A 72,089-nucleotide genomic window follows, 5' to 3' on the forward strand; every position below is an offset into this window, starting at 1 on the left:
TGCTTCATTTATAACTGGATCATTTCACTCTGTGCCATGTGTGCCTCAGCAGTGAGAGAAGTTTTAACTCTCCAGTGGCCATCCATTCATTCATTCGTTCATTTTAAGATCTATAAGTTAACACCATAGAACATTTGTCTAATTAATGTCTAATATGATATACAAAATCTAATGCATCCTTCTCCTTCCAAAAAATATTTTACGTGAGATGTTCCACAGGGCTCTGTTCTGGATGCCTTTATATTCCTCCCATATACTCTCAGTTTTAGTCACATGATATGTCTTGTTTGGATCTAAATATGTCTTGAGTATATGTCTGTGCTCTTGTTTTATTGTATCATTGTAGCTGTGGTGGTTGCTAAGGATCTACATGGAAACATTAACAATTTACACAAAAGTGGTTCCCAAAGTTTGTTTGTCGTAAGGATGGAGCAAGGTGCGAGATTCAGAATTTATTTAACTGTAATTTTTTAAGGAAGCCACATTGCCATGTTTTTGCTACATGTTTTCAAAACTGCCAGAAGAAAAGAAATAAGCTGTAAATGTCAAAATCAACATTGTTGGTTCCCCCAGTACATTTCTGGAACATAGGTTTTCCACAATGGTCAATTTATTTAATGGTCCACAAACTAATTCTTTCAGTCACTACTCAAAGCTCATGACCATAGGTAAGGGTTGGAACAAAGATCGACTAGTAAATTGGTGACAGCAAAATGTATGGTTGTCAGTTAGTAATAGTACAGAGCAGTCAGTATAATCATAACTGTGAGAACAAAATTATACATAGAAGCCACCCCCTAACACATGCATAGTGGCATATGTGTACTAAGGGTTACATATATTTATGCCATGGGGGAATCCACATTAAAGAATTTTGCACAACCACCGCTCTCCAAATGTATTCCTCAGTTGCTATTGGATGTGCTTTCCATACATGTTGATTTGGTGAGGTGAGTATTACTAAGCCACACTCAACCACAGACAATGTTAAGTGATAAGATTTTGGGCAAAATAATGAGTTTTATTATAACCAAACCTGTCATCAGGCCATTACTTTGAAAACACTCTCTGAACTCAAAATCAGTCCCTTCGTGCACACAAATTCAGACCTCTGGACTTGTGTTTTCTTTTTTTGTTTTTGTTTGTTTTGTGCTCACTTAATATTTTGTCATGAATGGATAATAATAATAAAAAGTGAAAGTGATATGTTCAAAATGACCAGACAAACTTCAACGTGAGCTTTGCTCAGTTCCTCTGAGTGCCTTTGTGGACGTGACAGTTCACATGAAAGAGATAAAAATATTCCTCATCTTGACCAAACCTCCCCACACAGTCAGGAGCACAACAGGGAGCAGAGCAGCACCAACAATTACCGCCACGTTGGGTTTGGCTTGGCCTACTCTAGCATCACACTACTGAAAAAACTTATAAAAGCTGTTGTCACCTCGCCCAGTGTTGTGTAAACCTTTGCAGGTCGGAATATCTTTTTGCTGCTGTCCAAAACTCATTGTGTTGCTTATTTTTAGACCCACTAAGAGTCATTTAGTCTTCATACCTGAAAATGCAGATGGCTTTGGCAGCAATAAACATATTTTTACCTCTATCAAAAGGAAACCTGGACCGCTGTTTATCTCCCTGTGATCTGCCCTTTGGCCCTGAACCACTGTTGAACCACCCTTATGAAAGCTGCTGTCACCGAGCCCACGCCTGCAAACTAACCTCTGCTTTTGGTTTCTTTCTCAGTCAAATTTAACTTTTCTTCCGCCAAGGACAATTACAGCGAGCATGATTCCCAAGGTGAAAAGTTGCTCTGCACAAGTTTTGAAACACCTTACCAACATCATCAAATTCACACATAACTGATAACTTCTTTTTAAAAGAGAAACCAAACGAAGCAAGTTGGGCTTGAAAAAAAATTATGATTATTTCTGAGATATCTGCCATTCTTGCTTCAATGAGAATTATGGTATTTTCATGTAGAATTAAGATGCACAAGATTTGTGCTTATCTTTCAGGTTGTGTATCCACTGAAAGCTGGGGTTAGCAGTTTGTAGAAAGATTTGTAATATTTGTTGAATTTCTCTTAATGTTACATCAGTAATAAATCATCCTCATCAATGAATCAAGTGCTCAGAAAAATAAATAAATAAATAAATAAATAAAAAATCCTTTATCTATGGCTGTCACACCCTGCTTGTGCAGTCATTGCGCATGACCGGTGTCTTTCACAAGTCCAGACAGACATATTGGTCCTTTTAGTGGTGAGATCATGGTTGCATCATGGTGTTAGCTGGAGGCAAAAGGAAAACCTGGAGTGGAAGACACGACCTCAGAGTAGTAAGACCCAGAATCAAGCAATGGGTGCCAGAATCAAAGTAGTAATGGCTCAGAATTGAAGTTTTACTGCACACCAACTTCCTATGGTTAAACGCAATATGGCGAAAGCTAGGAGATGTGTGCCGAGCTATGACAAAATAAACAAAAAGAACTCACAACATGTCAGGATAGGAAATATTCTTACAGATATTTTCTTTTTCAGACAGAAAAGTACGACTTATAACCTACTGAATTCAAGTATTTCTCTTTTACCGAACGAAGAGCTTTATTTGCCTTGTTAACTCCTATAAAACACGCCTCATTTAAACTCGACAGACAGAAACAAAACAAAACTCACCAAAACAGTCTTGGTCAGTCTCTCCACTGTTGTAACAATCACCAGCTCTGGTTTGGTCAAAATAAATCCTATTTTCATCGGGTTAGGTGTGAAAATAGTCTGGCTCCGGTGCACCAACCCTTGGTTTCATGGGTGTGTACTGTCACTGAGTGTGTTGCAGAGCTGTGCCTGTCACTCATGCAGACCATTAAATTAGCAAAATGATCAAAAAACAAATCAAACAAGCTCCAATGAATCCACTAAACAACATAAAAAGGCAGTCAGAGAATAGCTGGTGAAGAAAGTGGAACATGTAGCAGCTAAAGAAGCAGATATTAGAAGCTGGTGGAGAACAAATCAGAGATAAAAGGAGAGCAAATCAGGTGGACACAAACAGCACGTCAATGGGATAATCATGTTGTTGAGTCTGCAGGGGTTTGGAAGTAGTAACCTAACCTGAGTGCCTATCAGCTCCTTTAGTTCTGCTATACCCTGGTGTCTTAAAAAAAAGTTTAATTCAAAGATTAAAAGATTAAAAGATTAGTTCAGCTTTAATCAATGCAAAGTAATTGTATCCCTATTTATTGGCTGTAAAGTTTTATTACCTGTGTCATAACAAAAACATTGGTAACAAAAACATTCCTACCCACCATGAACCCTGTTGTTAAACTGGAACACATAAGCCTTTGTTTTTCCTGGAAAATGAAAAATCCACCCTAAAACTGAATTCTTGTTTTGTTTGCTGAGACATTGACAGTTCATACTGCTAAATAAATGAAGCCTCAGTTTGAATCCATAAGGAGTAATCAAACTTTTCCAAGTGCAAATAAGATCCAAATACTTAGACATCATTAAAGTGAAAACGGTTTTACTAACCCTTCAACACCACTTAAGGTTCTGTGATCAATGCTGAAGTTGGTTTTAGCTGCTCGAGGTGTTACTTGTTTCATAATCTCCCATACATTGTGACATAGGGTGGAAGTTCTCTGCAGGATTCAGAGTATGGAAAACAGTTTCAGCATCTCTGCCGCCCCCTGCTGATATCCAGCAACTCAACATTTGATATCACCAGGTGTATATTTTGTATATTGCACTGATTGTTTCATCTGAACTAAAATGCCATCATGTGGTTTTACCACCACAATGAAGGTCATGGGAAAACATATATTTAACACAATTCAAGCCAAGGAGCATTTGTGACCTCCGCTAGTTTAGTAATCTACAACTATATCAAACACATGATGTCTCATCAGTCAATATCAACAGGTTTGAAACTTCTAGTAGCAAATACTGGATGTCCCAAAATAAAATAAACTGCAGGTTGAGAGTAAACTAATTCCCTCAGTACGCAGGTAGAGAGGTTACAGTTAAAATGACTCTGTCACCTGAACTGCCTGTTAGGATTGGAGTTTCAGTTTGTGATGTTTATCCCAAGACACAATTTTATGGCTACATCGTTTCATCAAATAAACATATTCTAATATCTTAATAATGTTAAATAAATTTTTACAAAATTCAGCCTGGCATACTGGATATCTCTGGATGACTGAGGGACCCATAATTTAAAAACAATGATTGGTGTGACGATGGACCCATAAGAAATGTATATATATACATAAACAGACACATGCATACTACTACTAAGAATAACTGTATTTTTTTAATGCCGTTAACTTCAGATAAAACATGTTATCTTGTGATAATTACATAATTAACCCATTATTACAAAAGCTTTGTTATCTAGAGATAATTATCTTGTGATCTTCAGATAACGGCATTAAAAAAATATTTGAAAGTATGGCTGTTATTGGCCTCCATAATATATGGTATATAAACTGCATCTATTTTTTTCTTCAATTAGTGTAAAATAAGACACAATCTTTATTCTTCTGTTTGACAAATTCGACTGTTTATTATAGGAAAAACAAACCAAGGCACGAAAGGGTACAGAGTGAAAATTACTTGGGACAACAGAACACAAAGTTCCCAACTCCCAATATATTAATATACACAGCTACTAGCCTATGTACAATACATGTCTGGAACACGAGATCTCTGTTAGAAATGTTCAAAACTGTTGAATTCCTGTTGGAAAAAAAAAAGAAAAAACCCAACACCTTCCCAGAATAGAAATAATCAGAGAAATAGCTACTATAAATTCTGATAGATAATCAATTATTAATAACAATTATCACACCTAATCTGCATTCACACACTGAGATATTATAGATCACTTATACTGTACACTATCAAACTAAAAGACTTGTCTATCTCTGTAATGGAACCAGAACAAAATACACAGGCTCACTGTAGCAAAGGACTCTGGGAGATTGAGTTTAGTGGTTTCCTTACTTTCTGTCCTTTTCCTCTTGCTTTGAAAAACAAAAAAACAAAAAACATCTCTCTCATTTAATCACATAATTTGGCACAACAGAGCAACTCCGGTTAACCACTTTAATCCCAACTAGCTCCCAGTGCTCAAAGGAATGTCAAAAACACTCAAAACACACAAAACTCACTTTCTCTTGAACACACACATACATACAGTACAGATAACAAAACACTACTGTAACAACAAAAACACTGAAAGATGCACTCAAACTTAAAACAATTGGTCTTCCTCCCTCATTTCTGTCAAGGTGGTGTTATTTGTACTTGCGCCATTTTACATTTTTTAACTGTTTGATTGAGGTGAGGATTCAAAATACTGCACATATGTACTGCATATAATTAACAGAGAGACTAAAACATGAAAAGAATGGGACATAAAATGATGTAATTCCAAAAATGAAAAGGTGCTTTTACACGTTAGATGATAATTCAACAATGGAGATTAGCATTAAGTGTAGATCGCACCTGAAAGTTGCACGTACAGTGAAGTTTTTCCACTTGCCACTGCAAAATAGAGGGTGCTAAAATGACAACTTGCAGGGCTAGTTGGTGAACTACTGTAGTTGGTGAGCTAACTGCTACCACACTAGGTAGCCAAGCACTCACTGTTACTTGGCAAGCTAGCTAACACTAACTCTGTTTCTGTAAAATCCAGGTGTGACTGATCCTCTAGAACTGGAAGAACTTCAGTCCAGTTGCAAAGTTGACCAATCACCTTAACGTTTTCTTGAGGCTTGATTATTATCTTGACATTATGGCTAGTAATTCTGCAGTACATGTATTCAAAACTCATCATCACTGGCTCCTTTCCATAGTATACTTATTGTTAGAAGTAGCCACTGTAGAGTCCACAGCCCTGTATTTTGTTCTGTGCTGCATCTATTCTGCATTAGTTCTGTAAACAAAACCTTTTCAAATGCTATGCTTGTACAAAGTCAGGCCAAAAATGGCAGAAAAAAAAAGAATCAAGAGTTTCTTAAGTGTCAGGACCAGCTACAGTTACTGGGTGGTTAATGCTGTGAGGACTTGCATGTTGGCTCCAAGGTGTTCCTGCCCGTCTACCCATCGGTCTTTAGTGGCTCATTGGCCCTCAGCTCAGAGGTTACCATTCCAACACAGTAGTTCTGCTATGTATGGCCCAAAATGTAGATGTCGTGTCTTGTCTCCACTTGCCAAAATCTTACCTTGATGTAGTCTCACTGGCTGCTGCAGCATATCTTTAAAATCATACCAGACAATTATACCACTGCCAGAAGGTGGTTAGCTTTGAATATTCTTAAAATGAAGTGAACCTCATCTAACATTACGCCAAAGAAGTAGCAAGTGATTTACATCTGCACAGACTGTGCTACTCTTCCAACAGGATAACAATGTCTCCACTGTCTTTCCAAACCCACACTCTTAAAAATAAGAGTTTCCCGAACAGATCTTCCTGAAGGGTTGATGTTCTACCCAGAACCGTTTGCTTCTGAAGCACCCTTTTTTTGAAGAAAGGGCTTACTTGTGGAATACAATATGGTTCTTCATAGAACCCTCAGAGAACAAGAGAGTTACAGGTAAAACCCTAAAACAGCTATTTTTAGATCCCCCTGGGTGGGATACAGATGAAAGCCTTGGAAAATAAAAGCATTCTCAGTGGAACCCCCTGGGTGGATTCTAGATGAAACCCCTGGCATATAAAAGCATTCTTGGTAGAACCCTACAGGTGGGTTGTAGATGAAACCTTTGGCATATAAAGGATTCTTGACAGAACCCCTGGGAGGGTTCTAATTGGCAGGTGGAAAGGTTCTGGATAGAACCAACTGAGAGGATTCTGGTTAAAAGCATTACAACTTAGAATGGTTCTCTATAGATCCACTCAGAGGGGGTTCTGGGTGGAACCGTTCTAATTATAACCCTTTATGTTGGGTTCTAGATTAAACCATCTAAAAGGTAACCTTAATAAAAGGTTCTACCAGGAACCAAAAAGGGATAACCTTAGCACAACAAATCAATAGCTTTTTAGGTAAATCATTTGGCAAAATCTCAATCCTAGTTTGCATTTCTGCAAAGTTCCTGTTTCTGTTTAGTAATTATTTAAATTTTAATTTGAACAGTTTTGTTTTAATGTTTGTTTTATTCTAGTAATGAAACTACTGACTTTAAATTCCTTAAATTTTAATGCTCTGCGGAGATCTTCTCCATCAAGGTAGAACAGGGCTCATGAAGACAAACAATACACCTACAGGTCTTTGGGCTCCAACATAGACACATACACACTTAACATACACACATTTATAGGCCAAAGCACAAACACAGACACAGGTAAAGTGATACCTCGAGATTAGGTCTTTGCATCAGATACTTGGTTGATTACTTTCCTTACATGTGGTACCCGTGTTGTTCATGTTGGCTCAACTGGTACCACTCATGCTACAAATGTAAGGCACTTTGAATAAAAGCGTCGCCAACTGGCAGATGTTAATGGTACAATGTTTAGCCAAGTCCTTCCATGCAGATGCAGTTAAATTTCATATAATCATGTAATTGTTTTATCACTTTTTATTTCTCTTTGGCAACAAAAAAGGCACAACACATTAGTTTCTTTTTTGGTGCCTCCAATCAAGATTCTTTCCTTAATTACCCACAGTTCCCCACTGACTGATTTTCAGTCTGTGAACCACACAGGTTTCAAAACGCAGCCTCTTGGCACCGTGATGTGAACCTCAGCTGGACAACATTCATATCCAAAAAAAAAGACCAACAAAAGTCAAATATTGTAAAACAAGACAAATAAAATAGAATAAAAATCTAAAAAATAAAACTAAACTACAATTTGACCCTAGCCCTAGCTCCAGTGTGGGTTAATATATGAACATGAATAACTGAGAGACACAGACAGTGCTTTACAATAATAATAAAAACCACAGGGACAGGAGAAACTACCAAGACAGACGCGTCTGACCAGTTAATGGCATCTTAAAAGCCAAAGAGAGGGAAAAAAAAAATAGGCACCTTTGGCACCATAACAACATGAAAAGAAGATGTGAAAGGTCAGAAAAGACTTTTTGGTCAAAGAGCTTTTAAGAGATGGTTGAAATCAGCAATGAAAGAAATCTTTAAAAAGCTTAGAAAACTTTGTTCACTAAAGACTGCAAGGTTTGGATCTCACAAAAAAAAGTTCCTCCTCTGAGTTGACCAGCCTTCTCCCCTCCGTCTCCATCTCGTCTCTCAGAGTAGAGTGCTGCTGTTACCACAAAGCAAACCAACCTTCGGACCACAGCTCTGCCAATTTCTTCATTCCCTCTGACAGCAGCTTACCCTCGTAACATAATTCCAGTCTTCTCGTGTCAGTCTGTCATCTTGCACGAGTCCAGAGATGGACAACCCCCTGCCAAGCAAAGCCAGAGTGGTACATCCCAGAAGCCTTGGCTCACTGGTTGACATGGGGCCTCAAGGCTTGGTAAAGTCCCTCGAAGGAGGGCCGATCGGGTATGTCGCGACTCCAACAACGCATCATCAGCTCGAAGAGAGAAGGTGGGCAGAGTGGAGGACCATAAAGGAAGATCTGGTAGCAAAATGCAGGAGAGTTAAAGATGAAATATAAAACATTCAGCTTCACTAGAAGTCAGCAAACAACTATTTGCTATTTGAAGATATGGAGAAATGGCATCCTGAGCAGAGAGTGTTTATGTTTTTATCCAAGGTTCTCTGTGGCTCACTGATGGCTGGATGTACATTTTTGTGCATGTGCAAATCTGAGTCCCTGTCCGTCTTTGTGTTTTCTGCATGGCAGCTTGGTGATTAATCTTTTCATATTACAGCTAAACTTAAATATGTTTCAGCAACACTGCCCAGTTGATCTGAGTTTTGGGAGACTTTGTGACCGCCTCATCACAGCATAGCTCATATTACACCTTAACAGTGAACTAGAACATGTTTCTGAAAACATTTTATGTTTTGTTTTGATCTGAATTTTGTGAGATGTGTGCTCAGATGACACTTCTTCCCCCAACTTTGTAGGGTAAATGAGGCATTTGTTTGGTCTAAGCTGCTGTTAGTCTACTGTAACCTCTACAGGAAGTGTTGTGTATAATACCTTTAAAAAGATCACATAGAAAAGAACCAGAAAAAAAAAGCATTCTTTAATTCCAGTTGTCTATGTTTATGAGCTATGTCTAAAGCAACCTATGAGATGTCTTTTCTCTTTTATTTGAGTAATTTTAGGGCATGGAGAGATAAAACTGTCCAGTAATTCATAAAAAAGAGGAAAGTTTAGAATAATGTCTCAAAACTAAATATAATTTGTTTTTCTGTGTTTTCTGTTTTTCTGTTTTCTTGTCAATTATCCCAGATTTACCCTGCGAGCATTTGGGAGCTATTGCTGTTGGTGGGACTGGATGCCATGTGTACAAATGGTACAACAATGACTGAGCAGCTCCCCCTTGTGGAGGAACTGTGACTTGCTACATGTCAACTGGTTAGCATATTTTGTAGGTATGGTTAGCATATTATGCTTGTTACAAGCTAGATCCATGCAGCGCTACATGTCTAAAAGGTTTAAGTAGTCCTTGCTTGCATACAGTTAACAAAAATCACAAACGCGCATAATTATTACAATAATGCAAGTATTCACTGGAACTGGAGCTGCTTTCACCGGGATAACGACACATCAGAATGATACTGAACTCTGTCCTTTGTGGGTGCATTTGATTCATCTCACCTGTCTGCCCTGGTTCCTGAAGAACTCGCCAGTGTTCTCTATGACCTGTTCGTCGGACAGCAGACTGTAGGGCTGCTCCTTACACAGAGTGAAGATCTCCCACAGGGTGACACCAAATGCCCATACATCACTGGCCGTGGTGAACTTACCCTGTAGAGGAGGCAAGGGGTGACACAGAAATAAAATGAAAATGATGAAACATCACATTATTTCTTGAGTACAGTTTTATGACAGGACTGAGTACATCCATCAATAAACAGGTCGTGACTGTCTTGCACAACATCTGTGATAAACTTGTTCATTTGAGGCAAAATGAATGATCGATCTATCCATCTATCGATCTATATCTATCTATCTAGCTTTGTGAGCTAGGTTCACATTGGGGTGAAACAAGGCTGTGTATTGGCACCTGTCTTGTTTAATCTCCTCCTCTCAGCCATCACAAACCTATTCCACCATGCCCTGGGACACAGAGATGGAGTTCACCTAGAGTAGGCCAGCAGCTCCTGGCCCACACAAAGACCAAAACCTGCCAGATCTGTGAGCTTCAATGTGCAGATGACTGTGCTGTCTTGGCACATAGTTCAAAGTCCATGCAACATGCACGAACCACAATCTCTGGCCTATACCAGTCCTTGTGAAACCTAAAGGTCATCGCAGAGGTTGCATGCAGTATTTGCTTCCACTCTGCTCTATGGGGCCGGAACTTGGACCCCAAACAGCATATCAAAAACTTTGAGGCCTTCTACATCTAATGCCTTTAGAATAGTGTTACCCAATCCTGGTCCTCACTGTCCTTCATGTTTTAGGTGTTTCCCTGCTCCAACACACCTGATTCAAATGAAAACACCATTACCAGGCTTTTGCAAAGGCTTGACGATGAGCTAATTATTTAAATGTGTTTGACCAGAGAAACATCTAAAACATGCAAGGCAATGCAAACCTGAGGACCAGGTTTGGGAAACACTGCTAAAGAAGACCCTTGGCCTGTCTTGGGCAGCTCACATCCCCTACAGAACAATTCTCTCCATTCCCAACACCTCCTGCATGGAAGCAACAGTGGCTAAACAACATCTTTGCTGGACAGGGCTTACGATCTGCATGCCTGACCACTACTGACCTTGCCAAACCCTCTATGGGCAACTCAGCAATGCAAAACGAGCTGCTGTCGAACAAAGGAGACGCTATAAGAACTATACCAAGGAAGTCCTGAGGCATTGAACATTGAACCCACCCATCTTGAAACTTAGGAACTCAATAAATAGTCCTGACAAACCACCTAACAGAGTGACCGAACAAATACATCACACCAACCAACAGAGGAGGATTGACAGATGTGCCACCAGAGGGTTACTGACAGTAGCCTGGAGTTCCTAATAAGCCTCTGTTTTAGGATAGGATATCCACTGACATGTATAATGCATAAGAGAAATGTTTTTTTGTATAAAACATTGAGGCATAAAGCTGATTCAGACTTTTGGTCTTATGTAAAAACAATCATTAGGAGCAGGTAGAGGTGTCAGGGACAACAGCTAACAAACAGCAGATGTAAATAATCTTTTTCATGCTAACTCCTCCCCTCCCTCACCAGCAGGATGCTTTCCCAGGCCATCCATCGTATAGGCAGCACTGCCCGGCCCTGGATGCGGTAGTAGTCACTGCTGTACAGGTTTCGGCTCATCCCAAAGTCGGCGATCTTAATGGTGAGGCGCCGGTCCAGCAGGCAGTTCCTGGTGGCCAGGTCACGGTGCACAAAGTTCAGAGATGCCAAGTACTTCATCCCTGATGAGATCTGCACCGACATGTGGAGGAGGTCTGACAGACTGGAAGGAGGGAGGGGAAGAGATAAGACGGGAGAGGGAAGAAGAGACAAGGAGGTGGAGAGCATGACTTTGGAGGAGAATAGAATTTTGAATAAATGCTCCTTTGTTTTTCTGTAGAAAAGTGCTCATCATAGCCTGAAAAGTAACATCATCCTGCTGTTTTCATCAAAAATTACAAGAACTGGATGGACTGAAAAGTTAGATAAGATATAAGATAAGTGAGACTCATGGCATCAGCGTGTTATCATGTAGAAACAGTATACACGGTGTGTGTATGGTATATTAACCTGACTGAAGGGATGTTGTTGGCGTGTGTCAGCGTGCTCTCGATCTCCCGCTGTGACAGGAACATGTTGAGGTCCCCGTTCTCCATGTATTCGGTCACCATACACAGCGGGTCGGATGACACACACACGCACAGCAGCCGGATGATGTTGGGGTCGTTCAGACGAGACATGATTTTTATTTCCTTCAGGAAGTCGTTCCTGATGGACAGACAGATGGAGGGAGAACACACATTTTCAGGTTTAGCCAGACACTTTCATTTGAGTTGCTTTCAGCTTTCAGTTTTTGGACCTAATGCTTCTTGTGTCCTGGTAACGTAGCCTGCCTCCATGACAAAACACTACGGTTTGAAGTACTGATTAAAATGGATGCACACATACAGTTTGCACAGTAATTTTTTTCCTGTCCTCACTCCATTATGTCTTAAAGTGGCTTTCTCTACAATCACAAGCCAAATATCCAAGCCAATATATTAAAGGTGCTGTAAGTGACACTGGAGACAAGTTGATGTTTGAGTGTCATTACCAGGTCATCAGATATACATGCTTTGAGTTGACGGCTTGGGTCACCACCATAGATTGTGTAAAACATGGACATAGTCTCCATGACGTCACCCATAGCTTTCTGAAGAGCCCTTTTGAAGAAGTGTGGTGGCTCTAGTTGTCATCTTAGCAGTGCTTGACTTTGGGGTAATCCAAAACTGGGCAAATATGTGGAGCGTGAGTGGAGCTGAGGCGGCCAAATGAAGCAGCTATTTAGCGGCTAGCCACTGGTGATGGTACCCACCTGTCACTCAAAGCAGGCACAACTCTAAGCCTTAACATTATTTAAACAGGTGAGCTAGATATAAATTCACTCCCTGTACAGTTGTCATGACAAGGAAATTAGCTATGGAGACCAAAACAGTTTTTTTCACTGGGCTGTAAACATTTTTATTTCTGCTGTAAAGTGTGCTGTGGAGATTGACTCGCTTTGGAGCCATGTGGGCCATTTGAGGAACGTCAGTTTTTGGCAATTCACACTGGCTTCAGTTTCCACCTGTGGAGGGTGCTGCTTGGTTGTCACCAACCAAAAGCATCAGTTTTTGATGACCTGAGAATGAGACTGAACAATTGCTTACAGCATCTTTCAAGCGTCTATGGATATTCACAGTCCCCAGAACAGAAATCATATAATTTTTTCACCCCCAACCTTTCCTATAGTGCCACCATGAGGCCAAAATCTTCACTTGTACACGGATATCAAACTGAGCCTATTCATGTAACTATAAAAAGGACGCTTCACCATTCACTAGATGACATTTCATTTAATCTCTGCTCTTACAATGAAACATGTACTGTAATAAGATCTATGATATTATCTGTTTTAGACAGCTCCTAATGAGCAACACTACATGAGCCTTTAAAAAACTCTGTCACATATTAATAAATGTAAAAACACCGTAACACAGATAGATTGTGTACCTGGCTTGGCTGGTAGCATCGGCCCTCAGCTGTTTAACAGCCACTAGTACTGAACGGCCATCTCTGTCGGGGAGAGGCGACCCCTCCCCAAGGAATTCTGGGAGTCCCTCAGCCTCACACAGGTGGACCTGGAGAAGACAAGTAGGTATAAAGATAACCATGGAAGATAGCAGCCCACTTTTAAATCACTTTTCCACACATAGCATTTGCACATGCTGCAGTTTATTGATGATGTCCTGATATTCCCTTTGAATTAATCAATCCCTGACAAATTCTAAAAATTGACGAACCGGGGCAGAATGTTTTAAGAATCAAATACATTTTTAAACACCTTTAAGAATTTGTTTAAATCACCAAACTGTACAAACTTTTACAGATTTTCTCTGCTCCCTCACTGTCTGTGGCCCCGCCTCCTCACCTCTCCAAACTGCCCCTCCCCCAACTTCTCCCTGAAGATCAGCTGTTGCCGTGGGAACTCGGCAGCAGAGATGTCCTTCCTGGTGAGAGAGTCCACAGTGAGGGCGGGGACGGCGTACATGTTGCTGCCAGTGACGCCCTGCAGCCGCACGATGTCCGTCTCGGCGTAGTGAGGTGCGTTGCTATGGAAACACTGGTGCGGAGTGCACTGCGTGACGTCAGGCTCGGCGTAGCCTCCTCCACACGCTGTTGGAAGTTAGAGGGAAGAAATGTTTGTCTGTTAAGTTTTTCTTGTGTGGGATTTTGTAAGAGGAATGATGGATATTTTTGTTTTCACAGGTTCCTAATAATCACTTTATGTGCTTGTAACACAAAGTACTTTTACAACACTGTATGAGGGGAACCCTTGTTGCACATTCCTTTCTATCATATCCTGTTGCCACTCTATCTGGTATAATTGCTTAAAAATCTCCCACAATACTTGTAAATACTTCTACTAATCAGTTATAATGGCAGTTGAGATTGTTTATCAATATGTATTTTAAGATAGTGAGTTAATTTTCCTATCTTGTTATCTTAAAAAACAAAGGTTTTATGGAGTAGTCAACTGACTATAGATCAAAAATGATTTGCAAATCATTGCATTCTGTTTTAATTTACGTTTTACACAACATCCCAACTTTTCCAAGAATCAGGGTTGTAAAAACAGCCTCACTGAGACTGGATTTTTGTCTTGGTTTTGGTTGTGCCTACTGTATCTGATAGATGTTTATTAAACGTTTGAAGTCACACCTTTCAGCTCTTACCACGCAACCAGCCTGATGTCATGTGACAGGAAGTCAGCAGGAGGAGGTCATAGAGAGGATTACCGAGGAGGAGAGCTGGAGGAAGAGGAGGGAGGAAACATGGACAGAGACAGAGAGGGCTGGGAGGTAAAGGAGAGAAAAAAACTGCAGAATGAATGAGCATGCACATTCAGTTTTACAGCATCATCAAGAAAACACTGAAGAGGAAAAAGAGAGCGAAGAAAACAGAAAGACAGAGCCTGTGCAGTGTTTTCTGAAGGAATAAAAGAGGTTAAATTGCATAAAGGCATTCAAAGCTGTTAAAGACAGACAGGACAAGAGATATTTGACAGAGTGGTAGAGATGCCTGTTGTAGACCTGCCAGCAGGGGGCAGACTGCAGCAGTTTAACGTATTTTACTGGAGGCTTTTAAAACTTTCTGACAGCTCTGGACAGTCGAGTCCAAACATGTCATCATAGAATATCTGAAACATTTTTTAAGGCACATTGATTCAGGCTGACTTCCATTCAAGTTTGTGTTTCCTTAGATAAGATAATACTTTGTTAACTTTCACTAAACCTCCATAGATGGTTAATAATTGCTCATGAACATGGGAGGGGAATTTTAAAGAGAAATTCTAGTATGTGTCATTCTTACTCTTATATTTCTTTTCTGCTCTACTGGCAGTTAAAAAACGCAGCTCCAGTACATTTTACCTGAGGCCTCTGCACTCTGTGACAGCTCTGGCAGCTTGTTTCTCAGCGCCGCTGGATTCTGGTACTGTGGGTCCAAAAGGAAAACTCTCTCATAGTGAGGGTCAGTGTTGGCAGGGCCTGAGGAAAACAAACAAAAAAAATCATTAAATAATCAAGCACTCGAAGTCCAAGCTACTCTGTGGGAGCCCACTTTGCACCTATCAAGTTTTTATTTTTCATCTAAGAGCCTTGTCACACAAAAACACATGAAAACTACTCATGCTTCATACATACAACAAATGAAAACTAAATTAAAGGGGTAGTTAAGATTATCTGTAGTGGGTTGTCTGACGTACCACTCTATGATCAGATGTTGAGTTTCATTGCTAGTTCCACTTCCCGTCACTGACTTCCCCTCAGCCCTTGCTATTACATAACTACACTAGTTGCACGGAGGCCACTTGGAGAGCAAAGAGAGAGTGGGTGGGTAAGGAACAGGGGATTTCAATGGAGCACAGTTGTCCTTGTTCACTTTGAGCCCAAACTATCATGGATCAACCACCAGTTGTAGACTCAGCGCTACAGTGCTTTTTACAAATCATGAGAAATAGCAGCAGACTGAATTTCAATGAGGTGAAAGTGTTTTCTGCATGTGATAATGAGCTGCTGGCACAGCTAGGAGCTAAGCACTGTACTTCTGGGGACAGGGTCAGCAGCAAAGCCACCTAAAAAATCAATAATAAATTAAGTGTACACTATATTTAAGATGTTTTTGCTGCTTTCCTTGCTAGCAGGCAACCTTTCCTGATGGGAAACTGCCATCCTGTAAGCCAAACAAATATCGCTCTCTCCAAAGCAACCAGACTCCTTTGGCAAAATCAGTCATTTTACCTCAACAGAACAATGAGTTTCTGGTCCAATGCTGCCTCAATTCGTTGGTTTCTTTATATTATTGTGTGACTTCTGTGAATCTGAACTAACCCTTTAAAACACCAAAGTCACCCAATAATACAAACTAACTAAGTGTTTGTGGCAGTGGTCGACCAGAAACTCTTGTGTTCTGTGATACAAAATAACAGATTTTGCAAATGAAATCTGACTGGTTTGGAGAGTGCAATATTATGCTCATATAATGGCTGTTTCCTGTCAGAAAAGGCTGTCTGAATGCAAGGTAAAGTGGTAAAATACAGATATTATTTTTCAGGTTAAACTATGTTTTGCTGCTGACCCTGTGCACAGCAGTACATTGCTTAGTTTCCATGCTGGTGCTACTCCCTGTGTCTCCAAACTGAGGGCATGCTGACTGCCAGCTGCTACAGTTAATTAACTGACTATGCATAAGCACCTCATACAAACCCAACTTCAAATAACCCAAACTATCACTTTCCAATCGAGGCAAATGCCAGACCAGTGTGTTGTTCTGGTTCTGTTCTTGACTGTGACCAGTGGTATTCTGGATAACACAGTATGATAACAGCATTTGCATTTCACCAAATATACCAAACTCTTAGGGAAAACAGCTTTGGGTTTAATCAAAGTGTGAAGTCTCAGTCAAATCGGTGAAGTGAAAAAAAAAACAAGTAGCACTGATTTAACTTTCATTAATTTTTTTTTTTTTCTCTGATTATGTCCTGATTAGCCTGTTGTTGAAAACAGATGTTGTGAACCACATAAGGACATTCAGTAACTCCAGTTACACTCTCAGATTAAGTTTATGGGAAAGGTAGACTTATGTATCAATAGGATCTCTACAAGCGTCTGTTAAGGGTACTCTAACCCATGGTTAGCCTTTTCTCGCTTTCTATTTGGACCAGTGCAATAGATTATCTGTTGTTGTCTACCTGTAGGAGCGTGGCCGGAGCGGGGGGGCACAGGGGGCGTCTGGAGGATGATAGTGTCACTGCAGGATGACAGCCGAACTGTCACCTCCTCATCAAGGATCCGACGTGGAGCCTGGAGGAGAGAGGGAGAGGAAAACTTTTCTCTCAGCTTTCAGGAATATACATGTTCATATTATCATAACACACGTGCTCATATTAATAATCTCCGTGTTCTTGTCCTCTAGAACAACAATGATCCATCCTCCATGCAGGTCATGAAGCTTTTTGATTTGTTGTTGTCAACATCTGGCTCTATTTTCTCCTGTGTAATAAACATTACAGAGCAAGAAAGCTGTAGACTTTATTTCCTAAAAAGGGAAATAAATGGCTGTTGTCTTTGGTTTGTGATCGGGCCTGTGATTGGGCTGCGTTCAACAGCTGTTTAGTTCTGCTGCTTTATGATGCATTCAGATAATCAAAACAGTTTTGGATTCAACTGGTGGCTGGAGAACGCCAGAGACTTACTAGGAACTGAAGGCAACAGATGTGTTCAGAAAGTGTTTGAATGAGTCTGACGCATGGAAGACTCAGTCACTCTTTACAGAAAATAACTGTGCTATCGTATATACAGGATGTATAAAGAGTGTGTGATAATATATTATGCTGATTTACGTATTTGTTGTTTTTGAAAAAATGAGACAGTTTGGATCAGTTGTACGTTTATTTTTCTGCCCGTTCATCTCAGTGCCAGAGATCCAATCTGTATTTTCAGATAGTACCTGCAGGGGTCCCCTAAATGGGAGTTTTTTTTAATCCTACACATAAATGTGCAGTTGCATAAACTACCTGAAGTTTCAAACTTAAGATGTCTCTTATGCAAAATATTTCCCTAAGCTGGGAAGCTCATTTATGAGTGTTCCACAATGTCTCTTAGGTTGTCTCCTTGCCTAAATGTTTAGCTTACGGTTTTCCTGGTAGTTACTATCATATATACAGCACATGTGCACTTCAGTTACCATGGTTACACTTTACTCACATCAACACAACAGCATCTTGCCAGCATTATTGCCAGTGTTAGTCTTAACAAAGTTTTAAAAGTTGGTGAGGGGATGTTGGTAAGTTTCAAAAAACAACAGAACACAGAGGTATGTTAATGCTTGGCTAGCGAGCTAGTTTCTAGTCGCTATTTGCCAGTGGAGCTATACTCTCTAATAAGTTGGGCATTGCTCATAGTGTCTATAGTGTTTTTCCTGTCCTGAAAATTAATCTCATTTTGAAGAGATTGGTATTGATCCCTTAAGATTTTATAAGGAAAATGGCTACTAAGGACCATATAGCAGCGCATAAGGGAATCCTTAAGGGCAAACACTTGGAGATCAAGGGGTTTTTCCTTACAACATCCTATGGATACGCTTATGATGATTTTATGCAACTCGTTTTATGTAAGGCACCCTTAGATCCACATTCACTGAACACTCCAGGGGGAAGAAATCTCTTTATCTGTAGTTTATCTGCTCACCTTCTCCAGCACCTTGCAGACATACTGGCACCAGAGGATGAGGAAGATGATGATGACCAACAGCAGGATGATGGTCACCAGGCAGCCAATCAGAATGGGCGTGTTCCCGTCATCTGGAGGGTCACTTGCTGATGGGTTGGCTGCTGTGAGGAAGGAAAGAGGTTAAAGATGCAGACTAACCAGAACCACTGCCCTCTGGTGACACTCTAAGAAAGCAAATAGATCAGGCTGTTATTATCTTAACATGCTTTAAATGTGTTGGTGGTTTATTGATGTCAAATTGATACGTAGAACAACTTAAAGTTGTAGGGTAAGGGTTAGGTCAAAGGTCATACCTGTCTTTGGTGTGGTTGACATACTGCTCTCCTCACTGACTGCAGGGGAAGTCACCAGCAGGGTCATCTGGGTCGGGAGTACAGTGTCCTCTGAGGGACAAATAAAGGGAATACATTTTGTTGGTTTGAAAGAAGCATGAATCTGTGTGTTAATATATGTGTTTGAGTGTGTTTGTGTTTTTTTGTGTGTGTGTGTTACCCGACTGAAAGGAGATCTCGCTGAACATCATCCAGACGTCAGCGAAGGAAAAGCGGCAGCGGAGGGATTTGGCGGTGCGGCGATTCAGCGGCACAGTGACATATCGGGCACTCGGGTTCCTGTCGTCAAGCACTGTCTTGAACGCCACAGGCTCCGACTCCCAGCCGGCGATAAGGCGGGGCTTAAACCAACAGGAGACGGAGGAGAAGATCTTCACACCACGGGAGAACATGTTGTTACTGTGAACCTGGACAGAGAGACAGAGGAGAGATTATGTTTGTAAGATTAAATTTAAAATAACAAAATATAAGTTCATACTAATATTTGAAATAATATAAAACTGCTTGGTACCGCTATGCACAACATGTTGATAACTGTCTTCTGAGCTGTTATGATAAGGTAGCGTAAGCAGAACTGAAAACCTTCATGGAGGTGAAGTTCCTCTGCCTGTCGAAGACAAACTCCATCTCCACGTATCCCTGAGTTCCCAGCGAGTCGTTCCTCCAGCCCAGGTAGTCGTAGCCCGGCCACACGTGGTACTGACGTGTCAGCAGGAAGTCGTCCTGGCCGATCACACCGTCCGTCAGCTGACCCATCCCCTCAAACAGCCTCCTGTTGGACAAGACAGCTGTCAGTCACAGAGAGCAGGGAAACAGGAGACAGTGATGCGTGAAGAGTGTGCCTGTGTGTGTGTGTGTGTGTGTGTGTGTGTGTGTGTGTGTGTGTGTGTGTGAGACTCGCCTTCTCTCGTGCACTCCGTCATACGTGGAGTCGTTGAGGCTGGCGATGGCATAACCGGGCGGCATCATGAGCTGACCCTCAGGAGCGCTGTAGGAGATCAGACCATCTGCAGACGGGACAGAACACGTTAAAGGGGGAGTGAATGATAAATTGAAAGTGTAAGGTGAAATTCAGCATGCAAACGGAAATGCTCCAACTGAAGGAACCATCAAAATGGTAAATGGAAAAGCTTAAATGGAAATAGTTAAATCAAATCAAATAAATAATAATGATAATAAACTAAAATTATTACATTAATTTTCTTTTGTGTTTACACCACTTTTAAATGTTCTTTTCTGATTTCATTTTTCTTTATAAGTTTAATTATGGCCTGATTATTCCTAGTGTAGTAAAAAAAAAAGATTATTTTTTTGACTTTTAATGTTAAATATATTCATAAAATATCCTTCACAACATGATCCCAGAGTTTATGATAATGTTGATTTTAGTTTGAGGAATATCACTTTTATTTCAACCTTTTTTTTCATCTTTCCAAAGCATCGGGGTGTGATGTGAATTAAGACTTTGCTTGAATGAAGTGCAGTATTTCTCAATTTTTCTGATTTATGTACATAAATCATAGCTCAAAGAATGAGCAAACCACACTGATAGTCTGACAAAGCATTGGCTGCCAGTGTAAAGACACCAGTGAAAACATCGAACAGGAGTCTTATCCTCTAGTAATAAACTTTACATTTTCCTGCGGTACATCTGCACCTGCCATCCAAAGAGTTCATAACTGCTTTTTATGTGATACAAATTAGATAAAACCTCAATTGTGCTTGTTTGAAGTGCATTTGTTGTGATAAACTGTGTGATAAAATCTACCTGTAATAGTTTTTGGCATAAAATATGTTGTCGTGATTTAGTTTTATTGCACAACAGATTATAATTCTTGTACAATTGCCCCTGTTCAGCTTTATGTTGACATTTTGGAGTGAGGAGGTTTCTGAGGAGTTGACCTGCTTTGTGGAGGAGTAAACATTTCTGAGAAGTGATAAAAAATCTAAACCCACTGAATCAACATCCACTAATGTGTGTGACCATGTGTTTGTGTGTCCTACCCTCCCACGGGCAGCCGTACAGCTCCACTCTCATGCAGACGGTTGTGGACAGTTGGGTGACCGGGATCAGCCGGACGTAGCGGGTGATGATGGGAGGGTGAAGGTCGTTGATGACTGAGGCGTAGGCGTTTTTGTTGCCTTCCATGACCTGGAAACACACATCACATGAGGAACAACAAGACAATGAATGCGTGGTTTGTCTATACCTCAAAAACAAAAACATGCATGTATTCAGAAACACCCGAATAAAAACATCTATGTACATCCATCCTTTGTTATTCAAGACAGAGTGGCTGAAGGTGGGCAGGGACCGAACGCAACCTCAGAGAAAGCGAAGGCCAGCTTGACAACAGGGATAGCTGGGTAATTACATAATTAAGAATTTATTAAGAATTTATTTTCAACCAAAGCAGAGTTTGTGATTTTTGAACAGCGGAAAGACATCTTTGGTAAATCTTAAGTGAAGTTTGAAGTGTTTTTTACGAACAAGCTTATCTTAGTTCAGTAAAAGTTGAAGATAAACTTGAATCCAAATGGTGTATACAGGCAAGAGGTGTAAAAATATTTCCTCTCTTGACATTTTATTAATTTGTTTATTATTATTAGACTAAAAATGTTAGGAGAGCTTGTGAAAGTAGCAACCTTGCCACTTGCATACATGTCAGAGCTGAGAACTACAAGGGGATCAGACTATTTCCTCTTGAGTCGCTAAGTGGTATTACTAAACACAACAAGCCAGCTTGTTGGTTAGCATTAACTTGCTGGTTAGCATGCTAACTTTTGTAGTTATCTCTGTAACACAATACACAGATGTGACACACCATTACTTCCTCAAATTCTGTGGATAGTGTTTGTTTATGTTTTGAATGTTTCAAATAAAAATTCTGGACATATCTTATGAATTTCACCTTTAATCATCCGAATCTGCAAAGTAACTAGCAACTGTAGTTTTAAAATAGCTGTAGGTGAGTAAAAAGTTTATATGTTGAACATGAATGGAGCAGAAGTATAAAGTAACATAAAAAAGTAGTAAAAAAGTAGTCCCTCAAGTCCTTCAAAAGTACTTGAATAAAAGTACTTTGTACTTTCCACCACAGCAAGCTGAAGTGTTGGGTTTGTACACTCATCACTGATGAAGGTTTTAATCCAAAAAACAGAAAACACTCAACAAGGATCAACTGCACCTGGATTTAGCAAATAAATTCCCCAGTTTCTGCATTAAAACCTGTCTTCTTCTTCTTCTTCAAATCATGAGTTGGGACCATAGAAAGTATCTTAAATAGCTTGAATCCCTATTTAATAACCTGTATGATCAATGTTTGAAGCAGGTTGCCTTTGACACTGACAAGCGATGACGACTCCTTCGCTGGAAGCAGATCAGCAGTTTATAACTCCCAATTGTCTATCAACGTAATTGTAAGCCAATTATTCTGAAAACAAAAGCCAACTGCTCTGAAAATACTCTGGAGTTGGAGATCAGTGACTGGCTGTCTTACTGCCTGCCAGACTGCACTAACATATTGCACAATTTAACCTTTATAGTCACCTACTCCTTCTAAAAGATTAGTAATGATTTCTTATCAACAGACACTTACTCATTTGGCATTTGGCATTTATTGTAACTCTTACAAATGTAAAACTTTAAACAAAAAAAACAAAACAGTTCTGGTCTAGAATGGAAATGATCTAAGGAGAACTTGCTGGCTGTAGCGTTGTTGGAAAAGTCAGTATATGGCATGTCTCCTTTTTTATGTGATAGATCAAACATCATCTAAACTGTCCCCTATTGTTTGCTGGTTTTGTTGGGCCACCAGCTGCAGGAATCAGTCCCTCAATCAGTGGATGTTTTCTGGCGCAATATCTTAAAATAAAAACTTATCTTGATAAATTTCATCTGTTTCTGCCAGACTGTGAATAATCTGTGGTGGTTGTGGGAAGTTCCCACTTGGATGTGAGGGAGGGAACAGTTCAGTCTATCAGCCTCAGACAAAAGCATGACCTGGTGTTTAAATCGCGTTCCTAATGTTGTTGCTGGAGCTGCCGGGGACCTCGAAGGCCAACAGGAAGCTGGTGTGTAAATGTCATTTCCTCCGATTTGAGTGTGAATGACCAGAAGCGGCATTTTCTTTTCTTTTCTCCCATTCTTTCCTCCATCGCTCTGTTCTATCACTCCCTCACATTGTTTCCGCTCCAGATTTTCTGTCTTCCTGCCTCATTTGTCCCTCAAATTCCAATCTCCCTTCCAGACGGTCCTGACCCGCAGTTCTTTGTCTAACCTCTGCAGTCAAATATTTGGGTTACTCACCTTGTTTCCCAGCCGGTTCCTCCAAGACTTCCACAGCAGGCCGTCCCTGCTGTAGTTGAGACGGTAAGCTCGGGCAAACTCATTCCCAGAGTTCCTGGCATATCGTCCCTGAGTCCCCACCACCGTCAGGAAGGTCAGCCTGCCCAGATCCACCTGAACAACACATCAACAAGTTGCTGTCAAGTCATGTGACACACCAAGAACCTAAAGACTAGGTCTTGGGTTCATCGACAGATGATTCAGAGAAGTCAGAAGTCTATCTTTGGGCATATTCTTTAAAGCGATCAAGTATTTTAGTAATTGAAAACCAGTTATTATTACCAGTTATTCCATCAATCAAGCGGATAAGAAATACTTTTACTTTATTAAAGAGTGACAATAAATATACAAAAGAGAAAATAAAATATGTCTCTTAAAATGAACAATTTATTTGTTTTCTTTTTAGAAAAATCTCATAAACAAATAATATCAGACATTATAATACTAATACTACATTCTATCGTTTTATAGTATAGTATTATAGTACATATAATAGATAATTATGCCCTATACTTGTACAAAATACATAATAATACTACAATCTCACTCCTTGTCCCACCCACAGCACTAACTGATTGGTTAGTTGTCATGAGTAACAGCCAATCAACACTGAGGCCTGCGTCACACACAGACAAGAGACCACAGCTGCTCAGGTGAGCGAGCTGACAGTCAAAGTGAAGGCAACAGACATCGCCATTGTTACAATACACACCACAATCTAATGATTTATTTTCATGATCACAGCATGCCCTGATTCACAGTTACATGACTGGACAGGATTTCACTCGACAGAGCCAGAAGTGACGACTTTTAAAAATTGAAATATTTATTTTTCACTGCAACTCTACATCAGGATTTAGGGACTAATAACTTTAAAAAGTGGTGCCAAACTGTTGTTCTGTTGCACCATTACTATAAACACAACTTTGATACAAAGAATTGGCATCTTTAGTGATTGAGTCACTCAAATTTCTGAAGAAATCATCTCAGCCCTGGTTTGTACATTAGTTATATAACTCCCTACATTAATCTCCTTAAAAAATCATCTTTTCAACAAAACAATCAGTCTTTTAAATATCACTTTAGCCACAATAACATGTACTTTAGACATTAGACAGAGATGACTGATCATCTCATATGTTGTTGCAAACACTTTGCTGAGTGAGATCATAGTTTAATACAAGGCTGAAATCCTCCTGATAAGCTTGTGCAAGTCTGCAAAAACTGGTTTTAATGTCCATTTTGAGAAACAAAACACTGGAATGCTAAAAAAGTCAATTACATTTATCAAAAGCAGGTGAACTTTTTCTTTTATGCTTTTTTGTTTTTCAGTTTGTTGGACAGTACTTGAACCTGCACAGCAAATGATAATTTATGAAAATGGATTCATTAAATGTTGTGGCCAAATTAAACTATTTTGAAGTGTTTTTGATTTGAGTAGGACTACAAACACCGGAGAAGTACCAATTCAGCCCAAAAAACAACTCAGATTTTGAAAATTATTTTAGATGTGTATTATTTGCTCTGCCTCTGTCTCTATAAATCTATCAATCCACATTTACTCTGAGGGATTCAATCTAGTGAAGCATAAACTCGACAGGCAGTCGCACGATCACATAAAATGTGTCTAGATTTCTGAACATGGCACTTAAATACATTATTCCTTAATTAAGGTTGAATTACACCCAGAACATTCACTAATTGACATTCCTAAACTCCACTGTGAACTCTAATTACTTTTCAGTTTCACTGACTGCAGCATCACACATCCTAACTTCAGATTGATTAAAGCGCCTCCTCAAAGGCGACTGGACTTGCTGGAGATTTCCGAGGATGTTTTTCCCTCTAGATCGCCTCTGACCTGGATAACTGAGAATCCTCACAGGCATTGGACATGTATGGGATAGTTTCTTTCTTTGAAGCACTGAGAAGACACAAACCTGTAGGTACTGACTGTCTGAAGGCTCTAGCTGTCCCTCAGGACACCAGGCTCCGTCTCCTTCCTCACGATTCAACCTGCAAACACACAAAATGTCCTGAGTGAATTCTGAAGCATATTTGATGAGTTATTTGGAGTCACGTTTTCTAGTGACCAATCAGCTCAAATCAGGACCAGTTCAGGAGCAAATCAACATCTATTTTTATTACATGGCTTTGTTAAATTCTCGACTCTGATTGGTCAATTACAACATTCTAAGGGCTGTTATTTCTTTACCACAGACTGTTGCTATGTATAACAGACCCTTGCTATGAAGAGCAGGCCGTTGCTATGTATGCAGTCCTAATCATATACTCTGGAGGAGCAATGAGATGATCTTTAAATTGATAAAATAATTTTAAAATTAATATTTTGTGTTTTTTTGGCAAGGAACCATGTAATAAGCAGGATAATGTACAGTGAGCAGGTCATTATTGTGGATCTTGCGTCATCTTGTCGGGGTTTATTTCACAATAATGACCTGCTCACTGTACATTATCCCTTACACGTCTTATTAATGAAACACATCACTCTTAAGTCACACTGACCTGGCGTACTGAGGTCCCGTGGTCTCGTACCATTGGCTGGATGCTGTGATGTCATCATCTTTAATCCGTCCATCCTCCATGCCCAAGGCATAGCGACAATGTGCTGAAAACACACACGCATATAAAACAATCACAATTAACCATAACACCATTTTCACTGTCTGTGTGTTTATTCTCTGTGTAAAAAGTGTTACACTATGAAAATAAAGACATTTTATTCTTCCCTCACTCCTTCAAACGGTTGTTTGAGTTTTCAGACTTTAGTGAGAGTTATGGACTAGAGAATGTTTTGTGTCCTCACAAGTATAGAATTATATGTGTGTGTGTGTGTCTGAGTGTACCAGGGTCGATCTGTCCAAAGGCTGCTGTGGTTTGAAGGATCAGCAGCAGGAAGAGGTGCATGATGGTCCGCCGATCACACCAACACACACGCTACATCTCTGAGAAAAAGGGAAAGAGAGAGACAGGAAGAGAGAAATGTTTAAGATGTGAGGATATTTGATTTATAACAATAATAAGAAGAAAAATAATAACGATTTATAGGACTGTGGTTGGTGATTGTCGTTTTACTGAGGAAAATATATAGTCTGATGTGGAAAAAACATTAAGTTGAAATGGGAAACCTCAGACACCTGAGACATTAGTTATTCCAAAATACCAAAGGAAAACCAGCTGGGGTGTGTTCAAATCATCATCTGTTTTTCACAATTTGTTTGTTGTCATTTTAATACTATGTAATGATTGTATAGAAACACATCTTTGAGGAGATTTAACTATTATTCTCTAACAGGGATTTTAGTCAATCATTTGTTTTTACAGACACCTGTCAACCAATCAGAGTATTTTTGCACAATATTAATTACGTTATAACCTTTAATTTTTAATAATCAATTTTTAGTGTTTTTAATAATTAATTCTAATTTATTTAATTTTATTTTCAATCAATTTCTAATCATTAATTATTAATGTTATACAGATTTCATGTAAACCTATAAATAGCTGGTAAAAGATATATTTTACTACAACATGTCAGATATGAGAGCAACAGTAACACAACTAACTAATCACGGCAACAATGAGCTCACAACAGCCTCATCATCAATAATAAATAACACACACACTGTTGACTTTTTTTGACTTATATTTGCAGTTTGATCAAGTTTATGCACCAAAACCACTTGATTAGGTAGAAAGAGATTACAATGGACCCTTCACAACATTAGAAAGCCTTTCTGGCAATCACAAAGACAAATCACAGCACAGCGAGGTGGGACGAGGCAGGACCATCTTGGGAAACAACATGATGCATCATAACCAATAAATAACGGGCAACTAACTCATTTCCCCTTAGGGAGAATGGGACATGACCAGAAATGATGCTCAAATGCAAAACAGGGTTATACAACCAAGTGTGACAACATATTTTGTTAATACAAATAGTGATATTGATGTGTTGATTGGTAGAGAAATAGACCAATTGTTTGTTTGCAAATCTCACTTGTACCAAATGCAGGATAGAGATGTTCCAACGCCATTTTTTCCTTCCTGATATAGATTCCAATACCTGAAGTCGTGTATTGGCTGATACTGAGTACTGATCTCACAACAGTGCATTAAAAAAGGGATGAAAATTCAGTAGGTATCTGTTCAAACTGTGAACTATCCTGACCTACATACTGTATACACAGATAACTGCAGTGTCCTCCACAGAAATCCTTACGAATTCCAGCATCTGAACTTGTTTCCACTGCAGGAGGTCAACTGTCTGTAAAACTGTCAGTGTTCGACAGGATGGATGAACCAGGATCAGTCTGAATGACTCCTAACTTCATTTACAAAAGCACTGAGAGAGTGTGTGTGTGTGTGTGTGTGTGTGTGTGTGTGTGTGTGTGTGTGTGTGTGTGTGTGTGTGTGTGTGTGTGTGTGTGTGTGTGAGAGTGATTTCACAATGTTAGTGCTGTTGGAGTGGAGCAGTTTATAAATACTGGACACAAACAGCAGCCCACTCATACAGGTTACGCAACACTGAAATACACACATGCATGCACACACATGCACACACACACACACACACACACACACACACACACACACAGTAAAAAAGTATTTTCTGTCAAATGAAGTATTCAACAGATAAATATACTGAAAGAATACATAGTTTTCTCTCTGTTTTTATACTCTGTAGAGTTTGCAGGCTGTCGAGTTTCTGTTTCAAAATGAGGGACATCAAATCACTGCAGGAAACAGCTGGAGAGACACAGAGAGACAGACAGAGAGGGGGGAGAAAGAAAAAATGGAGAGGGAGAAACAAAGAAGAAGACGTGAGCACAGAGCGGAGAAAGACTGCAGGGTGAGGCTGAGGACGGACTGGATACGAAGGGAAATGAAGAAACAGAAGAGAGAAAACACACAGAGAGGAGGAGGAGGAGGGAGATGAAGTCGAGGCAGGAGAGGAAAGAGACGGAGAAAAGGTGGAGGGCAGAACAATTGACGGAAGGGAAAAGCGGAGAGAGACATACAGAGCTTAGAGAGTAAATCAACAGCGGGCTGAGCTGAAGAGCAGTGTTTTCCCGCTCTCTCTGGTTGAAAGTTTCAAACCTGTTTGCCCTCGGACAGAAGTTTTTCCGCGCAGTGATTTTCGATGGAAACTGTTGGGTCACTGTATATAAAGAATACAGTCTAGATCAGCTCCATATGAAAGATTCCCTGAGATAACTTTTGGTATGATTTGGTGCTTGACAGTATAGTTTGGTTGGCTGGAAATTTGCTCTGTTTCACCTGTAACCACACCTAACAGTGATGTCACCAGATCCTGATGTACACCTGTACATCACAGCAGCAGAGAGAGAAACTAAACCACTGGAGGTCAGCAAAAACAAGACTTCACGTGGCGTTACATTACTGTTTGAACTTCAAGTTTTTACTATAGAAATAATAAAATCTAATCCAAAATCAAGTTGAGCAGCAGAAGACATGACATGTTGATTTAGGAGTGCAACAGAATTCCAGCCCAAAAACATGTTAGGTCCAGCTGTCTGAAATGAGAATAGGTGGTCTGATCCACCTTAAAAGTCAGTCCACCTTAAATGAGCCTGTACTGAAGTTGGTGCTAACTTTGGGGCTAAACTCTTGGGAGTTGTTGTTTATTCATCCTAGCCTAAACTGTGCACACACTGCACTACTGCTTTCACAGCTCAACTAAACTTGGAGCAGCGGCTCGACTCTACAATGAGAATAGCTGGTCAACCTTAAATGTCAGTCCACCTTAAGCAAGCCTGAGTCTTCAGAGCTAATTACCTTCAGCGGCATTTGAGACACTGGAACTTGAAGGGACAGCTCACCCCAAAATGAAAATTCAGTCATTATCTACTCACCCTAATGCAGATTGAAGGTCGGATTGAGTCTTTTAGTCCACAAAACCCTGCTGGGGTTTCACAGGAAAACAGCGCTGCAGAATCTCCCTAACAGTTGAAGTGAATGGTGGCCAGATTTCAAACGTAAAAAACAACCGAAAAAACATAAAATGCCTCCACACTGCTCATCTGACGTAATCCAAGTCTCCTAAGGCCTCAACCTTATTCTCCAGATGTAAAATAACATGTTTGTTTGGTACAAATGACACATCGTTGCGTTTTTAATTCATTCATTCCCATTACTCATGAATCATGTTGCAATTACAATATCTGTCTAAATAATTTCAATATGACTTTTTTTTACTAAGACAAAGAGACATGGCAGACTAGATCCTGGACCTCAACCAATCAAGTTTCACTATCTTTCTCACAAGTTGCATGACTCACAGAGGTGATCAGGGACTTCATGACCCCTAACATCACCACAAACATCATTTCTCTTTCTCTTCTCAATGAGCACTCTGCTTCAAGCAAATAAAAACACACATCAGTGACGCACTTAACAGAATAAAAGACAGCAACTGTTATACTCAACATCTGTCAGGGGGCCTGATCATGTCATACGATCAACAAACAAAATACACTGGAGGATTCAACTCCATTAACGCGAGCAGGCGTGCACAAGCTGCACTGAAAGTCACACACAGGGCTGAAGTTAGTGTGAAGTTTCATCATTTTCCAGGGCGATGTTGGTTTGTGCGTTTTTGAATAGAGACTGGAGTTACAGACAGGACACAACAATCTGATTAGAAGCTGCAGCAGCAGCTCTCTGATCACAGCCTGAGTTACACATCATCCACATTATTCACATCCACACTGTTCAGCTGGGAGCAGGCTGACTACAGACCTGTAAAGACTCAGTTAAAAGCTGCCAGTTCTTGAAACAATCTTTCTGTTCTGACGTCGTTCTCTGTTCTGCCTTCAGGAAGTGAATTCATTCACTTCATGGAGCCGCAGGAGAACGCAGCGCTGCACTTTTTATTTAGAGTGAGGGAGAGAGCTTTATGTAATGTGCTGGCTGCAGCTCAGATTCCTGCACTGTTGCTCATCTCTACAGCAAAATCACATGACCGGAGAGAGAGAGACACAGAGGGAAAAAAACATTGAGAGTGAGACAGACACAGTAAAAAACATTAAGAGAAAAAGAACGAGACCAGGAGAAACAGACAGACGGACAGAGAAAGAAAAAGACAGAATACTTTTTTTCCTAGTGTGACATTTTATCTGTTCCAGTTTAACAACTGAGGATCAACACCAAGAAACTGTTACAAAAGCAAATCCAACTTCATTACAAACTGTGTCCTGTTGGACTTTTTCAGGATTTTTGAGGCAGAAACTGTGGATGGAAATGAAACAGCTGCGTAGTGAGTTTAGAGAATTTAACCCTGCTGATCAGATTGTATACATTATGGCAACAAGCCCTCATACCTAAACAACAAAACAGATTTGACAGCGCTTCTCAGAACCATTTCAAATACGATTTGTACGGCTGTTTTCTGATGCAACTGAAACTAGTTGGTTAATGTTGGGAAAGACTGTAGCCATGAACCGTGACCAAACCGCAGACTCCGATGGCAAAGTTAGACAGCTTGACCCCCTTTCTTAGGATTGCGATATACTTGCTTCCCACTATACTTTGCTGTCTGTATGATGGCTACCTCGTGTATCCTGCGTTCTTTCAGAGCACTGATTGTACCCGTCCTCTGCAAGGATATTGAAAAATAAAGACGGGCCATTACATCATCAACCATTGTTCTACTGCTCTGCTTTTTGCCAGATGTTGGTACCAGTTCTACTGAAGCTTCTGGCAGATGCACGGAGAAACACACTGCAATTCAACATATTGGCTTTTTTTTTTTTTTTTTTTTTTTTGGAAAAAAGTCAAAATTTTCTTTTTCCAGCTTCTTAAGTGTGAATATTTTCTGGTTTACTTCTCTCAGACAGTAAACTAAATATCTTTGGGTTGTTGGAAAAACAAGACATTGGTAGACATCATCTTGGGCTTTGGGAAACACTGATTTTGTAGTCCAAACAACTAATCAATTAATCGAGAAGATAACTGACAGTTTAATTGGCAATAAAACAGAATAACTTACTGACTCATTTTGCTAAATGTGTACATTCATCTATTTGCTGTTAGTGTCCAAATAGCATCCAAAAATGATTATGAACATCCTTTACAGGGCTCATGGCAAGTCAACTTAAGTTTAGAATAAATTTTTTATAGAATAAATATTGCTTACAAAATCTGCATTATTCCTTCTCGCTTCCTTTTATTTAGACCTGAGGCTGCTTTAACATGACTGACAAGGCTAATAATAGGTAATGTTATATACAATATATAGCTTGCCTATTGTTCTAAGGGTTAGCTTATGGCCTACTAATACAAAATTAATAATCAGAGAAGGTTTGTAAGCATTTTAGTTGAATATGTGACATTCCCAAAAATATCAGCTATAATTAGCCTGGTCAATAATGATAAAGCAGCCCTGGATCTAAGGAAGAGTGAAGGAATAATACAGATCATGTTAATAATATTTATTCATCTTAAACATTTGCTATGGTGATCACTTAAATTTTTTGTAAAAATCAATGAGTGTTCTAGTCTGTAACTGTGTCACATTTTAAATTCTGAATTAAAAATTGATCGAAATGAGCTTTGCCAAAGTCTGGCGCAAAGCAGAGCATAAAGTGTGTCCTCTGTCCTTCATCCCTATGTGGCAGATTCTTTTGAATCCTCACTTGTGTTATATACATGTTAAGCTAAACCTTGATTTAAGTTTTTAGACCATTTCCTTCTGTCATATGTGCGCACTATTTAACTAAATGGTCTCTATAGGCTCTAAATGCTGCCACAATACAATTATCCTACACAGCACTAGGTGCCTGAACACATCCACTGATGAAGGACTGAAGCTGCTGCTGTGTGAAGCATTTAAAAATCAGATAACATGTGAAATGAAGTGGCATGATGCCTGTGAAACAATGACAGCCCCGTACATAATCAAACATTGAAATATTTCATGCATTAAATACTTCAAACAACAGTAGTTGCATCCTGGGTAACGATATGAACTCTTAAAGTGTTTTCATTATCTTCTGCTTTGCTTCTCCTCCATGTTTGCTTCCTCTCCTTTGTCTTCTCCTTCTTTATCTCCTTCTCCCTTCCTCCCTCCCTCCTTATCTCCTCCCTCTGTCCTCCTTTTCCTCTCATTCTGTCCCTCCTCTCTCCTCCTCCCTCCTCCATTATCTCCTCCTCCCTCCGTCAGAACAAACTGCAGCCAAAAGCCTCAACATTCCTAACATTCAACGCAACCCAGAGCTCTCTCTCTCCCTCTGCCTGTGCCTATGTCTCTTGCTCACACAAACACACAGGAATCCACATGCCTCGCTCTCTTTCGCTCTCTCTCTCCCCCTCTCTCTCTCGCTCTCTCTCTTACTGTTACACACAGGAATCTGCATGTCTCTCGCTCTCTCCCTGGTTGAGGGGTGAATGAGACAGAGTTCACTGAGAACAAAACAGAACAGCAGAACACACAATAGAACAGTATAGAGGAGAAATATAAGACCTTTTGCTGGATCCATCTTAAACATAAAAACTTATTAAATATCAAATTCTAGCATAAAAATTCCAATAAAGTTATGACAGTGTGTAAAATGTAAATAACAACAGAATGCAATGACCTGCAAACCCTTTTCCATCTCTATTGGCAGACAGTACAAAGAAGAGATATATAATGTTGAAGCTGATAAACTTTGTTTTTAGTAAATATACACTCATACTGAATTTGATACCTGCAACACGATTCAAAAAAGTTGGGATACGAGCAACAACAGACTGGGGAAGTGGTGGAAAGCTCAAAAAACACCTGTGTGGAACAAACAGGTTAACTGATACCAGGTGACAGAACAAGGAATGGGTATTAAAGGGGAATCCTTGAAAGGCTCAGTTGTTCTCAAGCATGGACAGGGTGAGGTTCACCACTTTGTGAAAATGTGCACGGGCAAACGAGTCCAACAGTTTAAGAACAACATTTCTCAACACAAAACTGGAAGGAGTTTAGTGATTTCACCGTCTACAATCAGGAGAAATCTGCATATAAGGGGCAAGATCGAAAACCAACGCTGAATACCCAAATCGTGGAACGTGCACCGTTCCCTCGCAGTGAAAGTGTCTCAGCCACCCATTCTTACACTACTATTATGGTTATTTTCCCAAAACTTCCTTGATAAGGAGGGAAGATGAGACAGAGAGGGGCGGGCTGGAGCTGCCTAGCGGCTGTGTATCACTTAGGAATCCCATTCGCTGTCTAGTACATTCTGTTCACTGTCTAGTACGTTCATGTAGCATGTTCAGTGAATGCATCACGAACAGTGACCCAAACACGCTTTGTTCAGTGACTTTATCTTTTACAGCTGTCATCTTGTCAAAACAGAAATGCTGTGTGTTTTTCTGCATCAAAACTATATTGTCCAACCCTCTGATGTACAACAGACATATTATCACAATACCTAATTATTAAATAAAATATCCGTTACTACTCCATTCTTATGACTTTAAGACATGATAAGGAGGGAGTGGGAGATACAAGGTCTTGAGTAACACAGTGACTGTTCATCACTCAGGGCTCCCGTTCAATGAGACAGGCTACATATGATGCCGTCTAGGGAATGTCTTTTTTGGAGACACCCCTGCTTATTTCAGCAAGATAATGCCAAGACACATTCTGCATGTCTTATAACAGTGTGCCTTTATTGGAAAAAGAGTTTGGGTACCAGACTGGCCTTGCCTGCAGTCCAGACCTGTCTCCCATTGAAAATGTGTGGTGCAATATGAAGCACAAAAATACGACAACAGAGACCCCAGACTGTTGAGCAACTGAAGTCATATATCAAGCAAGAATGAGAAAGAATCTGACTTGCAAAACCTCAAGAATCAGTATCATCAGTTCCAAAACACTTACTGAGCTTTCAAAGAAAAGGTGATGTATGTCTTTCTTCTGTTAGTTTTAGCTCAAGTGAAATTAGCAGTCGTAGGAAGCAAGCTGCTCCAGGCTCATACAGAAAGCATAACATGCTGAGGACACTTGTGTAAATGGACCATGGATCTATGATCTAAACCTGGACTTCCTGGTTTATATTCCATCCTCTCACCTGTACCTGCGGTAACACAACCACACCAGTGTCTTTTAGTGCCGTTTTCAGTCAGAACAAAGCCTTTCTGTAGCTGCAGCACTGATTATGCAATACAATAAACAATGAAAAACACACTCAGAGGCTGAGCAGAGGGCTGACTCACACACTCACACACACACACAAACATAGAGAGGGAGAGAGCTCAGTTGCTCAGTTGGGTCCAGACGCCTGTAATGACACACTGCGAGGCAGTAAAGACTCCCAGCTGGTCATCAACAGCAAACTATAACAGAAAAAGTCACAATATTTAGAATATTTTTGCACATTAATAGCTCATCAGAACTCTGGCACCAGAGAAGCATTTAATGTAAATATATTTTAAGTTTTCCTCAAACACTACGTAACACTTTATATCCACTGAAAGCCATCTGCTGAGTGTGATGGAGTCCTATCCGTTGCTCTCTGTCAGTTCAGCACTTCCAAGAGGACGTGTCAGCTTTCACTCCTGTAGTACACTGTAGGTGAAAGTACACGTGTATCAGCAAAATGCCCAGAATGCAAATGTAACCTTAGAGCAGGTGACCGATAGGAGGTCTGATCTGGAGCAGAGCAGCAGATGGTTTAAAAAGAGTGGCTGGTATCTGAAGAATGTGAGGAGCGCTTGATTTAACATGTAGAGCTTTGAACTGACAGACGACACCGCAGTCAAGGTTAAGGCTATCAAACGCACGTGAAAACGTGAATGTGGAAATGTTTAGCCCAGTTTTATGATTTACAGAGGACATAAAGTTTGTATTACTGAAGAATTTGACCTGAATATTGAGTGTTATTTAAACTTTTTCACCATTATCCAAACAGAGGGCAGTTCTTGCTGGTCTACTGCTGCTTCCATCTGTTAATGTGTAATGTGTGTTATTGTGTGACTCCAGCGTTTTAAAAGGTAAATCCAGATTCACCAAAGTCCCACAATAACACAAAAAACTACCAGATTGAGGCAGCAGCTCCAGCGTTCATATGTAAAATGACTGATTTTGCCCATGGAGTTTGTTTGCTTTGGAAAAAGCAGTATTTGGCTTATATGACAGCGGTTTCTGGTCAGAAAAGAGTGTCTGTCTCTACATGAAATGATCCAAACTATCCCTTTAACTTTACTTTCTTCTGGATTTCAGAATGAGACTTTAAATCTTTCCAGTTAACTACTCTGACGTTGAAGGTGTCACCCAAGACTGTGCCGCTGGATGCCTAATATGAACCCCGAGGACATGAATATCTCAGTACACACACACACACACACACACACAGGTATGTGGAGTATCATAACTCTGTCAGTGGTGGGTGGAGGCCGCAGAGCTCATCTGTCTCTGGATTCTCTATAAGGAATCACAAATCACTGAGCAGACACAAAGTGAAGCTGCATGACTCTAAACGAACACTTGTGTACAACAGTGAAGACGGACAACGAAAGAATCAACTTTAAAGAAACATTTATTATTGTCGTATCCAAAGCTACCTATGCCATCTCGCGCATGAGCCGCAGGGGTATCCTGCCCTGTTCCGCCCCCTGTGCCAGTAGTGCACAGCAGGATACACTTATCAGCTGTGCCCAAGTGCCTTGATTAATTCATGGGTAAGTTTGGGCCGAACATACAACAAACCAATCAGAAAGTCGGTTCTCAACACCTTTAAGAAGCAAGAGGTGGCAGAAAAAGATTTTTAAGCAAGGAAACAGATCTCATGGTTCAAGGAGTGACAGCACGCATGAGAGAGAGCGCTATATATGGAGACAGCAGGGCCTCTCCAAAGAAGGTTTCAAGTGAAAATATTAATAAATGTGAATATTTATTTTACATTAATGTCTGCAAAAAGTGATACATTAAATAAACCATAAATGTCATGCAGATATGTAACTGGTTATATTTTACACTGAAGCACTTTGAAATTATGTTGTACTTTATGATTCTTTATTGCAGTTGAGAGGAGAGGCATTGTTACATCCATGGTTATCCAACGGGTATATCTAACCAGAACATAAGCGCACATACCTTTTTTTTTCCCAGGTTGGACTGGTCAGATACAATGTCTTATTCATTTTGTATGTTATAGATCATAACTGTTTAATCCTTGTTTTTCTGGATTCTAACAAACAAGCAGACACATGTGACTGATCTGTCTAAGATGATCTGACAGCTGTGATCCCGTCCTGTGCGCACTTTGCAGGTCTATTTATTAGGATATATTAGATTTTTAAAAATTTGACCCTCTGTCTCTTTCCCTCTTTCCTTTGGACACTGCATATCTATTTGTAACAAGACAAGCATGGACAAGAGGGAGATTTCATCAATTTCCACATAATCCTGAAGCCTTACACAAGAAAATAGAAATTGGTTTAATTAAGAGAAAACCACATTCACACCTACAGCCCAGTTTCTAACTCAGCTAACCTGCATGTTTTTATGCAAACTGTGCACAGAAAGGCCTCCACCTCAGTCACAAAGCTGTAAATAGTTGCATTTTCTACTTTAATTTTCAACCTGCATGTTTTGTGTACTGCAGTTCATTTCTGTAGACCACCACATGGTTTTGTATGCAAATGAAATTATCTTTGGTATCATTTCTTTTCTAACAGGAGCTCAGTAAGGAAACATAAGCTCTTCATGATTCTCTCCTACAACTTGATTGGAAGCTGTCAGATTGAATCAAACAAAGTTTATCTGGGAAATTAAAGGTTCACTTGCTGAGAATAATTGGGAAATAAATAGGAAATACATGAAAATGAAATGATTCTTGGAATTACACTTTTTAAATACCATACTTTTTAATGTTCGGGCATAGGAGAAGGTATTTTCAAGTCAAAGTCCAAGTGAAATTACAAGTATTTTTTTGATTTTGTGGAGTCAGGCCTCAAGTCACCACATTTGTGACTCCAGCGTCCAAAAGTGCAGCTTCGCTTCACGAAGACAATGGTGATTCAGCAACTTGTAATCACTGCATGAAAACAAGTGAGTGCAGAAGAGGTTTCTTTTACATGCTGAAGCTTTTCTTGCACAATTTTGATGTCTCCATTGTAACTGACAGAGCCCCATAATCAGAATCTAAATATCAGAGCCAGTCGTCCCTGCAGTAAATCTACACAGGTGGTTACCTTGGTTATAACTCCTCATTATAAGTGATTTAAATAAAGTTCTGGCTGTTGAACCAGATCATGTTGTTCTGTATCGCCTCCCCTCAGCAGCAGCCATGTTCAGTGTTATTCCTCTCAGTTTCATGTGCCTTGAACAGATCCTCTGTGTGGTTTTTTTAATGGTTTAATGAGCCGCTGGCTGTGGCTCGGCAGATGGAAACTCGACACACACTCGCTCATTTACACTCATCTGTAATCTGCTGCTTCCACTCGAACCACAGCTACTATCTGCACACAAGTCTCCAGAAGCCATTTTGACTGTTTCCTGTAAGTGTCTGTGTTTAACAGCGTGGCTCAAGTGGTGTTTATATAAAAAGTCCTCATGAGAGCATCATAACTCAGATCACTCTGATAATAGGGACTTCATATGATGACTTAATGACCTGAGGTTAAATGTCTTTGGAAATGTTTATCTAAACGTCTGAAGGACTTTACTGGAAGGAGGATAGTGTCTTCACGTTTTCCTGTCTATCTGCTGCATGATTCAAGTCTCTCAAATAGATCAATCTTTGGCATAAGATCACTTGATTGGCTCCAGGTTGAGCTGGAGAGATTTTAGAAGAGATCTGGATCCAATACCATATTGATATTGGGATGGGATGAATTATCTTTTATTGGAAAGCAAGAGCGCTCACTGCGCTGAGATTCCTAAAGACAGCTTGATGTCATCTTGTAAACTTTTAGTATTCGAAGCCGTCTCAGAGTTCACTGAGGGCACAGAGGCTGGCTATGGTGTGACTGTCCCCAGCTTTCTATCTGCAAATTTAATAAGTAGGTTACATGCCAAAGTTTACAGAACAAGGCATAGGACATCTTATTATTATTCTGCTTTGACATGCATAAATTTTAATGCAACTTTTAATAAGACATTGCTCATGTTTGTGGTCTTTGTGAAGCCTTTGTCTTTGCTTTTTAAAAATCAAATGTGGAAGACAAATGATCAGTAATATTAAGGTTTCTAATCTAATGTTGATTATGATGTATAAATATCCTTTAAGGAGGTGACTGCATTTGTACTGAATATTCTATAAGTGCAAGACAGCTCTGAAAGCTGCAATAATTTAGATTTATTTTTTACTGTTACTGTTGTTTATTGAGTAGGTGAGCAGTGTAGTTGTTGGTCTGGTGGTTAATACAGTAATACAGTTAAGGTTTGAGTTTGTCAGTGGATGAAGGCTGCAGCTTCTCACCCGTTTTCATCTCACGTTTTACACAGATACAGCAATAATACATTATACATCAGTAAAACATCAGTAAAGTCTGGAAAAAATTGTCTGTGATGCCTAGTTATGGTTGCTAATCTATGATTGGACATTTGCTGTCCAAGGAGGAGGGGCCTAATGAATGGTCAATCATGAGTTTTGGATTATGAAGCTATAAAGGTTCTGTTAGCGCTGGTAATGTTTGGGAACATGATTTGTTCATTTTACGAGAAGGAACTCTCTTCTTCAGAGGCCTTTTTTTCACCCCCAGGACACAAACACGAGGACAAACCCACTGTGGTTCACCTCAACGGAGGTTTGATGGTCAAAGACAAATGCCGACTGAGGTGTAACTGTGCCTTTCTTGTCTTGAACAGAACAACAGACATCATGTGAGTTTGTGAGGAAATATAAACCTGACAGCAGCAGCAGGAGAGTCCTGGACCTGGTTTCATGCTGGTTGTTCTTCTCTCAGTCACAGGACTATACAAATACAATACTACACTTCACCCAATCATACGCTGTGGATACACCCTGACAACCAAATGACCTACGGACGGAGTGATGAAAAGAAAAAAAACTACTATACTTCATCTGTCTGAATGATCCCTGCATGGCTGAGTGGCAGCAGGGCGAAACAATATATCTCCTGTTTCTTTGTTTTGGGTTTGTTTTGTGAGTGAACAGAGCTGTCAGCTCTCACAGTCTGAGCCAAACACTGAACTGCCGCTGTTGTGAAATCACTTTGAGACTCTCTGTAGCTCCAGGCTGCTCTCACAGTCTGTTCAAGAGCCTATAAATCAGCTTTTTACTGCTTCATACCACAAACATGAAGCTGTTAAATATACCTGCAGGGGGGCTCTTACAATCAGTCACCAATGACTTTGATTACTGGCAGTCAGAACTTATTTTTTCTTTAATTATTATTTCAATTAATAGTTTAACCTAGAGCGCAAAGTAAAATATTCAAATGTTTGAAGAATCAAAGATATTCAGATTACTGTGATATAAAGAAAAGAACAGAAGCAAATTCTCACGTGACATGACTAAAACCAAAGGATGTTTGGCATTTGGGATTGAGAAACAATTAATTCATAATCATAGCTGCTGCGGTGGCCGACAAGGGCAAACATGCAGCGTACACAGAAAGGCGCTGCATATACGTATATATAGGTACGTATTCTTTTTTTTTCTTTTTCTTTCTTCCATTGTATGACTGGATATGCAGCATTTTCCTTTTGCACTTGTTTTTTTATATGCAGTGCATTTCTGTGTATGCCGCCTCTGTCTGTACATGCCACACGTTTGCCCTTGTCGGCCAGCATAAGCTGCAGATTTGCCAATTTTCTTTCAGTTGACTAATTGACTATTATAGGTAATAACTTCAACATTAATAGGGCAGCAGTTTATCCAAAGTCTGCAATGAACTTTGATCCTTAACATTTAAACCGACATGGAAGAAAAGTCTTAAAGAGCTATGGACAGAATCAAAACAGCTATCGAGCCAAGGAAAAGAAGTAGTTTCCTGGCATTGAGCTTGCAGGTCAACACATCTATCTCCATGACAACAGAAATAAGTCCTCTAGAGGATGAAAACTAGATATACTCTGATACAAGTTTTTTCTTCCTGGTACCAATTCCAATACCCAAACTTTGCATATGGCACAATACTGAGCACAGATCTGATACCAGTGTGTTCAAAAAGACACTGGTTTCAGCCCCCCTCTTAACTACGCACCAGGGAATTTTATTATCACAGGATATATTTTTAAGATGTTTTAACAACAGGTACAGTGAGTTACACTGATTCGCTTGGAAATATAGATATAAAGGTTGAGACGCACATGGTGTTTATCAATTCAAGAGATAATTTTACAAGTCAGTAAAGTCACAATTTAATTTCTTTTATATTCCATTCTGTAAATCATGAGATTCTCTGCAAAACTTGACTATTGTTGTTGATGTTTTAAAATGCATGGGACACTGCTGGGAAGAAGCATGGTTGCATTTCAGGGCTAATATATACATGATACTGGATCAGTGCTGACACTCACATACTCTCCAATACCCAACCCAGCATTTTAGGCAGTATTGAAGGCATTTTTGATACTGGTACTGGTATCAGAACAACCATGTGGTTGAAAGCTCTGAAAAAAAAAGCTAGTGCATTATTTTGAGTTGGGACTAGTGTCAAGATTCACAGAACTGAACAAAAGTGTTGTAACTGAGGGATTTCTGCTGAACATCAGTTGATATTGAAATTTATTTCCATTTTTAATCTCTCTACATTGTCCTAAAGGACTAATGAAGTGAGGCTGGTGAGATAAAAAAAAAAGTCAGAGTAAAGAAGAGAGAAGAGACTGATGGGAGAAGTTTGTGTTTAGAGGGTTGAAACTCTGCTGTCAGCAGTTAGTTTGTCCTTGTAAACTGAGCTGACTAAGCTGTGAGCATAAAAATAACCCAAACATGATCCCTAATACACCTCACAGGAGGTCAAGAGGTCAGCAACACACTGACACACACACACACACACACACACACACACACACACACACACACACACACACACACACACACACAGAGCTTATGAGAACACTGCAGACTGAACAATTATGTACCAACCAAAAATTTCAGCCATAACATATTATCCTGCTCTCTGATTGGCTGGTAGGTGTCTACTGAATCATGTCTGTGTTCACCTCAAATGTAGTATTGATTATGCAGTATTAGCAGTAGTAGTATATAGATATTTTAATTAAAGAAAAGTATATATGGCATCCTGCATTTTTACTTCAGTAGAAGAATGTAGTAAATTTACTTAAATTATTTAAAGTAAAAGTAATTCTGCAGAGAAATAGTCCCCGTAAGTGTATTACTATTATATCTGATGTTTTTGGATTCATATTGTGTCTGTTGCATTTTACTGCTGTAGATGTTTCAGGTTGAGCTCTTTTTACCTACTTTATATACTGTCAGATAGTTTAATCTGGAGCAGTGCTCGAGGTCACCAGTCAATCACAGGGCTACAGTTTAATTCACCAGTCAACCAAACCTGCTAATTGGTGACCTCACTTTATTGACGCATTAACCTAACCTGCATGTCTTTGGAGTGAGGGAGGAAGCTGGAGCACCCGGAGGAAACTCGGTCAGGAGAACATGCACACTCCACAGTGATTAGACCGTCCAGCAGGTTTGATACTGTAAACTGTAAAAACTTAATGTTGAAGAGACTTGAATTTGTTGACTATTTCCTGTCTCTATTGAGTCAATAATTAACAAATCACAGATTAAATTAAAATACTGTAAAGTCATCCATTCTGTCTTACTCTGAGACTTTTTAGTTTTATTGTTTTAATTTCTGCTTTGTTGCCACAGTAATATTTGTTGTTGCTGCTATCAGTATTTATGATGATTATTTGCTCTGTGTTCATTTCCATAATGCTATGATGCCTGTAAGAAGTTCAACCCAGCACCTTACAGAACAAAACTTAACATTATCTCCTTAATTTACACATCCAATAAACAGAATATTGCTGGGCACAACAACACATATAGTTAGAGAGTATGGTCCTAATTTTTATTTTATCTATATTTTAGGATAAAAAGCTTTTTACTGTATTTTTTTATCTCTTCATTAAAGAGCTACAATTAAAGATTATTTTCATTATCAACTAATTTGCTGATTATTGTCTTGGTTTATTGTGTATTTGGTGAGAAATCGTTGATAGTACCCATCACAGTTTCTGAGAGCTAATGTTGAGATCAGCAAATGTCTTGTTCTGTGCGACCTACAGGTCCAAACCAGCCCAAGTATTTTATTTAGTATAATGTAAGACAAGAAAAAACAGCAAATTCTCACATTTGAGAACCTGGAACTGTCAAATATTTGGCATTTCATTTGAAAAATGACTTAAACGATACAAAGATTATTAAAATTGTTCTGGGAAGAACTAAACAATTAGTGCTCTAGTGTGTTCTATAAACATTTTTTATTCACTCCATCACAGTTCAGTGTATTCACATTTCCTGTAATAGTATAATGTATTCATGTATTCTCATTGTGATGCACCACAATGAGTTTAAAGCAGCTGATCTACATTATATTTATTAAATGTGTCAGAAGTAATTAGGAAATATTATTCATCTACCAGATTTCACACTAATACTCATTCATTTATTATTTCTGATCCGCTTTGTAGTGACTTTCTCACTCCTGTTAGAATATACACCTCTTACAAGACACAACACTACAGTTCTTTTAAAATACATTAACTGACAGTGCATCCATGCTTCTCTCTATGATCTCTATGACAGCTGTATTGCATTTTATAGGATTTTATCTACTAATTAAACCTCTGATCAAGTATCCTGGTCATGACAATATTTTAATATTCTGTCTTTTAAGGTGACGGTGAGTTTATCCTATTATATCTGTTATACTATCACTTTAATATTCCTACAGTGATCCAATTTGCACATGGAAGATTTCTGTAAACCTGATGTTGCAGTTTTATGTTTTTTTCCTGTAGTTTATCTTGTGATTAGAGTTGGTAGTGTAATTTGTTTAATCAGTGAACTTTTATTGGCTCATTTCTCCTGCAGATAACAGATGTCAGATATGATCTGAGCTGTAGGCCTCAGTCTGCAGCAGCAGCAGCTCTCAGCTCTGTTGTCATGCAGTCAAAGTTTCCAGACAGACAGACAGACAGTCTGAACTCTCCGCCCGGCTTCACTTTCCTCTTTCACTCTCCTCTTTTATAAGCCCACAGATAGAAAGTGTCAGCTGTTTACCTGTCCGCGGGTTCCCTCCGGATCCACAACAGCAGCGAGCTTCTCTCCGGGTTGATCCGTTTTTTTTTTTCTCTCGAGGTCCAGTCCGGACAGCAGGTCGGAGACAGAGTTTGTTGTCGGAGACAGACGGAGGAGCTCACAGGATCATGGTGGAGAAAAGTGACGGAGTCTTGATCTGTCTGGTGGTTTACTGTCCGCCGTGTTTCTCTTCTTTTATATATTTCTTCTTCTTCTTCTAGTTTTTCCTTCAGCAATGTGTTGGAAGAAGAAGATCTGCACACTCCAGAGAGAGGGAACAAAAAAAAAAAAGTTGCTGTGTATTTACATCACATCCCGTTTCCGAAGAGGAGGAGGAGGAGGAGGAGGAAGAAGGCAACATGAGCCCCCTGAGTGTCTGACATCTGAGAACTTGAAGGAAATCCGCAGTAGAGCCCTACGAAGGGAACTACGGAGGGCAGACTTTTTTTCTTTCTATTTATTTCTATTTCCATAGTATTTCTTGTTTTCTCTCTAGATAAAAAACATACTAATTTCTGTTTGTAAATATCTGCCAAATGTATTAATGTTAATCTAGAGTGGGTCCATTTTATAAACCATTATTGTAGGGGAGACTGGGGACGGTTGCAACCCTTTTTGCATTTCTCTCTGTTACTCAGAGACTCTTTGGACCAGACCAACCAAATCACAATATATTAAACTTAAATCTTTCCTCTGATTACCCATACTATTTATAGGTGATTACATATGATATGTCTTTCGCAATATTTATTTAAAAGGACTAAGTCTGATGTTGTGACATGATCAGATATCAATATTTGTCATGATATTGGAAAGACAAAAAAATTACATTTCATGAAAATTCTGAAAATATGCACCATTTTACAATGATATTATAGTAATAAAGTATCAAATAACAGGCAGGTCATTGCTTCTTCATGCACAGAAATAGGCCTCCTGTGTACCTTGACTGTGTAGATGCTATTCAGTCTCTATATTTCAGTGTGAGACAAGAAGAACTGAACAATTTGCAATGCAACAATCTTTTATAAATATGTAGATTTGTATATGGGTAAATTGTCCCTTTATGTGTCCCACAGTGAGTTGTGTATATTGAGTATGTTTATATTTTTGTGTCTGTTTTGCTATGGCTGCTTATGGACAATGGGTTGCAACTGTCCCTACCTTAATGGCCATGACAGAACATTGTGTGCTCGCTAAACACATTAACCTACACCCATACTGTTCACTTAAGAAGTAAACACTGTAAAACTAAGTAAGCATTTGATTAAATCATACAAAAGGACAGTATATAACAAAAATACAGCTCACAAAAAATCACTTTAATAGCTCCAAAAGAAGTTTTGTTTTATTGTGTTTTTTTCTTTTTTTTCTTCCAAAAAAATTAAAAATAAATAAATAAAAAAGCAGCAGTTGAACGTGTCTCCTGTCTTCATAAAGGGGAGAGGATCCAACTGAGCATGTGTAGTATGAGTATCATCACTCTAGCATGTTTCTGATTGGATAAATAAGATTTGTTGCAACTGTCCCCAGTCTCCCCTATATTCCTTCTCTTTTGTTTTATTTTATCATGTAACACAAAAAAAGAACAAAGATGTTTCCACCAGTTTGATTTCTATAATATTCCTAATATATTCAGTTCAACTTTCAGAGAGGTTCATATCAGTAGCCTATAAAAATGATAAAATACGAGGACAACAGCATAGAAAATCGTCAGTCATTGCAGTCCACCATAATTAAAAAACATTTGTGCCAGTGTGCCAGAGGAGTACCTTGTGTCACTTTGTGTAGGCACAGTTAAGGAAATTATAATTACATTTTTTAAATCAGTTAATCAACACATAATATATAAAATTATACAACAAACCATTAAAGATAAGAAAATTATAGGCTAGGACTACAAGAACCAGTAGCAAAAAGTAAGTACATCTGGTAAAGTCTATAATAATAAAGGCTAGATTCATGTAAGTGTAACTTTATTTATATTATTGAATATGTGGCTGGAATTCAATTTAAGGTAGTGAAGGAAAAAATATAGTTTTTCTAATTAACAGATAAGAGAAATTACCAGTTGTGGGATGTAAATAAATAAATTTAGTAATTAGTACAGTAGGCTTCTGTACCTAAGTACAATTTTGCAGAACCGCACTTTAATTTTAGTATTCTTAAGTTTCTTTATACTTCTGTAATATATTTCCATGCCAAATACACAGATTCAGATTATCTATACAAAATATAATCAACAAATAAATAGAAATCCTGAGAAGTTTTTAAGTCTGATCTAAAATGTTTTCTCTCCTGTGTTTATGACTGAAGTGCATCATTACCCTGTACTCTACTAAATGCATTCATGTTTTCATCCAGGTGGATTTTAATAGTGGTGCACTTCAGCCTCTTGTGGTCAACATGAGAATTACACCACACTTAGAAAAATTATTCTGACCTTTTTTCATGTGCCCCAGAGCTTCCTTAATTTACAATCAGTAACTTTAAGATACCCCTGAAAAACATCAAAGATCCCACAATTTATTAGGAAGAGTGAAATTCAAACCTGTTAATGACCAATAAACAAGATTAGATTAGAGTTTAGATTAGATTAAAGTACTGAATAATAACTGTCCCCTTGGTTTACAGATTGATTTAAATTGATTGGCTAATTCATTAAATATCTATTTAAAATGTTATTCTAGTTTATGAAAGAGATCTGAAATATTTCCAGGTACAAATTATTGGTATTTTAAGGGATTTATATTATTGCTCAGGTTTTTAATTGGCTTATTCCAAATTTGGAATAAATAAAGCATAAATTAAGGTATTGTTAGAATTTGAGGGTTTTAAAACTGTTTTTCTTCATGAGTTAAGGATAAAAAAAAACTTAAAATAAACAATGTAACACAAGACGAACCTCTTAATTTGTACTGTAAAATGACCTTAAATTCAATGACTTTACTACCAAACCTTAAAATGCAGTTTAGAAAGTGAAAGGCATCACAGAATGTTCATTTAATTTAATTTTTGTCTAATTAAGTCCAAAAAAAGGTTCAAAAAATAAATCCCTTTATCATAATACAATAATAATCCCACTAAAATACATTAAAATACATTAATTAAATCATCAGGTGAATTAATGTCATTTTTTTTGGGGGGGGGGGGGGAGTGATTAAGGGAGTCAGTTTTATGTTGTGTTGCCGTTCAAAATATTGGATAGGAACAACTGAAAAATTTTAAAATTATAATGATGATAATAATGAGGAAAATTAATTGTAGAACAACACAACAACCAGTACAGAGAAGAAAAGACACAGAGGAAGAAAAAAGTAAAAAAAAAAATCAAAGACAGAATATATAGTATCACCAAGCAGTGTACATTAATGTAATGTTTATAAGAGACTTTTTAAACCAGTATAATTTCCTGATGTTGCTCAGGAAAGTGACGTATTGAATCAATGTAATGCACTAATTAACCATGTACAATTCATATGAAATAAGTATACAGTACATCATATAAAATAAATACAGTTCATGCCAGTGTAACAGGGATGGACAGTTTTTTGTAAGAGTTACCTCAGCAGTATCTCGCTCAGCCAGCTTCCTCATCCTTTTTTTCTTTCTTCTTTTTCTTTTCGTTTTTTTGAACCACTGATGTTCTAGTCACATGACCACACAAGCCTGAACCCACAGCTCACAGACAGAGTGTGTGTGTGCATGTTTTAGACAGCAGGAGGCAACAGCGTCTCATAATTATACTCTGTTACAAATAAAAGTTCTGCATTCATAATATAAACCACAGCAGCACTTTAACATGAACTAGTAACACAGGCTACCAATGACACTAATTAAGGTTTTGTTCCCTGACTCTGTTTGACCTTAACTAGTATAATTGGTAACACGTGTTTACTCTACTATTTAATGTCAAAGAGACTGCTGAGAAAGAGGCTTATTACTCAAATAAAAGCAGATAAGTCTTATCAGATACTTGTATATGTAAGTATGAAAAGAAAAGTAATAGTATTCATTATGCAACATGAATAATGTTGTGTTATAATTTTTTAATCCTCACTTGCTCAGTTCTCATTTATGTTGCCTGATAAATGCTGTGTTGGATTATCAGCTACCTCACACACACAAAAAAAATACTTGTGCTGTAAAAAATATCTCCTTTGATAAATTCTTTGTTAATATTGATGCATCAGTGTGTGCACAACATTTTACTGTTGTAGCTGATACACTTAGTCCACTTAGTCCAGTGGTTCCCCACATAGGGGTCAGGCCCCTCCAAAGGCCCTTCAGATAAATCTGAGTGGTCATGACATGATTAAGGAGAGGGGAAGTTCAGATACACACATCATATTTGACCTAATTTAAATGAAACCATATGAAAGGTTGCTAGAACTAGTAGGTTGTAGTAGTAGTAGTAGTAGTAGTAGTAGTAGTAGTAGTAGCTAGTTCAGGGACCATTAATTTAATCTCCAACAATGCAATTATGTGTGTTTTAGTCTAAATGTTTTATCTGTAGAGTAACTAGCAACTACAGCTGCCAAATAAATGTAAACGTAGTATGTAGTGACATAAAAAGTGCAGTATTATTCTCTGAAATGTAGTGGAGTAGATGTAGCATTAACTGGAAATACTCAAGTAAAGTGTTAGTACCTCAAATTGTGCTTAAATACAGCACCTGAGGAAATGTATTTTCCAACACCGAGTGTTTTACTCTACTTTCTGAGAAATTTGATCACTTTATCAGCTTCATCTGAGGAGAAATCACGTCACATCCTACAGATATCTTTCTTATTTTCTTACTTGTTCTCAAACACAACATGATTTTGAATAAAACCCAACTGTTATATATGTATGTATATAAATGTCCAGCAGGGAGAGCTGTTTCTCTTTTTTCATGCTTCTCCTTCAAACCACAGTTTCTTCATTCCACACATGACATCACTTCCTCCTGGTAATTCCTCTCAGTCACCAGTGTTGACTGGGTCCTCCTCACAGTGTGTGTGTGATGACGCAAGAGCTCTCTGTGTGCACTAAAACAAAGGCTTTTTGAGGGGATCCACTCCACCACAAACACACACGCACAGACCACAAATAAGTACACACACACAGTTTCAACAACACAAGGACGTCATAACATGAGTGTAAAGTTGCTGGAAAATCACTGTGAACAACCACTCAACTGCAAAAACTCCTCCACAGTTTGATCCAAACATTCAGGACACAGACTATACAGTATAGTGCACAAGTGAAGTAGATTTATACATTTAAGTGGTATAATAATACAGTAGTGTACATTCAAAAAATACAATTTACAGCAGTTTAATGACACTATATTAAGAAAATCAAGGATAAGAAGAAAACAACAATTATGTAATAACTCTTGTCATGATTGTGATCATGGCCAGTGATTTAAGTGGGTTTTCTTTAACCATTGCATCCACACAAGAGGAAATACACAACCCTTCAGCCGCCTAGCAATTGCAACCCTGCTGGCCGTCTGTTCAATAAAATGCTGCAAACCTGCCCTCTTGGTTGCCCCTATGGTAGGTAAAAATGATAAAGTGCCTCTAAAGTACCCTTCCAGTGTACAAAGTATGGTAAAGTGCCTTCTAGAGTACCCTTCCACTAGACAAAATGTCATAAAGTGCATCACAATTTTCGGTACGCACGTGTCCCAGTGCATGCAGATGGTGTGCCCTTTTTATAAGGGCACACCATTATCCTCAAGTATGATTGTTTATCTGCCCAGTATAAGATGGGATTTTACGGCTAAATTCCACCTGGCATGGCTGTGTCACGTTACGGCCGTGCCACGGCAGACAGAGCTGATCATGGCCATTCTACACAATGCTTGTGACCACCAGCAGCACCTCGGAGCGTGTTTCTCTTTCTCTGCTCTGGAAAGTCATGGAAAGTCTGTTTAAAACTTGGAGGGGAAACAACAGCAACGCAAAAAGTTATACATTCATATTGAAGACAACTATATTTTTCTCTTGTTGCTTATAATTAAACATTTGTACCTTGGCCCTCATAAATTCTGTACATTCACTGAACTAGTTTTTGCCCCCTTGACCTTTGGCTCAGATGCAGTGTCATGGACCGTAGTAGTCATATAAAGGAAGTGATGCCATTGCTGAAGTTGTTGTCATGGTAAAAGCCCAGTGTTACTCACTGCCTCACGTTGCTTCACTGTAAAATTCGTCCTGCTGATACACACATGGACATTGCTTGACCTCTCAACCTCTGAGAGTCATGCACGCCACTGACCACGTCTGAATCTGCTTGTTTGTATTAAGAATGAGGGTAATATTAAAACCCAAGACACTGTTTTTAGAAAAATGTAAAATAGGTTGACATCTTAATTTTTCAGCCTGACAAGTTTGGTATCAGTGGAAAACATTTTAAGTGAAGTTCTGTTTGTTTAAACATCTGGCTGCTCAACCATGTAGCAACTCTATTTTACAATTTTGTTTTATCATTTTTAAGTCAGTGTAGGGACCCCAGAACCAGAATGATGTGATCCACTTTTTTGGTCTTGGAGTCAACTGAAGATAAATGGCTGGACAAGTTTTTCCAAATCCTCATGAGACATAAGTCCTTTAATTTGTGACATATTCTTCTGATTTTGTAACTAACTTGTCAAAATTCATGTCCATGACCACATCTAGATTTCTGGTTTCGTTTTAACATTACCGATTGAAGCTGAGCGCTGACTTTTATTTCTTGGCTCCAAAAACAGTTGCTTCAGTTTTTATCTTTATTTAACTCAAGAAAATTCTGGCAAATTTAATTGTCTATTTGTTCACAATTCCAATGGGATGATCGTGCTGCTGGATATGAAAGTAGGCAAGTGTTAGCAAACATGTTCACTACAACAATTTTATAAGATAATAACTTGTCGGATGATGACTTTTCAGTCTGTTCTAATTCTCCCATGTGGACAAAATAAAAATCAGGTCATGGTGCTTTAAGTGAATGCAGAAATAGCATGTTCACATTTAGGGAGTGAACAGAATTTGTCACACGAGTAGATTTTGCAGAAGTTAATGTAAAAACATGATCATTCACACAAGTTGAAAAATATTCAACCATGGCTCTGACACATCATCAAGCCATGTTTCAGATCCACCCCAAAAAACCCTGAACACAAATAAAAAAAATGTAATGGTCTAACTCCATAATTCAGGGTTTTCACATGTTTTCAGAAACTATGTATCATTTGTCATGTGTTTAGAAGAGGTTATAAATAGACATAGAGGAACAACATGCAATCAAGAGTTTCAAAAGCAACAGAGGGAATTTACTATGATTTTGTAAAATGTATGACAGATACATCACAACCTCAAGATGCTTAAAGATGCTGATCATTACCAGCATCACCATTGTAATGAGCTAAACTGGAAAACATACTTTGACAAGCTATGCAGATGTCCTGATTTATTGTAACAGCAACAACATTAAAACAGAGACACAGAATGGAAGAGGTGTCCTGGAGAGGAGGGAAACTCCTGCAGACTGCCAACACACAGCAGACAAAGTCAAACAACTGATAACAGCCGTCGACTGCTGCAGGAACCAGAGCAGCTTCATCTCACCGTCCAGACATTTGTCCAAACTTGCCCAAATGTGGCTATGAGAGGAGATCCGTCCTCCACAGACTGTAAACATCGGCGTCATCACCCTTTCATTTCATCAGCGGTTTACTCCTCACACTCAGCCTCTTCTCAAAACTCTTAAAACTCTCTCCTGATGGCTCCACATCAGATCCTCTGCAGAGAAGGCTGTGAGGGAAATTCTTCTTTTTACTGCTACTTGCTGCATTTGACTCATTTTACTTTATAAACAAACAGTAAAGAAACAGGTCAAACTCATGAGTCTCCTCCACTGCTTGAAGAAAAACATTTTATTTCAGCCACTTGCTTTACTTCATTGTTTTCAACTATATAAAATCACGGAGTCACGGAGCCTGACAGTAGATAGAAAAGTATTTTTGTTATTTTCATATTTGAAGAAAATAAAGTCAAACAATGATCAAACTAGGATCATTACACATTACAATCAATCAAAATGTGGCAAAAGTTAAAGTACTCTATTTGTCTTTTGTCAGGGGCCCCAGTTTGAAAACCACTGGATTATCTGAATGACAGAAATTAATGATTATTAGGACATTTAAAAGAGAAAAAAAAAGCCAAATATTCAACAGTTCCAGCTTTCAAACATGAGGATTATCTAAGCATCTTTTTGACCAAAAAGGCCAAGGAACTATAGGACTCAGCTGGGGACTAAAGGAATGTTCGACCCTTGTCTTAATATTGATCGATGTGTTTGACCAGTCAGCGAAGGTTATTTGTACAGACTTCACCACTAAGCTTTCCTGGACTTTTATCAATGCCCCTGTTTGAACCGTCATACAGGAACTAAATTTAGACCCTGGTTCTTCCAATCCATATTTAGTTCCTTTGTTTCTCATAAGGTTCTTGATCCCCCCGAGAGGAGAAAACTAAATGGAGACCAAGAGGTTCATGTCAGCTTTTATGATGACAGAAGAAACTACAACAGTGATAACCGAGCTAAACTGTTTGTAGCTCACTTCCCCCTCTGTCGGGTTAAAATCAGCTGCTGTCATGTGAGGTTGTGTTTGCAACGAAAACCAGCAGACTTTCAGGTCGACCTGGTGGACCATCAGATTATTTAACAGGTGGATGTCATCCAGCTCGCTGAAGTCTGACCCAGTTCATGTCCCCATTTCTGTTCTTCACACAAAGACGCAATTCATTCAGGATGGGACAGGACTAATGTTCTCCCCACTTGTACGATAAAAAATACACAAAAAAGAAACTGTCCTGTGCATCTCCATGTGCACACAGAGGAGGAAAATAGTTCTTCAGAAACTTTCACCATTTGACAAACCAGGACACTGTCTCTGGAAAAAACACAGGAATTCAGGACTCATTTCCCAGATTCATGAAAATCATATAATGTAATCCACCTTTGCTGTAAGAAAACCCAGATTCCTACAAGGTCTGTATTTAGACATAACTCCTGAGTCATCATGAGGCCGTTAGATAAAGTTAGCCAGTTATCAGCGTCGAGGAGGAGGCCAGCATTTATTTCTGGGTTATCACGAGTGAGAAACTCTGCACGATAGTCGTCACAGTGTGATGCTGCGATGTTTCGTGCAATCACAGGCCGGCTCCATGCCGTTATCAACATTAACACAAGCTCTTTATGATTCATTCAAACAAACAAGAGAGGAGCGGAGGAGGACTGGAGGTCAGAGGGACATTTATCTGGACACGTTCCAGCTGGCTGCTGTCACACAGAGAGGTTCATTCATTCAGTTTGACTGAGTCTGCTAGACAAGCATGATAACAAAAACATGTGCAACAGGAAAAACTAACAAATGTTAATATGAGTGACCATGATTCCAGCAGTAACTGTCTGGTTTATACAATGTTAGTTTAATCAGGAGAAACTGAAGAGAAATGTTTATTTTAGAGAAGATATTTGATAATTAGTCTTGACTGAAAGTCTTTGGCGCTTAGACTCTACAGGGAGATCGATGTAATCGATGGGTGTCTGCCCTGAGCAGCGGCTGTATTTTTCTATCTCCAGAACACACTGAAGGAATTTTGTCAAACTTGGCACGAACGTCCGCTCGGACTCAAGGATGAACTGATTCAATTTTGGTGGTCAATGTGCAAAGGTCACTGTGACCTCATGTCTGTCTCACTCTTGTGAATGTGATGTGTCAGGGACACCTGGAGGGAATTTCTTCAAATTCGGTACAAGTACCCGCTCTGACTCAAGGGTGAATTGATTCAATTTTGGAGGTCAAAGGTCACCTTGAGTCGCCCCTGAAATCTGATTGTATGATTCATTATTTGTCCAGTGAGAGTCGGGACCACAGTTGGAATCAGTTTGATGAGTATTTTTTTTAAATGTGCATTGTTTTCTATTGTATGTAGCCAACTTTTAGTTCTTACAATTGGTAAAAGGTGAATTTATTTAAAAATTAATCATAAAAATAAAAGCATTTTTCGTGATAGAGTGTGGAGGATGAATTCAGGAGTCTCAAAGCATGAATGAAGTATTGACACTATATTATATTTTTATGGTGCCACTCTGTTGTGTTGCGATTGGTGATATTTAACTTTTAGATGCTTTTTTTAAACACAGGAATGTAAGAAGCTGTAAGGTACTGTAATATTAGTAGACACACACTTCATGCCACCCCTGCATATGTCAGTGCCTCACTTGGGCCACCCCTGTCAAAAAAAGTCTGGACACACCCCTGTTCATACACAAATTATGACAAAATTTTACATAAATGTCTAATGCAGTGGTTCTTAAATGGTGTGTCCAGAGGCAAACCCAGGTTTTTGTGATACCCATACATTATTATAGTAATATACAACTATACAAAAAGTTATGAATGAAATTTTTATTTACTAAATCTGCAGTTGCCAGATGGTGCTAATCATTAGAGCATGACACATCAAAGGCTCTGATTGACGGGTGAATTATTTTTTTTCCCCAGGAAATCTGCCACTTTTTTTTTAAATGTATTTCTTTGCCCCTGTAATGCACTTTGAATTACCTTGTGTCTTAATGGTGCTTTATATTTAAATAGGCCGATAGGCTGATGAGGCTGATGAATCTGCAAATCCTGGGTGGTGATGTGGAGGTGGAGGAGCGTGCATAACTGCAGCATGAGTGACTAAAGGCAGAGAGAGAAACATATTTAAAAAGACAGCCGCAAGATGACAGGCTAACAATGAAGGTGTGTCGCTGTACTATTGGACAGGAGAGAGCAGCTGATATCACAATTGAAAGCCCCAGGCAATGACAAGGAAATCATGACTGAGCTTGCATGAAAGGAGTGAAAGGCAGAACGGAAAGAGAAATAAACGACAGGTCTAAACATGCAAAGGGATAATCTTCCTGACTTTATTTTCAGTTTTCCTGGTTGAAACGTCTATACCAAATCAGTCCAGCATCGCTAAAAATTACATCTGTATTGGACAATTCCACACCTTTTGATTAACTTCCAGTGATACGTTCAGTGCAGTGGCGGCTGGTGAATTTTTCTCCAGGGGGGGCTATAGCGAAAATCAGACAAACATCGTAAAGTATCGCACCAGTGTATTTTGATTTTATATGAAAAGGGCCCTTATTTGTACTTGTAGGACTTAATGACCATGTTTTATAACATGATGGAACTTGCTTAGTTAAGGTAAGTTAAGGTACTTCAATTTGTGCAAATCCTTTATAATAATTATATTTTATTTTACAATTTATGCTGAAAGACTACAGTAGGCAAAAAGTACCTCAATAAGTATGAAAGAAATCTGATACCACAAACCTTCAGACAATGAAAGAAAATTTCAAACACACTTTTTTACTTTTTATACATAAATTCTCCCTGAGAAATGTAAATGTCTCAGAGACTTTGTGGTTAAATGTCTTTGACAGGTTTATATAAAGTACCTATTCTAAGGTGTGTCACCCACTTTTTTCACAAACAGCAACTATTTAAAAGTTTGAAAAACAGACCAACACCACAAATTCAGCTTCTATCATCTGCAGTGGGGGAATGTAACTAAGTACATTTACTCAAGTACTTTACCATCCATATTATGTTACTTTTTATATTGTACTCTTTTACTTCACTACATTTACCTGACAGGTACAGTTACTAGTTACCGACAGACATCTGACAAATGCTGAGGGCGCAGGTTGTGTGCGCCCCACCAAGCTCCTATCTCTTGTATTAAGAGGATCGAACTGCGCACGTACAACTTATAGTGAGAGTAAATGGCCGAAAAAATTGCACCCCAAGCCGGAAACACGTGACCTATTTTGGACATCTTAAAACATTTTTAACAACACATTTTAGTGCAGATTATACATTTTACTCACTAACTACACAGTATTGACTTTGCTCATTTAAAGAAATATACAGAATATATTTTAGAGTAATTAAGTCTTCTTCACTTAAGTTGTAGGATGTGGAGAGAGGTGGGGTGGCGCCGTCTATTGACCAGCCGCCACTGGTTCAGTGCAATACAGAACATGTTTGCCCCTTTTTTTAGTGAAGCAGAAACATGGTGGCGAATCTTGTTCCTATTATTCTTCTGAAAATGACTTCGAACTCTTTCTCTGAATGGGACTGATGAACTCAGTATCTGATGTGTCTCACCTTGTATTCATTTCTCTTCTGGTTTCACATTTCAACACTTTACAGATGCCTCTGACATTAAATCATTGCCCTGCTTCCGGCTGTCTGGGAAAAAATCAAGTCTGACTGTTTTGTTGTCTAATTCAAATAAATGTCGGTTATGGCATACTATGCAGGATTTTTCCTAAAAAAATAAAATTAAAAAAAATTCCTTTAATTTTTAGTTTGGAGGCCAGTTTATTATGTATATTATAGGATGATTTCTATATTAAAAAGAAAACAGACTGAATAACTTCTTGTTTTGATTGAGTGATCTGATAACTTTCAAACTCACTTCCTTCCTGTTATCTTCCTGTAGTTTTCCACCTGCCACGCTCTGACTGTCTTGCTACGGGCTGATGAGTGAAATCATTTCATGTGAAAGCCAAAGTCTCCGTCTGATTTTTCGAAGAGTGAGTTTACGTTGCTCGACATGTCTCATCATCTGTCCAACTCTCAGCCAGCATTCCTGAGGACCTGATTTAACAAGGCGGCAGGTAGTTTACCGGGAAGTGTAAATCTTTGTGGGGTTTACAGAAAGTCAGATTTGCTGATGGCTCATGCAGGAACAGAAGGAGATAACAATTAAACATTTGAGATTTAAAATAGCAATAAAGCATGTGATTATATATTTTTTTAACAACAATGATAAATTAACAATAATAAATTAAAAATGATAATATCTGTATAACTGATTTAATTAATCACAAAATAATATTCTATATTACTATTAAATGATAAAAATATGAATTTGCAGTTTTACTTTAATAATCTAATATAGCCTAATAGTGCTAATATTACACAGTAAATACTTACATCAAGTTTAATTACAAATACTGAATTCACCTAAGTCAGTTTTTGTCAACTTGTTATTAACACTCATTTTAAATAAGTTACTTGTACTTTGAGGTTGAAAAACCTGCCAATCTCAGTGTACTTGAGTTGGGTTCACTTAAACCAGGGGTCTGCAACCTTTACGAATTAAAGAGACATTTTTGGACAAAAAAGGAGGAAAAAATCTGTCTGGAGCCACAATTATTAAATTCACTCTTTTCCCTGAAGACTTTTTTTTGGCAGCCAAAGCTTATGAGACTCAAGAAGACGAGCCGCTATAACAATTTAGAGGAAAAGACGCCGAGCCATAGACAGTAGAGGCTTCTAAAATCAAATACTTAAATTTATCCAAAGAAGAAAAGTAAATTATCTCCACAAAAGATTAGTAGTTGGTAAAACTTTTTCAAAACTGAAGAATTTGACTTGGGCTCAGAACTGATGTACTATATTTGTAGTATGTTGGCTTGAAATTTTGAGCTGCCTCAACTTTTTCATAGACCTACAACAATGAAACCTGAAAAATATTTAAATATATATATATATATATATACACTACCGTTCAAAAGTTTGGGGTCACCCAGACAATTCTGTGTTTTCCATGAAAAGTCACACTTTATTTACCACCATGAGTTGTAAAATGAATAGAAAATATAGTCAAGACATTGACAAGGTTAGAAATAATGATTTGTATTTAAAATAATAATTTTTTCCTTCAAACTTTGCTTTCGTCAAAGAATCCTCCATTTGCAGCAATTACAGCATTGCAGACCTTTGGCATTCTAGCTGTTAATTTGTTGACGTAATCTGGAGAAATTTCACCCCACGTTCTAGAAGCACCTCCCACAAGTTGGATTGGCTGGATGGGCACTTCTTGCGTACCATACGGTCAAGCTGCTCCCACAACAGCTCAATGGGGTTTAGATCTGGTGACTGCGCTGGCCACTCCATTACAGATAGAATACCAGCTGCCTGCTTCTTCTCTAAGTAGTTCTTGCACAATTTGGAGGTGTGCTTTGGGTCATTGTCCTGTTGTAGGATGAAATTGGCTCCAATCAAGCACTGTCCACAGGGTATGGCATGGCGTTGCAAAATGGAGTGATAGCCTTCCTTATTCAAAATCCCTTTTACCCTGAACAAATCTCCCACCTTACCAGCACCAAAGCAACCCCAGACCATCACGTTACCCCCACCATGCTTGACAGATGGCGTCAGGCACTCTTCCAGCATCTTTTCAGTTGTTCTGTGTCTCACAAATGTTCTTCTGTGTGATCCAAACACCTCAAACTTCAATTCGTCCATCCATAACATTTTTTTCAATCTTCCTCTGTCCAATGTCTGTGTTCTTTTGCCCATATTAATCTTTTTCTTTTATTGGCCAGTCTCAGATATGGCTTTTTCTTTGCCACTCTGCCCTGAAGGCCAGCATCCCGGAGTCGCCTCTTCACTGTAGATGTTGACACTGGTGTTTTGCGGGTACTATTTAATGAAGCTGCCAGTTGAGGACCTGTGAGCCGACTATTTCTCAAACTAGAGACTCTAATGTACTTATCTTCTTGCTCAGTTGTGCAGCGGGGCCTCCCACTTCTCTTTCTACTCTGGTTAGAGCCTGTTTGTGCTGTTCTCTGAAGGGAGTAGTACACACCGTTGTAGGAAATCTTCAGGTTCTTGGCAATTTCTCGCATTGAATAGCCTTCATTTTTAAGAACAAGAATAGACTGTCGAGTTTCATATGAAAGTTCTCTTTTTCTGGCCATTTTGAGCGTTTAATCGACCCCACAAATGTGATGCTCCAGATACTCAACCTGCTCAAAGGAAGGTCAGTTTTATAGCTTCTCTAACCAGCTAAACTGTTTTCAGCTGTGCTAACATGATTGCACAAGGGTTTTCTAATCATCCATTAGCCTTCTGACGCAATGAGCAAACACATTGTACCATTAGAACACTGGAGTGATAGTTGCTGGAAATGGGCCTCTATACACCTATGTAGATACTGCACCAAAAACCAGACATTTGCAGCTAGAATAGTCATTTACCACATTAGCAATGTATAGAGTGTATTTCTGATTAGTTTAAAGTTATCTTCATTGAAAAAAACAGTGCTTTTCTTTCAAAAATAAGGAAATTTCTAAGTGACCCCAAACTTTTGAACGGTAGTGTATATATATATATATAATGTTATTCATGTCCATATAATTGTTTGCCAAAGTCACAGGGAGCCACTGGAGAGGAGGTGAAGAGCTGCATGTGGCTCTGGAGCCTCAGGTTGCAGACCCCCGGCAATAAAACATGTGATTATAATTTATAACATCATTTAACAATGATAAATTAACAATAATAAATTAACAATGATCATATCTGTTTTACTGATTTAATTAATCACTGAATAATATTCTATATTACTATTAAATGATAAAAATATGAGTTTGCAGTTTTAATTTAATAATCTAATATAGCCTAATAATGCTAATAGAACCAATTATGATAATAGTAATTATCACCATTATCTTTATTAGTTTGCTTAGAAAAGGAAAACAGCCCAATACAAAACTCTCCGAAAAGGAGGACAATGAGTGCAACAAAAAAATATAAAATTTAAACAAACAATCAAGAATGAGGAAGAAAATTTGGGGATTTTAACTTAAAAATCAAAGTAAACATATGTTGAGTTGAAAAAAAGAAACGGAAGTTCTACGCTCACCTTCATTTCAAAACTGTTTCATCACAGGAAAGATCCCCTTTCATCACATCAGATTAGTTCTTCCACAATGAGTACAGGGTGTGTCGGAATGTGGCACTTAAAAAAGTGGTAAAGAGATTGAGTAACAGTGCTTCTGTATAACCCTTTGTAAGTCTGTCCCATCAGTCTTAAACATAGTCAAACTACAGTTTTATACTGTATGTGTTCAACATCAATCCACTCTCCTAGAAATTATGTTTATGTACAGTTTATTATACATTCTGAAGGAAACATAAAGGACTATAATATCTGGAAATCTGCAGAAATGTTGATGCTGAACCTATTAGTAAAATGTTCACTTACAAAGGTTTTCATTTGTTTTTCCACCAGAATATAAAATCTCCAACAGCCTTATCAGATTTTCTTAACGTTAAAGTCTGCTGTTTAAAAAAAAATTATTCATTCATTCAGCCCGTCCTGTCTCTTCTTATAGCTCAGTCTAAAGACCTTTCATTTACAGTGGTCATGTGGTGTTTGTTACAAAGCACTGTGAGAGAAGTTCAATGACGTCCGTTCTCCCGGTCTTGCCACCAAATACAACCTGGGACAAAATTCTGACAGCGATGCCCTGATGAAGAGTTGAGTCGATATGTACTGGTGTATCCATGATTTAATGAAATTAATATTTACTTTTCATATTATAATTTATATTATTAGAGTGCCTCAGATCATTCAACCATCCATTACTTTACTCTTTATTGTCAGTAAGTTGGGCAGTCAGTGTTTGTTTTATTTTCTTTTTTATTTGATTTTTTTCTAACAATTTTTTATCTTTTGCATACTACTACTTCTGACCCAGTGCAACACTTCCCGATTTTTCTTCAAAATTCTGACAGTGTAAGAAATTTAGAATAACCATCTAACAATGTGACTGCTGCAACAACCTATGTCTACTCACAAACCAACAAGGATGCACAAACACACATTTATGCATCTAATTTTAGCATATTTAGCCTCCTCCTCCTGTTCTTTGGATTTAGTTTCCATACACAAAAACGCCACTATCGTAAGGGCTTGATTCTTACTAAGCTTCATTGTTTACCTCTATAGCTGCATAGATGGATGACGCACACTGATGATGCTTTCCTGTTCACTGACTTGCGTTGTAGCCTTTGATTCAGTAGGTGTGATCATTGTACAGTCTACATACTTCAAACATGACGTCACATCTAAGTTTCTCATGTCGAATTTCAGCCAAAAACTGTGGCTGCCAGAGAACAGGAACAGTTTTGCAGGCTGACAGATTGAGCTATAGAGCTGCTGGTTACAGCTACAAAGACGCTGGGGGTCATTCAGTGCAAAAGGTTCATTCTCAAATTAGCATCCAAAGCAATTTTAATTGCAGTCTGGAAATGTGTTGGATATTATGAGCTTACCTTACAAAAATGGCAAAAATAAACTACATTTTTAAAAAATTTTGACGTGTTAAAATATATTTTCTCAGTTCTAGTTGCTTTGATACTTTGAAAGCAGCAGGTGATGTGTTCAGGCGTGTAGCAATAAAGTACATCATGCTGCACCTTCTTTTGTTATTTGAGAAATGTTGCTGTCATGGCTGCATGGTGTTCCGGCGTTGGTGCCCCAGCCGGTATGTGTGGCATGTTTGTCATGTAACAGGTATGATGGTGGCGTTTCTGTTTGATCTGTTCTTTGTGGCCTTTTCTCTGTTGAGGAAGTGGGAGGTGTGTGGGAAAGAGCTTAGATTAGTAACAGTAAAAGACCGACTTCACTGGTGTTGCATGTATGACTCTACAACTGACTGCAGCTCCACCCTGCCGGGCCTCTGGGTGTTCCCACCCACCGCGCAAATGCTTCAAATACTTCTCATACTTCTCATACTTTTCTAATCCTGGATTTCTGTAGCTTTGAGGCAAAATGCCCAAGAGATTTAAAAATAACTCATTAAAGGATCTTTATATTACTCAGCGTTCAAACATGTTTCATTTTACTATCTGTCGCACAAAGAGTGACAGTTTTATGTAGCGATACCGCTGATTTCGATCATCATCACTCAACAGTGCCAGATGTTTAGTACGGTTTTCCAGGATATAGTGAGAAAATAATTTGGCAATTCCTCCAAACAAGGAAATTTTATATTTCACACTCTGAATCAATAGAAACACACTCAAAATTGTAAATAAACAACTAATAAATTATATAGTTTCATATATCAAGTCAAATTCACATTGTACCTGTCATCTGAGGTCACACTGTCTGGCCTCAAGCCGATCTTCTAAAGAAGTTTAAAGCTTTAAATAACACTTGCTTTTTCCAAAACATGGTTTATTACTCACTTTCACTTTCCAAGTATGCAACCTTTGCTGCTCCATTTATTTTAGATTTATACAGTGCAATGGCTCAACAGCCAGATAGTGATAACATGAATGCTGGAGAAAAGCCTTTATCGGAAGTTAGATCTTGACAGGTAAGTTAGCATTTTGTGAAAAAGTGCTTCTGAATAGTTTGCACTGGTCACCTAAACAGAATATCTGTCATCTTAACAATCAAAAAGGTTTTTATTGCCCTAAACAATGACACATATGAGTGTACAAAAATAATTCACAGATAAGGTTCTTTCAGGTTTAGGCACAAAATCTACTTGTGTATAGTTTGAATAAGGTAATGGTCAGAGCTGAAGGGAACCAGTGTTGGTTTGAAATGTACTGCAGACTCCAAAGTCAATGTCACACACTATGTTGACTCATGTGCCCGCCACACCTGATGTACAAGAGTCACAATTCACACAGCCACCAGTCCATTAGAAAGATAGAACATATACCAACCATCATGTATGTCCTTAGTCATATGACCAAGAATAACACCAAAGAAATGTATTAGAGAGATATTAGACATGTAAAAATATTTGCACCATCTTACAACAGAGAGCCTCTGTAGAGAGAGACTGTTTCCACCTTCACTGGGTAATGAGAAAACTCGACATTTAAAGCCAACTTACTGTGTGTGTGTGTGTGTGTGTGTGTGTGTGTGTGTGTGTGTGTGTGTGTGTGTGTAGCTCAGCCCCGCCCTCAGTCCAGCAGACACACAGACTCTGAGACACACTCTGAGGCATTTTTATAGATCTCACACCTTGCACACTATTATTGGCTGGGGTCTACACGCAACTGCTCAAAAGTTGACGCCCAGAAACGTCCCAAACAAAGCACAGTAAGAAAACACAGGCAGAGGGCTACAGACACCACCACACACTTCGTTATATTAGTCTGTAGATTTTTTTTTAGGAAAATCCTGTATAGTCTACTTTTAACAGAGACTACTGTCAGCTGAGTTTTTTGTCACAGTTTTTACAAGGTATCCTGCCACAAATAGCCTGGGAATGTCAGTAGCTCAGTTCGAAGGCATGTAGCTGGGCAAGTCCAGCGCTGACCAGTCAGTATGGAGCGTGGACTGGTAGCTGGAGAGGTGCCAGGTCAGGTGCCAGGTGAGCAATGCACTGAACCCCCAACTGCTCAGGGCACCTGACTAGGTGAAGTTTACAACCGCAGTCCCTTCTTCTGAGGCCCCTACTGTTCTGTGAGCCAGTGGGCTTTGAACATGAGTACTAGGGTTCTGTTGTATGAAGAAGGCTGTGTAAACTTTCACGTATTTCACCTCAGCAGTCCAACAAACTCTCTTTCTGAACAAATGTGAGGCAAGAAATAAGCAATCCAGTCAATGAGTCTTCACTCTGCCGGTCTTATCAGGAATTTGATACTAATTGGTTGAATATGTGCAACTTCCGATTGAGGATAACAGCATAAAAAGACGAAAGACCAGAAGAAAAAAAGCTTTTCTCTTCTGCACCATTTTGTAATAAAGTCCGAATCCATCTGTCTGATGCTCTCCACATGAATTCTGGTATCTCTGGCCTCTCAGTTTTCATGAAAGACTTTTGTTAATTTCATTTAATGATCTGAGATTGTTAGATTTCATTCACAGCTCTCTGGCTTCTTTTCAACTTTCATAATTTCCAAAGAACAAGGGACTTGCCACAATTAAGTCTGTCAAATCTCTTTTCTGACAAATCTCTTTTCTATGCTGGTGTTGTGAAAGAATCTTGTAATAAGAAATATGATTAAGGACCCTCATAGTACTCATGACTGATTTTCTGCTCTAGGCAATTTTTTTTTGTTATTGTTTTTTTTGTTCAAACGTCACTGATGGCTCAAGTTTCTTGAGAAATCCTGACTTGGTCTCTTTCTACTTCCTATCTGATGCAGCCTGGGAATCTCCCACCAAATATCTTCCTTCCTCTCTTCCTGTCTTTCCTCTGCTTTGTCCTCCCCTCCTCCTTTTTCTCTCTCAGATTTCTGCTCCAGTCCTCCAGCGTACCTCCCTTTCGCTCCCTTTTCAGTCTGAACTGGCGAGTCTCCCGATGTATCCTGCCAGAGGTGACTCACGGTGTTGGTATGTAGAGAAAAAAACAGGAGTAAGAGAGGAAATAGAGAAAGTGTGGGGAGAGGAAAACCCTCTTTGTTCTCTTAAGCCTGCATTTCCCCTCTTGACTGTCTCTCTAAGAAATAAAAAACAATTCATTCATTCTTCCCTCAGTGCATTTTCATTTTCCTCTCCATCTTTATTTTGCCTGCGACTGATTCAGATTTTGATGTTGGGACAGAAGCCATGTTTACTGTTAGCCCACATGGATTACTTAGCCAGCAAAGGTACTCAAACAGGAAGGAATCAAGTGGAGAAAAATGAAGCTTGTTGTAGCAACAAATAGGCTTGTGAAATGAATAACAAAAAATACTAGAATGAAGAGAAAACATTCAGGAGATAGGCGTTGTCATGGCCTGCTGTCACCACAAAATCTTTCCTAAAATATACTGTGATAAGATGGTGTGATGTGGTGAGGAGTAGAGATTAATCTTTTATCAGACAGTCAGCCATTTTCTATCCTGGGAAGTGAAGTATACTATCTTGGGAAATGCACCTGTTTAAGGTATAATTTCAGCAATACAGTCAAAACACATATCCTGTTTCAGGAAAATATTTAACAGGGGAAATTGTGGATCAAAACCTGACCACTTTAGTGTATTATCTAATAAATTAAATGATCACTCAAAATTAAAAAGCAAAACTCTAAAAAAGCTCTCGCTCACTTGGTGGATTCTTCAGGAACTTTTGGTCGTCTTTCTGTAGTCAGGGGCACATTTAACCACAGCCAACTGTTGGCGGTAAATCCGTCACATGCTGCCATCTCTGCCAGTATTTCACACAGAAGTGTTTTGGATAAACTGAAAAACTTTCAATTTTGTCTTACACTCCAAATGTTGCAACAAACCTCAGTTCAGCACATTTTATTCCAGCGCACTCTTTGTATGATATAATGCTATTTATCCATCTACACTGTTTTTGGTGTGAGTTCCAGAGTTTTGGAGATATCGGCCTTGGAGATGTCTGCCTTCTCTCCAATGCATTGGAACTAAATGGCACTCGAACTTGTGGTGTTCAAAGCGCCAAAAAATACAGTAGAACTACTGGAACTATATCTCCAAATCTCTGCAACTCACACCAATTTAGATGGATAAATAGCACTACAGGCCAGGGGAAACATGCATTCTTAATTTTGGGGTGAACTGTCCCTATAATTTCCCTCTGACTTTTCAGATTTTGCCCCTGTTGGGAATCTGAACTAATAGAGGATTTATAAAATCAATCAAACTCAAAAGGACAGCAAGAGGCCAAACTTCTTCACCTCGCTGACTGACATCAGAAATTTATTGAATAGAAATAGTTTTACATTAGGCTCTATGATGAGTATACAGACAGAGAACTGCATTTTTTTTATCAATTCATTGATTTTTTACCCTGTCCAAGTTACCTTTATAGGCCTGTGCCTAAAACCAGAAAGCTCACAGCTGTTAACTTAATCCATCTATATAATTAATAAATTCTCATCATTTGGACTACAGGAGATTTGTGTGGTTGGGTGCTGTCTGGACATTTCACAAAGAGAAGCCGGAGAAAAAAATCTAGGCTTGCAGTGTACCATAATTCATCTTTATGCTTTAGACAGACATCTTAATGCTCCAGAAACACTTAAAAACGCTCAAACATCCGATTTCTCCACACCTGTCCCAAATTTACTCCTACAAGTTCAAACCAAACTGTTTTACACAGTATAAGGTTTTCATATTGTGTGTGTGTGTGTGTGTGTGTGTGTGTTTACCAGTCAGACAGATGAAGTGTGTTTGGAGTAATTGCTTGCTGTTTATAAAGAATCATCACGCGATGAAGCTGAGTGGAGAGTTTCCACTAAGGTTTCTGCTACACACTTGTAGTGCGTGTGTGTGGGGGCGGCAGATCACCACAGCTTCCGATTGGCAGCTGCTTGGTGAGGTCACTTCTTTCTTTAATGTTGCACTCAAAACACAAACATGCACCGTTTTGCCTAAACACAAAAACACTATTTCACTGCAGCTATTTCTACTGTTTATTATGTATCTACTACAGATGCCCTGTTGACGGCAAGTGTGTGTCGAGGTTTAAATGCTGTTGAGTTCAGTGTGTTATCATAGTGTGGTTGAACCTCAGCAGATACAGCCTGTTAGTCAGACAGTCCACAGTCAATGGAAAAACATAAAAAAAACCCCACAATAACAGTAACAACAGGTCATAATGATAAAACACACAGCTGAAAACAACAGCACGAAACTCTGTAGATTCATAAACAATACACGTAATCTTTCCATATGATCTCATACAGCTTGTCGTGACGTTTAAAGGACCGTACCGGCAGTTACACAAGTTCTCACCCATTTATTGCTCATATTTTATGTCGCAACTCATTACCGAAGAGTTTTGATCTGAACATTGTATTTGAATCAGCATGTGTTTAATGTGTCAGCGTGTGTCTTAATGATGGATGAACATTTTACTTCCTATAAAGTTTCCACTATTAATGTCTCCCTGTTATTTTGTTAGCTAAATGCTTTTATTATGAAGAAAAAAGACCCAAAAAACAGATAGGCTACCTGAAAGTACAAACAGCACGCATTAGAAAAAACAAACCACAGAGATTCAGTTAGAAGCTACAAAAGTACTGAGAGCTGAACACACAGGGACTTTTACTGGCAATGGGAAAGGGGTCAACTGCCTATATTTAGGGGGGTTAGCCACATTTAAAAACCCTGTATATATGTGCTAATTTGGCTGCTGAAACAGTTCTAGTAACTATTCTTTTCTCTTATTGTAAGGAACCACAGGAGGACGAAGAACCAAACTAACTTTATTTCTCCAGAATCACTTATTGCATCTTGAGGTTGATGATGCAGCTCATGCACTTTCCACCCATTACCAAAATTCTGCAGAAAACGAAGAACCTCATCAAAACAAGTGAACAGGAAAAGGACTTTCACAAGCTCCTCAAATATGTTAACATCCAATTTGTGATGACAGGATGACCGCATGCCAAAGTTTATCACGCTAAACTAAATATTTCATCAGGGACACTGTCTTTAGAAAAAAAAAAAACACTATATACATACGTATATTTCACTTTCAGAAAATTTCATGAATCCCAGTTTCACCTCTTTCAAACCTTTTATTGGATCTGTCAGATCACAAATAAATACTGCTGCATTGATCTTTTTAGACCCAACAGTTTTGGACAAAATAATTGTTATGTCATGGCCTCAACAGTCGAACCATCATTCACCTCCAAACTGACTAATAACTGTAACTGCTCTCAGAGTTGAATAGTAGCTACAAACAGGAAATACCAGAAGCTGGTGCCACACTGTGTTATAAGTCAGTGTATTATCAGTGTGGTTGGCTTTTTAGATATGAACTCTCATGTAAATAATATTTTGTTGAGTAATTTGGGTTAGGCTGACCTTGACTGGATGGACCCACAATTTGTTCATTGTTTTTGTGCGTTATCAGCTTAACGTTTTACTGGTAGGTGATATAAAGGACATGAAGCCAGAGATACAACGAAAACACAAGCACAAAGAAAACCCTTGACAAACAGAAGCAAACTCTGAGGATTCAACTGTGGCACTGATTATAAAATTAAGCCAGTGGAGGGAGCCTTCGGTACATGAATTAAAGATACTTTTATTTTTAAAGCTTTGGAAAGATTTTTAACACTCCATCTTGAAACTGATATTCTTCAGTAAGAAATATAAATAATACTATGTTCATCAGACCTAATACAGATGACCCTTTATTCAAAGAGTCCGAAGATATTGTCAATACTGGCCTCAGATGTTGCCTTAGTAAGACCAGTTCTTAATAAATGAGAAGTTAACAAACATATTTTCAGTAAACATGTTTTATCTTTTACAGTAAGCTCTGTTTTTTGTGAATTAACTAAAAAAAAACAAAAAAAAAAACGTAAAGGAGAGTGAGATGATTTAAGGTAATTTTCCACTGTAGCACTGTAGTTGTGTCTGGTTGAAAGCAGGTGAGGTTGTGAAGCTCCGACAGGTTCAGACTGGATGGATCTGGTCTCCAAATATCTTTTACGTTATGTAACATGTGAACACAACTGCACGTGAATGATTCTGGAAGAGCCACTTTAATAATGGCTCACTTTACACGGTGGTTTACATGAGAAGTTATAACGACTTAATGTTTACATAAGGAATCTCCACAGCTGTTTTTATCTGATATTAAACAGCATTTTTTTGTATTTAATGGATGTTTTTGTTGCTTAATTTGTAATCCAAGTGTTTAACAAACTGCTGGTGGCTCATAAAGTGATTCATTACCTTTCTGTTTATGTATTTACATGTGAAATTAATGTTATTATACTGTATATCCTCTGTTGAAAGCTAGAAGGCCTACTTTTTTCCCTTTAATACACAAACTGCTGACCTGTACTTTTACAGCTCAATGGGGAATCTGAAGAAAAATATTTGGCTGGATCAACTTCCTGGCTGAGAAACAAGAGGAGTTTCAGTATTTTCTGGGTTGAATTTTTCTGAGCAACTTCCAGGAAAGAGCTGGCTGACTTTCAGTGTTTTACCGCGCTCAAAATTTCCTACAAACACATCATACAGGCAAAGATCAAATCTGAACTTTTAACTTAAGGTTATCATTAACATAGAAAAACTATTTTAGAAGACTAAAAAGTGGACTTGACTTTAAGGTAAAGTAGCAGAATCTATCAATCTGAACCTGATCATTCATGGCTCTGGCGCCAGAAGACACAGAAATAGAAGCAATGTGTTTCCATTTCCTTGAGCTGGTTCACATATTTCCCGATTCTTCTTGGATCAAGTGCTCTGAGGATTGAGGAAGTATTAGACCCATTTAACAACATTCTCATTCTGAGTTTAGCTTGTTCTAGTTTCACAGTAAACACACCATGAAGCATCTCTGCAAACACATTGTTAATATTCACATTCATATTCATTGAGTTTTTAGAGCCTTAAATAAACTGCTGTTGATAGTCTGTTCAGGTTGGACTGTTTGCTTTAAAGACACACGTGTTCATTTTGTTATTGTTCTGTGTTTTCAGTCTGGACATATTTTTCTTCTGGCCTATAGTGCTATTTATTCATTTAGATTTTTATGATTTTTGGAGATATCGGCTGTAGAGATGTCGGACTTCTCTCCAGTATAATGGAACTAAATGGCACTTGTGGTGCTCAAAGCGCCAAAGAAACACATTTGAAAAGAAAAGGAAAGAAAACAGAACAAAACCAGTTTTTTCCTAGTTTTTTCCAGTTTTTTCATTTCCAAAAAATATATCCACACACCTTGTTGTGAGAAGTTTCATGTAGGAACTAATTTTTTCTAGTAGAAAAGAAACCACAAATCACAGCCGTGATGATATTCAGTCCAACAGCATGACCTTGAGTGCAATATTGCTATAACTATATTTGCCTGTCCATTTTTTAGGCATTGACGTTCTTGAATGAGTTTTGAGTCAGAACCAGAAAGTTCCAGTTTAACTTTGGCTCACTGGATCCACATATGACCATATGTTAAAGCAGTTCGACGTATATGTGAAAATATCAGGCTTAATATCATCATTTCTCTCATTTCAAAAGCGGATCAGTGTGACATACGAGGAAAAAAAAAATCTGAACATTTTCACAGACGCACGGAACCTAATTTCTCACGGCCCCCCACCCCATACCTGACGCATTACCAGCCGCATTAGCTGCGGATGTGTACATGAGGGTGACATGATGATGTCTCCATAGCAACCTCCCTTATCAACATCAACAGGTCTTCCCCAGATGCCTTACGGCGATGGTTAACCTCAGTCAGCGAGCTGCTGGTACCATGAGCTCACTGCAACATCACACCTCCATCAATGAGGTAATGCATCAATAAGTGGTGAATAATGTCTATGAGCTATATGCTAATGAGTTACATAATATTAATCATTAGAATAACAGTTCAGTCTGCAAGACTTTCAGACACTTGAATTTGTTACTCATCACTGGATGAAGCTGTGATGTAATTTGACACTGCAGCAGGTTCACACTGATGTGACTCAGTGCTATCAGATTTTATAGCTCAGACTATGAAAGATGAAAAAAAGAAGAGAAAGTGAGTCTGCAGAGGAAAGTTTTCCTTGGAGTCCTCGGAATCATCAATCACTCTGGATTGATGCAGAAATCCCAAATATCATTCAGTATCTACAGTATCTGTCTATTAGCCTGGTTTTAGAAGCAGTAGTACTTCCACCATTGTGACACCATGGTCAACATCTGTTGCTGTAACCCGTTCCAGTTCATCCTAAAGGTGTTGGAGGAGGTTAAAGTCAGGGCACAGTGCAGACCAGTCAAGTTCTTCTACACCAAACCATTTATTTATGGAGCTGCTTTTGTCCCCAAATGTTACAATATAATTTAACACACCCCGAGTTTATATTAAAAGGAAATAAAGGCAATCTTTGTGTTATTTTAAGAATAGTTAGAAGTTAAATTAAACTCAGCTTTTTCTGTGTCAGCTATCAGATTATTTTTTCTGATTAGTTTTATGTTTCTTTGCAGTTAAAAAGAGTTTGTGGCCAAGAAATCACTGTTAGAAAACATGCACCTGTGGTGTGAGGACCATTTTCTGTGATGCAGCTCTAATTCTGTGAATGTGAGTTAAAACTTGCAAAAGTTGCAGATGTCTTGATTATGATGCAATGAAGCCTGCAAAAAATGTTGTATTGTAAATGTAATATTCATTACTTGTTTATATTAATTCATGAAAATGCTCAGAACAATCAAAAACATGTTGAGTAATTGAGTGAAAAGGCAGGAGACATGAACTCATATTAGACATTTTTTTATTAAAATATTATTAATCAATAAATAGCAAATAATAGAATAAATAACTAAATAAGACATTAAGACAACAGACAGTGTCAGTTTGCAGCTATGTGGCCAACAGTAGTAGTTTTCCATCAACTTGTAAAACATCCAGTTCGCCCTCAGGCCTGTTAGTGCAGTTAAAAGTGTAAAATACACAACAGTTCAAGTTTTTTTGAGTTCAAGTTTCACTTTTTTGTAAGTGTTCACAGTTCACTTTCTTTCTTTCTTTCTTTCTTTCTTGCTTGCTTGCTTTCAGTGTCCCTTTCCAGACTGTGTCCTTCTCCATCTTCAGGGGGACTGCTGGCAGGGAGACGCCGGCACATGGAGCTCGCCTCTCGGCTGCGCCGCGCGGGACGCACCGCTCCTCTCCAGAGGCTGTTCAGGATCTACTCCAGCTCGGCTCATTTTCGATCCCAGGAGCCCAGACTTGGGCGGTTTTCAGTTCAACCAGTCCCGAGACGCTCAGTTGTCGCTGCCCAGTCTGTGGTAGACCAGCAGAGCCACCATGTAGCTCTTCCCTGCGCTCTGCTCGAAGGACCGGCTGGTGTCTGTCTCTTCGGCGGTCATGGGGCAGGTGGTGCTCGGGATGATGTGTTCACTGGATGTGCTGCCGTCCTCACAGCTGCTGGGTGAGGCTGACAGGAGCTCGGAGCTGGCGCTGAGCTGCCTCGCCTGCTCCTCCGCACACTGGAAGGGGAAACCATGGTAGTCGCTGACTGGGCTGTCTGCGCTGCTCAGCGCCGCCTCGGCGCAGGGCTCCTCGGTGTAGATCTGCCACAGCACCACCAGGCACAGGATGACCAGCCAGCGTTTGGCCTGGCTCCTCTCCGGCGGTGGAAGGTGCATGCGGACTTTAGCAGGGTACATCACCCGGGTGCAGCGCTTCTTCGGCCGGATGGGCACGCAGGAGCGCACGGCGGTGGCCTGAGCCGGTATCCGCTCGAAGGTGAAGACCTCGGGCTGCGTGCTGCGGGTCGCCATCCTGGAGTAGGCGAAGCTCTCCCTCTGAACAGTCAAAGTCATGCTGTTTGATCGTGAGTACATTTTCTGTGAGTTTTCTGTCGCTTTTTCTTGTATCGAGTCTTGCTCTCTTCAAGCTCTCAGAAAGTCAGATATGCCTACACTGAGGAGCGCACACAATTTATATCTTTTCTACTTCAGGTTGTGCTTTTAGTAGACGCCCATCATCAGGCCACTCCCTGGGGTTCAGCCAACGCACCTTATTGCTCAAGTGGGAAATAACATAGAAATTTGAATGTTACTACGGTCGTGCGGCGTTGATCACGGTGAGGCCAGGCGGTGGCAAGAGGCTGAATCATCAGGGTTCGGTAAAATAATTACTCTGAAGTATGAGGAAACACATCACATAAAGGAATCATATTTAAAAGTACTACTATTTCATGAGCATATTATAATCCCTTATATTAAATGAAATTATATATTATGGATTGTTTTATTTCATCATGAAAATTATATATATATATATATTTA

The 72,089-nt window shown here is 38.9% G+C and overlaps 2 protein-coding genes across 2 annotated transcripts; both read right to left on the bottom strand.

The window, feature by feature from the left end:
* Positions 1–8,118: 8,118 nt before the first annotated feature.
* Positions 8,119–43,873, bottom strand: ddr2l (discoidin domain receptor family, member 2, like). Its single transcript, XM_084729047.1, has 20 exons — positions 43,526–43,873; positions 26,144–26,242; positions 25,803–25,905; positions 25,217–25,292; positions 23,238–23,390; positions 20,933–21,080; positions 19,830–19,935; positions 19,511–19,700; positions 19,089–19,335; positions 18,890–18,979; positions 18,555–18,697; positions 17,057–17,168; positions 15,237–15,353; positions 14,541–14,615; positions 13,736–13,980; positions 13,318–13,445; positions 11,857–12,054; positions 11,335–11,569; positions 9,747–9,896; positions 8,119–8,591 (listed from the first exon to the last, which is right to left on the bottom strand). Exons 2-20 carry the CDS (start codon positions 26,202–26,204, stop codon positions 8,457–8,459), a joined length of 2,712 nt encoding a protein of 903 aa, XP_084585173.1. The 5' UTR covers positions 26,205–26,242; positions 43,526–43,873; the 3' UTR covers positions 8,119–8,456.
* Positions 43,874–70,583: 26,710 nt separating this feature from the next.
* ier3 (immediate early response 3) lies at positions 70,584–71,726 on the bottom strand. Its single transcript, XM_084729609.1, has one exon. The coding sequence runs from the start codon at positions 71,640–71,642 to the stop codon at positions 71,061–71,063; it is 582 nt and encodes a 193-aa protein (XP_084585735.1). The 5' UTR covers positions 71,643–71,726; the 3' UTR covers positions 70,584–71,060.
* Positions 71,727–72,089: the final 363 nt, after the last annotated feature.

Source organism: Lutjanus erythropterus, chromosome 10 (assembly GCF_056507025.1).
Source record: "Lutjanus erythropterus isolate fLutEry1 chromosome 10, fLutEry1.hap2, whole genome shotgun sequence".
Classification (NCBI taxonomy): domain Eukaryota; kingdom Metazoa; phylum Chordata; class Actinopteri; order Lutjaniformes; family Lutjanidae; genus Lutjanus; species Lutjanus erythropterus.

Excerpts from the sequence above, each read along its gene's own strand:
- ddr2l (XM_084729047.1), bottom strand. The coding sequence starts at position 26,204 with ATGCACCTCTTCCTGCTGCTGATCCTTCAAACCACAGCAGCCTTTGGA. Across the intron at positions 18,980-19,088 it reads CGAGATCTCCTTTCAGTCGG|AGGACACTGTACTCCCGACC; the intron begins GTAACACACACA and ends TTTGTCCCTCAG. Across the intron at positions 14,616-15,236 it reads ACAGAGTGCAGAGGCCTCAG|CTCTCCTCCTCGGTAATCCT; the intron begins GTAAAATGTACT and ends CTCTTCCTCCAG.
- ier3 (XM_084729609.1), bottom strand. The coding sequence starts at position 71,642 with ATGTACTCACGATCAAACAGCATGACTTTGACTGTTCAGAGGGAGAGC.